Source organism: Hakea prostrata, chromosome 11 (assembly GCF_041222555.1).
Source record: "Hakea prostrata isolate BN-2017 chromosome 11, UWA_Hpros_2, whole genome shotgun sequence".
In the NCBI taxonomy this organism is placed as follows: Eukaryota; Viridiplantae; Streptophyta; class Magnoliopsida; order Proteales; family Proteaceae; genus Hakea; species Hakea prostrata.
In genome coordinates this window covers 10,990,789-11,054,012 of record NC_142610.1, presented here as the reverse complement: position 1 = coordinate 11,054,012, position 63,224 = coordinate 10,990,789, and the positions used below count along the sequence as shown (strand labels likewise).

The 63,224-nt window shown below is 34.0% G+C and overlaps 2 protein-coding genes and 4 pseudogenes across 3 annotated transcripts; 4 read left to right on the top strand and 2 right to left on the bottom strand.

Annotated features, from left to right (window-relative positions):
• Positions 1 to 8,041: 8,041 nt before the first annotated feature.
• On the top strand, positions 8,042 to 9,807 carry LOC149000078 (putative glucuronosyltransferase Os01g0926600 pseudogene; annotated as a pseudogene).
• Positions 9,808 to 16,588: 6,781 nt separating this feature from the next.
• LOC149000077 (putative 4-hydroxy-4-methyl-2-oxoglutarate aldolase 2) lies at positions 16,589 to 24,217 on the top strand. Its single transcript, XM_089140255.1, has 3 exons — positions 16,589 to 16,773; positions 16,877 to 17,013; positions 23,357 to 24,217. Exon 3 carries the CDS (start codon positions 23,370 to 23,372, stop codon positions 23,862 to 23,864), a length of 495 nt encoding a protein of 164 aa, XP_088996381.1. The 5' UTR covers positions 16,589 to 16,773; positions 16,877 to 17,013; positions 23,357 to 23,369; the 3' UTR covers positions 23,865 to 24,217.
• A 7,325-nt stretch (positions 24,218 to 31,542) lies between these two features.
• On the bottom strand, positions 31,543 to 33,087 carry LOC149000076 (glycerophosphodiester phosphodiesterase GDPD2-like; annotated as a pseudogene). Its single transcript, XR_016170793.1, has 2 exons — positions 32,625 to 33,087; positions 31,543 to 32,516 (listed from the first exon to the last, which is right to left on the bottom strand). The product of XR_016170793.1 is annotated as a glycerophosphodiester phosphodiesterase GDPD2-like (transcript).
• Positions 33,088 to 38,999: 5,912 nt separating this feature from the next.
• On the bottom strand, positions 39,000 to 40,702 carry LOC149000075 (glycerophosphodiester phosphodiesterase GDPD2-like). The gene is made up of 2 exons (XM_089140388.1): positions 40,092 to 40,702; positions 39,000 to 39,983 (listed from the first exon to the last, which is right to left on the bottom strand). The coding sequence occupies exons 1-2, from the start codon at positions 40,545 to 40,547 to the stop codon at positions 39,270 to 39,272; spliced, it is 1,170 nt and encodes a 389-aa protein (XP_088996514.1). The 5' UTR covers positions 40,548 to 40,702; the 3' UTR covers positions 39,000 to 39,269.
• Positions 40,703 to 45,815: 5,113 nt separating this feature from the next.
• Positions 45,816 to 46,310, top strand: LOC149000074 (putative 4-hydroxy-4-methyl-2-oxoglutarate aldolase 2 pseudogene; annotated as a pseudogene).
• Positions 46,311 to 59,428: 13,118 nt separating this feature from the next.
• Positions 59,429 to 60,704, top strand: LOC149000073 (putative 4-hydroxy-4-methyl-2-oxoglutarate aldolase 2; annotated as a pseudogene).
• The last annotated feature ends 2,520 nt before the right edge of the window (positions 60,705 to 63,224 follow it).

Sequence of the window (63,224 nt, the reverse complement as noted above, 5' to 3'; positions counted from 1 at the left end):
ATTTGTACACTACTATGGAAGAGAAAAAATAAATATGATAAAAGTAACATGTGAAAAACCACCTAATATGTATATTGAAATATATGGCATTTTGTAATTGAAAGATTTGGATAATAATTTAACTCATAAAATATATTAATTCATATTGTTATGAAACTAGAAACAAAAATTTACCTGAGATTTTCTTTTTATAAGTTAGCAGTAATTCAATTGCCTCCAGTATATCAAACTTATTCTTCAAAAAAATAAATATTATTAAAATATAACTAAATGCATAGAATAACCAGAGACAATAGCCACAAATATTTAGATTATACCTACGGATTTCGCATTGTTATTTATTATCTACATTCATGCATAATGTCTTTTTAATTGAAAAAGGGAAATTTTAAAAATTGGCAAAAAACACACACCCCAAAAATATATTAAATTGGCATAGACACTTTAAAATGTCTCCTAAGTTTTTATAACGGTACACTCCATTAGCAAATTCCATTAAATTAGAGTTAGATAATTTCATTATTCCTATATTATCCTTACTTTCTTGTAACTTTATAATGTTGCCCATAAAAAAAATTGAGTCATAATTTTCATCTTATTTCTTTTTCCATGAATTCTTTCTCTTTCCTCAATTCATAATTTTATATTATAAGATATGAAATAATATAGCTAAAGGGTATATTCGGCATTTCTTTTAACTAATTGACATTTCGAACCGAAAAGGCAGTGATTGCCAATTTGACATAGTTTTGGGGTATCTATGGTTTTTGCCAATTATATTGTGAATGTCCTTGAAATTCAATAGTAAATCATGCATAATGTATGAACAAATTAGTTCTAAATCACTAGGAAAGAATAAAAAAGAAACAAAATACTCTTAAAATGCCTCACATGATTAGCATTTTGAACAAACATCACAATTTAAACATTTCTTATGTTACTTTATTCACCTTCTTTCTTTTTCTTTTTTTCTTTTTTCGTAATATCACTTGTATTCACTACTTCACATTATAGTTCAAAACATAATTTATTTTTATAATACATCCAACAACTTTATAACTAATGGTCTCCTACAAGTATTGTTTGGTATGGGTTTATCTGTTTAAGAGCTTGTCCAATTTAATTTTGATAAGTTTTACCAAATGTTTGAACTTTATAGATAAAGCATTATGAGATCCATTAGTAATTTTGTACATCAATCTAAAAACTACTATAAAATGAAGAAGATATATTAAAAACAAGGACGAAAATTAGGATAAGATGAATTGAATTCTCATTATTAAATTATATGCATTACATATTTATAGTGAAAACAACATCTTCTCTGATATGAAAGTATTAGAATCTATAAGAAAATACAATATATGATTTTTGCATGCAATAAGATGTTCTTGATATAGAATGATATATTGCAGTGATTTTCAGTTAATATGGAATGTGTATCATCAAGATTGTACACTAAAGTGGCTGAGATTTTCATTTGGAAGTTATATCTTTTTGTATTATGTCTTTAGGGGGTGATAGGCATTCATGATCAATATTATTTATAACATTCTCCATTGGATATTCATCAATAGATAATATATCTTGTTAAACCTTACTAAGAAAAACTATATAGGAAAAAATCTTAGTGAAGAAAAAAAAAATGCATCTTTAAATAATACGTATTATTAGGTGCCTCATTAAAAACTTACTAAAAAATCCAATGGGACAAAACCTTGATGAAAAAAAAAATGTAATCTACTATTCTCAAAATTTGAAGTATTTATGTCTCAATAAATAAAATTTTTAAATTATTACTTGAACAAATCTGTTGAGTATTAATTTCACCATTTTGTTGAAAATTATGAGTGAAGAAGAATTTTGGCGAAATATGTTTTGTTCTATCTCCTTAATGTATTCTCCATTCAATCGAGTTATACATGCAACATTATCTTAATATAATATTATTGAAATCTTTTTTTTTTTTTTTTATAATGGAAGACTGCATGTTTCATAGATGAGTTGGGTCATTGATCTTAACAAAATACATTATCGATTTACTTCAAGAATCGCTATTATCTCTGCATAATTTGAAGATGTGACAACTATAGTTTATTTTGTTAAATGCCATAAAATATTTATACTTCCATTTGTGAATAAATAACATGTTTCAGATCTTGTTTTCTGTAGATTAGTTAAATATCATGCATCTGTATAACAAGTAAATTGATGTCCAAATTCATTTGAATAAAATAACTCGATGTCAATAGTTCTTCAAAGATATCGAAATATATGTTTAACATTATTTCAGCGTCTTTGTATTGGAGAAAAACTAAGTCTTGCAAATAGACTAACAAAAAATGTTATATTCGATTGTACACTATTAGCAAGATACATTAAAGCTCCAATTGACTGAGATATAACATTTTAGAACTAAGAAAATAATATTATTTCACACAAAATAATTCAATGTCAATAGTTTCTCGAAGATACCGAAATATGCTTAAAATAATTTTAGTGTATTTGTGATGGAAAATAACTAAATCTTGCTAATGGAGTTACAGAAAATATTATATTCGATTGTATACTATTAACAAGATACATTAATGCCCCAATTGTAATGAGATACAATATTTTAGGACTAGGAAATTATTCATTGTTGTTATAAGGTTGAAATGGATCTTTCTTTATAACGAACGATCTCACAACCATCAAAGTAATCAATTGATGAATTTTACCCATATAAAATTACTTTAAAAATTTCTCTATATAAGTTAATTGACAAACTAACATTTTATTCGTTAAATACTTAATTTGTAAGTCAAGACAAAACTTTATTTTTTTCAATATCTTTCATTTCAAATTCTTCATTCAAATAATCTACTGATTTTGGAACCTTTTCAAAAGTTTCGATGATATTTAAATCATCAATATATACACTTATTAGAACAAAGTTAGATCCATATCTTTTATTAAAAATACAATGGCAAATTCGGTCATTTTTGTACAATTCCTTAATAAATATCAACTAAGGCGATTATACCACATATGCCCTGATTGCTTTAATCCATATAATGATCTTTAAAACCTTATCAAACAAATTTTTGAGAATTTTTATGTGTTTCAGGCATATTAAATCCTTTAGGATATTCATATAAATTTTACACTCGAATGAACCACATAAGTAGGCTATAACAATATCCATTAGATACATGTTAAGTTTTTCATGTACTACTAAATTGATAAGATATCTAAAAGTGATTGCATCCAACACAAAATGAGCTTTTTTTTTATTTTATATAATCAACGTCTGGCCTTTGTGAAAACCCTTATGTCACAATCTCACAATTTTATTTTTCTTATTTCATATTGACACAAAATATAATTTGTACCTCCATTGGCTTTTCACCTTCAAGTATTTGTACTACAGGTTCAAAAACTTTATTTTTTCAAATAAATTCAATTCTGTTTGAATTGCGTCTTTTCTTCATTTACATTCATTAATATATTTATATTCGAAATATTATAAAACTCTTGCGAGCCATAGCAACAATAATGACCAAAGTGCAGACAAAAAAATGATCCAAAGGCATGACCATCGACTTCACCCTTCCTCCTACAGCTCTTAACACTCAGGCCCTTAGGATTGAAGATTAAACTACCACTAGCCCAAGTCCATCAAGATGTTGTCTGGGAAAAGTTCAATTAGCAACACACCTACTGTTTCCTCTCCACTGTAAGATGCGATGAAGAGTTCATACTAAAGACTTTTAGGGCATTAATCCAAGAGAGCTAAAAAAGCACATTCATTAAGAGACGAATGTTTTCAAGAATGGGAGTATTGATGTATCCAGGCCCCAGGTAGCCCCAAAAGAGCCTAGAAGTAGCTCAAGCCCATCAAAACAGAGCCCAAACAAAGGGAAGTGAAACTAACCAATGGGCAAAATGGTCATTTTCACCCCCTATAATCAAGTCTATTTAGTAGGGACACTTCAGAATTATTTCTAAATTTTTTGTTTTGGTTTTATTTTCTAAAGTAGAGTCTTAGTGATTAAATAATTATTGTTTTCTTTATTAAGAGTCTTTGAGTTGTAAATTAGGATAGAGTTATTTCCTATTAAGGAGTCCTAATTGTTGAGTCAATGTTGGTCTTTAATTGTTAGTTGGAGTTGTAAGTAGGTGAGGATAGGGTTCTCTAATTTGAGGAACCTTATCTTAAAAGGAGTTCTATTTAATTAAGTTATATTCAAGTAGGTAAATAGAACCTAACTTAGTAGGGATTCACTAGTTGAGTCTAGGAAGGTAGTGGAGGCTATAAATAGCCTAGTTATTTGGTGTAGTTTTTCAGTTTTGGATGAATTAATGAATTGACTTTTGAGAAAATAGACTTGAGAAGTCATGGGATCCCTAGAAGGGTGACTTGCAGCTGGATTTGTGCATTGTTCTTCAACCTCAAGACCTTCACTCTCCAAGACAATCATTCTACAGTTCTTTAACTTCAAGTAAGTAGATATTCCCACCAAAACCCTAACCCTCTCCCCCTTTGTCTGCCACCATAGGAGTCCCTTCCCTCTCTTGTTTGACCTAGTTCTACACACCCGTTGTAGCCTTCCCCATTCACTTTCTTCTTCCCTAGTCCTGAGTCCTAACTGTAATAGGATTCATCTATTTCCTCATCAAATCCCCATTCCACCCTCAATGGAGTCCCCCTAACCTACAGGATTGACTTCTAACTTCAATTTTTCCATTATAGCCTTACCTTTCAAGTTAAGGAAAACCTGCAATTTTTTTTTAAGATTTTCTAAATTACTTATATCTCAAATGTCAACCCTTAAACCTTTGGGATAACTTCTGAAATTAAAAGCCAGAGTTGCTTCCAGTTTAGTTTCCACCCACATTCAATCCTAAGCCTTTTCCCAGCCTTGACTGAAACCTATCCCTATTCCCACTGGTTCAGGATTGACTTTTCAAATCTAGATTTTGAGCTCTAATGAGAATTCAGATTTGGAACTTCAATTCCTATTTTTTCTCCCCTGTCTCCTCTCTCCTCTTTTCTTCCTGTTTATTCTCTTCCCTTTCCATAAGCGTGGTTATGAAAAATTTGGAAAAAAAAACTTCTCCACAACTAGGTACTCTTTCTCTTTTTCAATTTATTATCGTTTCTCTTTTTCTCAATTTTTTTTGTATTCTTTTTATTTGATTTTATATTCTCTACTTCTTTATTTCTCCTGCAATTTTTGTTATTTGATTTTATATTGTGAATAAAATGTCTATAGTTAGTAAGGTAATTAATTACCATTGGTTTGCATCTCTTACTTAAAAAAAAAAAAAAAAAAAAAAAAAAAAAAAAAACAAAAAAAAAAAAAAAAAAAGGTTTACATCTCCTACCAAAGAAAATTTTGGTTTGCACCTAATTTTTTAGGGTTGAAGTCATGTTTTGTTTTTATTATTATTATTATTATTATTATTATTATTATTATTATTATTATTATTATTATTATTATTATTATTATTATTATTATTATTATTATTATATTGATGCTTTAATTTACCTACATTATCGAAAAATATTATTATCAATAATTTACTTTTTTTTCAAATATATGTGGGCCTATAATAAAATAATTCATAGGTGGGACCCTCAATAGGTTTTAAAGGCCCATACAATATATGTGGCGAAAAAGCATTAGTGCTTTCCCAACAGGAAGGTTATTTGAACTTTTATTCTTCAGCCCCCCAATGTTGAATCATGGTTCCGCCTCTGGGGACTCATCTTTGTGCGTCGTAGTGGAGTAATTAGAACATAAACCGAACATCCAAAAATTCTAAAATGAGAAATATTTGGCTCTTGAGTATTAGTTAAATTACAATGAAAAAATTTATCATAACTTGTTGGCTCGATGCGTATAAGTAATGTTGCATATAAAATAACATATTCTCATACCGACACATGGAAGAAATTATATCAAATGGCTTTAATTTTCAAAAGGTGCATGAAACAAATTCCGGACATTGCAAGTATAATTTATGATTTCTTTAGCCATGTTATAATATTGAGAGTTTGAGACCCATACCGAGATAAGGTTTCATTTAGTATGATTCTTTAAAATACATTATTGGCTTAAAACATACTTCTAGGATAGATAATATACATGTTTTACCATAAAAAAGATTGCTTAATTGATAATGACCAATACCTCTTAGTGAAGAGGTCACAAGTCCAACTCTTCCTGATGATATATATAACAGTCCTCATCCCCTTAATATGAAGTTATCAATTTTATAAATAAATAAAAATACACTTCAATGTGTCAAATCTAGAGTTTACCATGATGCCACATGTAATTTGGTTCAGCAGTTCAAGTGAAATTTTCTACTCTTGAAGATAAAGGATAACCCTCCTAGGCCCTATCACCTTAATTACATTCAAGGAGATTCTACCTACTTATCACTGTTCTTTTAAGCATTTTTCGTCAAGCTCTTCAATGGAGAAATGGCCAAATCTTATATTTGGATAGGATTCCATAAAAATCAATTTTCCATTGGTTTGACCATAGCAACAAAGACGAGTGGTGAAAATGAGACCTAACAAGACCTCGATCAATGTTCAACTTACCATTGGGCCTCTTTTTGTAACTTTAAAAATATTTTGTCTTTCTGTGGTAATATCTCAATTTAGTATATGCTCTTTACATGCAATTGTTGGGTCATATTAGGTGTGTCATACACGAATCCAATATTTAAGGTAATCTAATATAATTCATAGGGATTTCAAAAAAAATAACCATGGTTTGATGGATTTAGTAAGAGATTGGACTAATGTGCTCATAACTCTAACTTTAGGGTGTTTTTGTTATAATATTATTATCTATTAACAAATTTCGTAGAATGTCCTCGATCTTGAGTGTAAAAACCAAATTGCTCAATACTTATTTATAATATACATATATTGAAGAATATTGAATTGGCAAAATTTTTTTATTTTCTTTTATTAAGTCAAAGGTAACAGCAGATTGCTGACAAATTCAATAGAAAAAAAAAATGTTTACAATGGCTTCAGTTGACACCTAACCTTTTATGATTTTCAAAAGATGTCATTTGATATTTTATAATTAAGTTTAACAATAATAAAAATAAAACATAACTTCTTATAGGAGCTTTTTATTGACAAAGTCCTTCATCTGCCCTATTAATCTTGTGATTTTTGATTTATGATTTGATAGGTGAAAGATCAGTTTCATTTTGAAAGTCTAACCTCTTGTATCATCAATATTATAAGTGTAGACAGAACTGTTGATTCCAATATAATTTTCGATTTCTACCGACTATCTAAATAATTTAATTTCTCAAATCCAAGATATTGATTTTATGTATAGAGATAGAGCCACATTAATCATGCGATTAGTTTTCTTTCCAACTAGAAGAGCAAGGTGAGAAGGCAAGACTCTTAAAAGAGAATGGAAGAGAGAAAATTGAAATTGTTTGGGTGCTGTGTAATTAATGCACAGCACCAAAGTCGAACCCGAGAAGAGAAGAAAAAGACATTCAATCTAATTTTTATTTTTAATTTTATTTTATTTTTTAGATGATGTTCTTAACGTATAGATGAAGGTTTTGGCTGGATACCATTTCTTTCTTTATTGAGAACATACCACAAATTTAATCACCTGAAACAACTTCTTTCTCCACACATCTCATAACAAATATTTGCAGCATGGAACCTTGTTTTTGACTATTTAGATGCTTCTAGTACTTATCAGTCTCCATGGATGTTCAAGATCTTAAACTTCTTGAATTTGTATGTTTTCTTTTACAATTGTCGATATTTTCAATCTAATGGTTAATGATCAATCTATATAATTATAAATTTTGAAACTTGAATTTTAAATTTTAATGGACATATTTGTTGAGGTGGCATTCCCATGGCCATAAAGCGTATAATATGCCCCAAAAAAACGAAAGAAAAACAAATTCATGAAGTAGAGGATCTGGCTCTCGATCAGCGACGTCTTAACTAACAATTAATTAATACAGACTATAAAGCCTTTCATGTCCCCATTGAAATGCATTCAAGTTCCAAGGTCCTTTCCATTTTGTATTGATCTCTTTCTTTTGAAAATCCATGATCTCTCAGTTTAGGTTCAATTCTGTCTACTGCAAATGAAGAACTCAAGGTGGATTTTTGTTTTTCTTCATGTTTTTTCATTTATTTCAGGGATTGGTGCTGTTGATGTATTGGGAGATGATCCAAATGGAAGATTGAAAATCTTTGTTTATGAGCTTCCAAGCAGGTATAATACAGAAATAGTTGGGAGAGATCAAAGATGCTATACACACATGTTTGCTGCTGAGATTTTCATGCATCAGTTCTTGTTAACAAGCCCAGTTCGAACTCTTAATCCTGAAGAAGCTGATTGGTTCTATACTCCAGTTTACACCACTTGTGATCTTACATCTAGTGGTCATCCAATCACTTACAGATCTCCGAGGTTAGTGAGAACTGTAATAAAGGAGATTTCTTCTCAGTTGCCTTACTGGAATAGAACAGAAGGAGCTGATCATTTCTTCCTTGTTCCTCATGACTTTGGTGCTTGTTTCCATTATGAAGAAGAGATAGCCATTGAAAGAGGAATTCATCCTTTGCTTCAAAGAGCTACACTGGTTCAGACTTTTGGACAGAAAAATCATGTTTGTTTGAAGGAGGGTTCAATCATAATTCCTCCATATGTTCCTCCACAAAGGCTTCATCCTCACTTGCTTCCACCAAACACTCCTCGTACCATTTTCGCCTATTTTCGAGGTTTATTTTATGACACCATCAATGATCCAGAAGGAGGTTATTATGCAAGAGGGATAAGAGCTTCTCTATGGGAAAATTTTAAGAGTAATCTCCTCTTTGATATCTCTGCTGAACACCCAATTTCTTATTATGAAGACCTGCAAAGAACCATTTTCTGTTTGTGTCCACTGGGTTGGGCTCCATGGAGTCCTAGATTGGAAGAAGCTTTGTTATTTGGGTGTATTCCTGTGATCATAGCAGATGATATTGTCTTGCCCTTTTCAGATGCAATTCCATGGGAGGAAATTGGAGTGTTCATAGCTGAGGAAGATGTCACAAAATTAGATACTATTCTTACATCTATACCACTGGAAGTCATTTTTAAGAAACAGGAATTGCTTGCCAATCCTTCAATGAAGAAAGCCATGCTTTTCTCAGAGACTCCTCAGCAAGGAGATGCTTTCCATCAGGTACTAAATGGGCTTGCTCGTAAGTTGCCTCATGATCAGGGTATCTACTTGAATTCTACCCAGAAAGTTTTGGATTGGAATGCTGGTCCTGGAGCAGATATGGAACCATGGTAGCAATATCATCATCTCTTGTAGGTTGAGATATTCATTATTTTTGCAGCATCTACCAGCTCTAACTGGATTCTCTTTCTTTCTCTCTTTTTCTTTTTTTTTTTTTCTAAAAGAAACACAGAGGCATGTAAAATGCTAACTTTATTCCATTCTGATGAACTGACCTTACATTTACATATAAGAAAAAAAATTATTTTATTTTATTTTATTTTATTTTATTGGAATGGTATTGCGTGAGATATCAATCTCTTAATTGTATATTTATAAAGGAAAATGAATTGTAGAAGATATGAATCCTTGTTTATTAATAAAGAATGCCTAGACAATCAACCTCATAGTTGTTGTGAGAATAGAAGATTAGTAGTCTTAATCTCCTATTATATACCATAATTATTATCAGTGATTAACAACTTGTAATTATTCAATCGATGTGCCGGACTCTTGAAAATATATAAATTAATGGCTCTTTTAATGTCTATTATATGATGTTTATATATACTCAATCTTGTCATTTTTCTTGATGGGATCTTCCAACGTATATATACAATTCACACATATTATATATGTAAAAAGTGCAATTGTGCATTTAATCTCATGGCTCTAGTTTTAGACCATTATGCCTCTATCAAAGTCAAAGCCAAAGCTTAAGCCTTACATATCTGACACCCCTTGATAGGCCTTTGGTAAGGAAGGGCATAAATCTAAGAAGGATGGATACATTTAGCCATTAAACAAATTAGATGTGAATAATGCTTTTATAAAAAATCTAGCATACTAAAAGCACGAAATCTCTATGGGCAAAACTATGAGCTTATATAACAAATGTTCTTACTGTTCAACTGCACGACATGTTTGAATGTTCTCTTTGGAGGGATTCTTTTAATAATTGTCTAATGAATTATAAGAGCAACGTATAATATTCTAATTCAAAGGCGAGGGTAAATTCACTGAGTAGATAATTGAAGTAAGCATTTATCCTTATGAGGGACTAACAGAGGTGCAAATTGAAATAAACATCTATCCTCCACATGAGTATTTTTATATGTTTCTTTATTTTCCAAGTATACGAATCCTTATTTTGTAGTCACAACCTTGATTATGAATATTCTCAACTTTGTTTGAATTTACTTTTGCATTTCTTATACTTTACCCTCCCTCTTTATAGCCATGTTATATCACTTTACCTAGAATATTATCTCCAACACTTCAATTGGGTTGAGAAAAGGAAAAGTAATTCTATCAGAAAAAAATAAAAAAAAAAAAAAATAACATGGACAAAGGAAGTTACATCACCATTACAAATACTAGGATTGAGTGGCAAATATATAATAGAAAATTTTGTAAAAATTTATGGGTTAGGATTCACAGAGAAAAGGATAAAAATAATATATAATACATTCAGAAATAAATTGGTGAAACTTTCCAATATCCCATAAGTTTGTTCTTTTAAGAATACAATTACTAGAGTAGAAAATATTACCAACAGAATTACTAAAATAGAAAGAAATACAAAAATTAGTCATGGTGGGTTAAAGAGCTTTTTTATCCTCAAACCTAGGGGTGTTGTGGCCCAAATGTATTTGGTCTAATCACATGAAAATAATAGATACCAAATCGATTTATCATGAGTCCAATGATGAAAAGGACTTAAAAGTACAAATTAATATATTTGAAAATAGGAAGCTTTAATTGGAATATGCACTTACCCTTTTGGTCAATAGAATACCCACATTAATTTGAAGATTCTTTAGTTTCCAAAAATTATGTGCCACAACATTTTGGAATCTAAGAATTTGTGTTTGAGCTGAAGAAGTCATATTTGACAAGCAGGTTGAAAATATATAGAGGTTTTCAGTGAGTACTTGGCTTTGAATAGTAATATTGAAAAATGTGTTCACATGCATTGATAGAATATGCTAGCTTAATTTTACAAGTAGGCAAGTAGCTCTTCTTTTATGATTTGTAATTCAATTTGAATATGCATTTTCTATCAGTCAAAGTAAAGGTATATGCTTCTCAGTCAATCTTGATTATGAATATTCTCAACTCTGTTTGAATTTATTTTTACATTTCTTATACTTCACTCTTCCTCTTTACAACCATGTTATATCATTTTATCTAGAATATTATCTCCCTCACTTCAATTGAGTTGAGAAAAGAGAAAGTAATTCTACCTAAAAAAATGAACAAAAAAAATAAGAAAAAGAAAAAGTAACATAGACAAAGGAGTCAAGTTACATCAGCATTACAAATACTAGGATTGAGTGCTTAATATATAATAGAAAATTTTGTAAAAAGTTAAAGATGACATCTATATTAATTAGGGTTAGGAATCTCTTAGAAAAAATAATAAAAATAATATAATATACATTCAGAAATAATTGATGAAACTTTCCAGTATCCATAAGCAAGTTCTTTTGAGAGTACAATTACTAGAGTAGAAAGCATTACCAACAAATATTACTAAAGTAAAAGGAAATATAAATAATTAGTAATGGTGGGTTAAAGAGCTTTTTTATCCCCAAACCTAGGGGTAATGTAGCCCAAATGTATTTTGGTCTAATCACATGAAAAAAAATAGATTCTAAATCGATTTATCATGAGTGGCGAGTCCGGATCTGCTACCCGTCGGGTCTGTGCTCCCCAACAACTTTAAAACCACAAAATACAGTGGGGCCCACAAGTGGAAAAAAATCTCATTTTTCCACCTATGGGCCCACTATATTTTGTGGTTGTAAAGCTATTGGGGAGCACTAGAGTGCTCCTCCGATAGGGAAATGATCTAGTTTCCTAGCTGATGATGAAAATGACTTAAAAGTACTAACTAATATACTTGAAAGGAGGAGCTTTAATTGGAATATGCACTTACCCTTATGGTCAATGGAATATCCACATTAATTAGAAGATTCTTTAGTTTCCAAAAATTATGTGCCACAACATTTTGAAATCGATGTTTACCTAAAAAATAGAACTTTTCGAAATAGAAGAATTTGTGTTTGAGGAGAAGAAGTCATATTTGACAAGCGGACTGAAAATATAGAGACGTTTTCAGTGAGTACTTGGCTTTGGAACACTAATACTTAAAAATGTGTTCGCATGCAATGATAGAATATGTTAGCCTAGTTTTAAAAGTACCATTTTTTTTTTTATATTCAATCTGAGTCTTCATTTTTTATCCTTCAAGGTAGAAGTATGCGCTTCTTATATTTTTTACCATGGATTAGGAGGGGCCTACTGTGGATTTTATTTTTAATTCATCTCGTCAAAATTCAGAGGTTAACTGCCTTTCTAAAATACAGTGAAAAGGTGTGAAGAAATCACAAATCTCTATCCTGATGGATAGCAGATCCTAAGTCATCCAGTTCCTCTCAAGTGTAAGGATTTACACAAATAATCCTATCTAATTGGATGCGTTTTATGGTTCTATTAGTTCTTGCAACCATAAAACATGGAAGAAAAAAGGTTTTAAGAGATTAGGAATTTGGTTAGGTAAAGCAACAAGAGAGTTGGTAAGAAGGAATGGATGCCAAAATGGTTTTGACTTTCGGTCAGTCGTTTATGTACTAAAATCTAATGAGACTAATCAAAACAGATCAAGCCATCGAATGAGACTAATCAAACAGACCAAGTCAAACCAATCAATTCTTTGCAATCAATTTTTTGGTCAAAAAAAAAAGACATTTTCTATGTGGCTTTCGGAAGGCAAAGTATATACGTTTAATGTATCTAGAGAATTTGAAATGAGATGAAAAAAAAAAAAAAGGTGAACAATAGTAAATTTTACTATAAGATTTTAAATCATGGTATGTTTGGTTCAATATGGTGAAAAAATGTACAGTAAATTCTTTTGATGTAGTATCACATTTTTTATACACCATCTCTTTTAAAAATCTGACATTTTTATTAGAATTTTATAAAATAAAATATAAAACAATAGAAATGACAAAAGTGGAACATATAATTTTAATGTTTTTCACAATTTATTTCTTTTGCTATCCTCTCATCCCATTACAAGTGAGTCTTACATATATATTTTTTGGATAATTACTGTTGCCCCCTGTATTATAGCTTAATTACTAAAAGGACCTTATTCTTTATGAAATTATTGTTGTTTCCATCAATTATGTTAAGATACCGTTACATTTGAATGTTTGATGTTTATTTTGTCTTTTTAAAATTAAGAAGTCAAAACACAATACTATACTCATTTAGAAGAAAAAAAATATCAAATACCAATTTTTTCGCTTGTATTCTTTTCATTTCGAATTCCATAAAAAAACTAACTAAATTATTGGTTTTTTTTTTAAGAAAAAAACTTTCTAAAAGTGATAACGTCAAATTAGATGGTAAATAAATGAAAACCTAATGGAGGTAGGAAATTTGTAAAATTAGTAGTATCAAATTGAAAAGTAAATAACAAAAACTAAAAAATAATACTAAATTAAAAAGTAAATATAAAAAGGCTATAAAATAAGTAACTATCAAATTAAGGTTATTTTTTTACCTAATTACTAAGATAATAATATAAATTAATATATAATATAAATAAATAGGATAAATGTCACTTACCTCTCTCTCTTAGCTGAACAAATAGCACTTAAATCTCTCTTAGTTGGATAATGTTACTTACCTCCCTTCTTACCTAGCAAATATATCAAACACCTCCCATTTGTTAATTTTCTCAATTAAATTTAACTTTTACCGTTAAAAGTTGTTCTAAATCCCAAACTACCCTTAGTTGAAAATAATTTTACCATAATCACCTTAGCAGTTAAAGTACTAAGTTACCCTCAATTAAAATTAGGTGTGCAAATTTGTAGTCTAAACCGTTAAAATTGAACAAAATCGGTTCATTATAGCCCGAACCAAACTTTAATGGGTTGTGTTTGAGCTGAGAGTGGCAGAGCCCGCACCAACCCGAACCCAAATCACAACCCGTTATAAATCGTTTCACAACCTACTTTATAGTTTTACATTAAATATTATTTGAGTCATCATATTACCACTAGATAGTTGATATAGACTATCAGAGAAAATGAGTATGAATTCAAAGATCAAATAGTCTTTTACTATTTGTAAAGGACAATTAGAATGATTAAGCATGAATGCCCAATTGAATGTACTAAGTTTGTTTAAATTAAGTAAATAATTATCTAATCCAAAAGTATTTTTTTTGTATATCAAGCTAAAACACCAATAAAAAAAATTTAGACAGATTTCATAGAAGGGGAAAAAATCAACATTCTCACAAAACAATAACCCAATTTTAAGACAATCAATCATAGTACAAGTTGGAATTTAAATGGATTTTTTGTTTTAGGAAGAGTATCAGGTGGAGCTTGAGGAATGAACTTGTAGTTTCTATGTTACTACTTACTATCTGAGTTTTTTATTTCTATAAAGTGGGTGTAATTTTTACAATGTGGAATGACTTTTCATTATTCAATGAGAATTGATTAATAACAATTTTGCTTTCCATAGAATTTTTGCTCTTGTTGTATGATACTCAACTATTTCTTTTTCATGCATACAATAAATTGTTAGCCCAAATCATTAGTCGGAATATAGACCATTAGCCTAAACCCAAACCGCACCTAATAGAAACTGGCCCCAAGCCGTTATTTTTCTAACGACCGAGTTTGGGCTGGGTGTAATTTGAGCCCAAAACCGTTAAGCCCAACTTGAAACCGCTCCAAACCGCATCGTTGACATCCCTGATTAATAAAATAATTTTAAAAACCAAAATACCATAATTAAAACCTAAATTATCTTTAATTATTAAAATCCCAACGTACCTTTTTTTTAAATTTTATCAAACAACTGAAGAAAAAAAATACTTAGATATCAAAATGCAATTCAAATTGAGACATTTGGCCCAAAAGACCCTCAATAAATGTTATATTTAAGACCTAAAATACCCTTAATTAACTTTAATTTTTTAATTTAAACGTTACAAAAAAAAAAAAAAAGAAAAAAAGAAAAAAGAAAAGAGAGAGAGAACGACGCTTCATCCTCTCAATTTAAATTGCATTGATATCTAGTAGTTTGTTATTTTTAGTTGTTTGATAAAATTTAATAAAAAAAAGTACGGGGTTTTAATAATTACAAATAATTTGAATTTTAACTATGGTATTTTGTTTTTTAATAATTATTTTAATTGAGGTTAATTTAATATTTTAATGCTAAGGTGATTATAGTAATTTAGGATTTAAACTAAAAAAATATTTCTAGCCAATGATAGCTTGAAGTTTTAAAAAAATATTTAACAATAACAATTAAATTTAATTAAAAAAATTAATAGAATGAAGTATTTAATATATTTACTAAGTAATAGAAGAGATAAGTAACATTATCCAACTAAAAGGGGTCTAAATAATACTTATTCAATTCAGAGGGGTGGTACATAATATTTATTCAAATAAATAAAATCTGCCAAGTCATCATTTAACCAATAGACTTCAAGGATAGGAAAACAACAATAATTGTAGGTAAAGTCTGAAGTTGAATTAGTAATTTAAAAATATAGGAGATAAATTAGTAATTAAACTATAAGAAGAGACAGTCAACACCTGTTGTAATTAATAATTTAAAAATATTAGAGATAAATTAGTAATTAAACTATAAAAGGAGACAAGAGCTGTTGTAATGGTGAAACCAATACCTCTCAGTGAAGAGGTCGCAGGTTTGACTCTTGCTAAGACACATTAATATCTCATTCGGCTTAATAAGCCCTTTTGTACCCAAAAAACAGAACTCTAGCTAGGTGGAGGATATTCGGCGTTTGCTCGTCCGTGAACCGTCGTGGTCGGTTCATTATGTCTCTAGGTGGGCTAATTGTATAGCCGATACCCTAGCTAGGAAGGCCCAGTCCGTGGCAAGTCGGACTGTATGGTCTAATTCCACTCCTTGGCTTCTTGAATTATGTAATCAAGATGTCTTGGCTTTTCTTGCCCTTCTTATAATTGAATATCTATTTACCAAAAAAAACAGAATCCTAAGGAGAGACAACATTAATTTTTTTTTTTTTTTTTCATCAATTTTTATCTTGTAAGCAAAAATAAAAAAAATCGGGTTTGCAAATAAACTATGCCTGATCTACTCGTTATTACAGTTGTTAGATCCACATGAATCCACGTGTCGTCTTTAATTCAGCTTTCACAACGGCAACTGCAACCTCGTTTAACGAATTAGGTATCGAATCTCGGAGCGGTTTGTTTCTTTTCCATTTTTATTTAGTTATTATTACATGGTAATGTGGTGGAGAAAAAGATAAGTAAAAAAATAAAAAAATCCTACTTTGAACAGAGTCGATTCTCATTTCTATGTTTACACATGATTTGTTAAGAAGGAATGATTGTTCTCGAAGCACATCTGATTAGAGTAGAGAACGAGAGCTAGCAGAGCCTGTGACTCAGAACTCTCTGAGCTCAGGTATGTTCGTGTCTTTCTTTTGTAACTCAAGCGAGATCTCTAACTTTCTCTCTCTTTTCCTCTGTGTTTCATCTGAGATCCTGAAGATTTTTTCTTTTTTTAGGGTTTTAAACATATTTATCTCCACCTTCTCCGTCTCTGGTTACTCTCCGGTGATCCATTCCACTCTCCAAACGATTGTTGCAGCGATTTAAGTCTTCACCATCTTCTCCATCCGGACTCTTGGATCAATTTACTGAGGTAACCAATGGAAGTTATTTTCTTAAGAGGCATTCTTCCCTGGTAATAGTACAATGGTTCAACTGTGTCTCCCTTTCCCCTTTTTCAGTAAATTTATAATCCATTCCCCAAGTATGCTTATTCTTAATCTGGGTTTGTTTTCTTTTTGTCTTTTATTGTGTTCTTCTTCTTTTTCGTTGGTCATGGTTTCTGTTGTTCTGTTTCTATTCTCGTCCTTTTCTTTTGGGATTGGGAATTGAGTTATGAAAAGAGCCTTATTTCAATCTGATGTTAGTTTTATTCTGCTGGTTTTCTAAAGAGAGGATTGTGCCATTTTATTGTGCACGTGAATTTGTTTTCATGAGTGTTTTTGTAGGAAAACATGCAAAGATGAGTTATATGTTCTCCATTGTGTTTTGTATCTTTGAAGACAGATGTGGGTTTGCAGTTACCTTCAGCATTTCTGCATAGTTGCTTTACTTCATATTTAGATCAATCTGCCCAATAAGAGAACCATTTCGAGGTGGTAAATGTCCCATTTTAAGATTATAGTGGTACTAGCCTTTGTAGTTCTGTTTTTCAGTGAACATAGGAAATTGGTTGCAGTATGAATTTTTTTACTTGCCTTTTTGTTTTATGAAAGTTTTTCTCCCGGTTTAGTGAATTTTGTGCCATTTGATCGTGTTGTATTTCATTTATTTATTTATTTGTCTTAATTTGTTATGCTCCGGCCTCCTCATTAGGGTGGGCCTTGGCACAATGTGTCGGTGGCAAGGTTTAAAGTATCCCACGATACCGTACGATACTAGCTGATACGTATCCATATTTGACCAAACCGATACAATACATATCGATACGTCTCTCCATTAAATTACACTAAAATACATTAGTCAGAGCGATACAATACTCGATACAGGACGATATGTCTCTTAAAATCACCTGACCGATACGATACTCAATACCGATACTTTAAACCTTGGTCGGGGGATCACAGTTGTAGCCTGAGAGCAAGTTCGTAATAAACTCTTAGCAAAAGTTGTTGGGGGTGAGGTTGCATGGAAAAATTGCCCCTGTGACTCTCCTTGTGTAGAAGCCTTCTAATGCAACACAACCAATTACTGTAACATGAATAATTAGTCTTTCTATTTGGTGAGTCCAAAGTCCAGCTTGCAAAGAGATAAAATAGGATATGCTACTTTGAGTCGGAGTTTTAAAGATAATGTAGGATTTTATTATTTATTTGTTGGGATAATCATGTAATCAGATTTTTAATTTGGTTAGAATATTTAGGATCAGCTTAGTTAGTTTTATATTCCTACAAGTCGTAGTAGGATCAATTTTAGTTAGTTTTAAATTGCCAAGAGTCATTCTGTAGTTGAATTCTTATTAAAGTATTTCTCTTTTATTGTTTGTAATCCACTAATTGAGGATGGAATAGATAACATGAATTATACCTTGAGCTTATATTTTGCAGCCTCCATCTTCTCTCTCTTTCTCTCCCTCCTCTTCTCTTCTTCTTATGAGTGTCCTCCCTCTGCCCCTGCTACAATTCTGAGCCTTCTCAGCTTTCTTTCTTGTTTTCTTCTTCTCAATTCTGTCCCCGTTACCTTTGGCACTGGTTCAGCAGAATTCATAATTTTTTCTATTTGCCAATGTATGAAGGGCATTATTTTCTCGTACCCACCCTATGTGGACAACTAGGCTGACTTTATCCCATTTTGTTTGTTGTTTCAGCCATAAGGTTGTTTAGATTATCCATCATTTGAAGATCAACAATACTTTGCAGAAAGAAATCAGTCTTATTTCTTTTCTCTTCTGTTTATGTGGTTGTGTCTATGTGGCCAGTATTATGAAAATTGGAATTAGAGATACATTCACCAGTGCCAATTCTGACAGTTTGAGTTGGAATCTCCCCCCCCCCTTTTTCCCAGGGGGGGGGGGGGAATGTGTGATGATATTCCTTCTAGTAACTCAAGCCTTGGATGGTTAAACTCCCCACTCTCTTAAGATTAAAGGCTACCAAGTGGCAACAAAATTTTATTTTTGGCACTTAGATGTTTACAGTTAATTAAAAATGATGTTGTACATAGTGAATTTAAATTGAAGATTTTTTTTCTTTTCTTTTTTTCTTTCTTTTGTGTGCAGCTGTTTAAGTATTGAAGAACTTTATGGAATTTTCTTAATTATACCTCTTGAATAATTTGTAAGTCACATTATTAGTTTTTAACTATTTTCTGTTTCAGTTTCATATCCAATCAGGGAAAAGAACAATTTATTGAGGGAAAATCAGTTGACAGAATTAAGGTAACCAAACAGTTATTCCAAAAGAATCACCTGACAGAATTATAGTAACCAAACAATTATTCAGGGAGAGACATGTGAAAGAATTATGGTAGCTTTAAGAAAGAATCACTTGACAGAATTAGAATAACCAATCAGTATTGGTGTGATTCTCCAGAACATCATTCTTAGAGTCATGTTCTTAAAATATCACATTCTACAGATTCATGCAAACCAAACATAATGTAAGGAAAACTTGGGAATACTGTGGCTTCTTTTTCTCATCTCTCTCTGTGTTTTGATTAGGCTCTTTGAGGACTGAAATCCTTGAAAGACAGAAACTTTAGGGCAAGGCTTGTACCAATACTTGGTGTTTCTTCCTTCTATGCATTTTAATGTCCTGTTGTGATAGATGGGCTAACAGTTGCCTGAAATTGCGTTGGCTGTTGTTCATTTGATATTGATTTGGTTTTGTCATGCTATTCTGTTTCTGTTTGACATGCTAAAATGGTTTTCTTACTATGGTGTTTAACTATGGGAGGGTTGGTATCTAACTTGCCACTGCATACCTTGCATTTCTGACACCTGAATCCCACTTAATATAGTGAACCTTTGATAGTGGAAGCTATGATAGTCTACAGGATCTTACTATTCCCTGAATACAATATCTCTTTCATTTGAACTAGGACAGACAAAACAACAGTTACCGACATTTAGGGTCAAATCAACTAAAAACAAAGGCGGAGATAGCTCCTCATCTAAAGCGTGGGACTTGAACTCATTTCTCAGTTATGTTATTTGCTTTCAGCAATGAGTACACTACTACACTAATGAACACTTAGGTTCTTTAAGAACTCTAAATATGAATAATTTTTATTCTTTCCTCTATTTTTCTTGTTGTTTCTCATATCCTTCAAATGATGTACGAGAAACAAATGAAACTCTTAGAGCTTTGGAAATTGACTTCAGAAACAAGATGACTCAAGGTTAGTAGAATAAAGACGTATATACGATATGTAATTTAATTACACAATGTGATGGGAGTATGACTTGAGGAAAAAAGTGATGCACAAAGTGATTATTTTAAATATTTAGGTTCAACTGTAAATAAAGGAGGAATGGAGGATGATGTTTCACATAGAACTAAAGTGGGACAGATGAAATGTGAGGTGTGTTCCAGGGTGCTATGTGATCAGCATATTCGTTTAAAGCTTGAAGGGTTCTAGAAGACTGCTGTATAGCCAGCGATGATGTATGGGCAGAATGTTGGCAGGCAACTAGTATCATATTGAAAATTTTTGTGTGGCAGAGATGAGGATGTTTAAGATAGATTTTTGATAAATCAAGAAAGAAGAAGTATAAATAAACATACTAGAGCAGACTAGAGAGTTGCTTTGATTAATGACAAGCCTACATAAGAGTCATATAATATGGTAGGGTCGTATTCACCAGAAGCCTACTGGCACACCAGTACGGCAGAGCAATAGGATACCCATTGAAGGTGTTAAAAGAGTTTGGGCCAGTCTTGTTATTGACCATACATGAAGTGGTGAAGGACATACATAGTCTAGGTCTTCTACCAAGTATGACCTCGGATAGAGCATTTTGGAGAGAAAGATTCAGGTTGCTTTTCCCATCTAGCTGGGTTTACCTTGACAGGTTAGGCTTTGCTCTTTCCTATTACTATCTTTCACCTTGTTTCTGTTTATTTCTCATCTTTCATTTTTTCAATCTTTTTCATTATTATTTTATCCTTTTATTCCTCTTCTCTTTACCTGTTCCTGTTTTCCCATCTCTCTCTATAAATTAATAGGCTTTATTAATTCTGCCACATTCATAAACAACTAAAATGAAAACTAACTTTTAGGCACCCTGAATGACAAAAAAATAGTAGCTAAATAGGATCTTCTTCTAAAAGTTCTTCACAAGATCTGGTCTTGGGCCCCAGAAGATCTTCTAGTATCTATCACTCAAAAGCAAAATAATGGCTCTAGCATTGTTCACTTACTGTTGATGTGACCAATGTTTTGGTCCTTCTAGAAGACCTGCTCATCTGGTTGGACTTGATCCAGTTGGTCCAAGTGAAGCTGGTTCAATATTGCATGATTTTACATCATAATTAGTCAGCCTAAGGGGTAACATAGGGAAAAAAGGGATCCCTTGGGTAACTGTTTGACTTAGGGTTTGAATTAGGACTGCAACAGGGCCAGGTTGGGTTAGGCTTTTTATAAGTGACTCTAAATACTCTAACCTGGCCCTGATCTTGACCTTGACCCTGTGACCCTATAGGGCTAGGCAGGGCCATGCCAGGTTCAACACATAACCTTGATTCTAACCCTAACCTTTATCCTGATGACAATACAATAAAAGAATGCATAATTAGCTGTCACCACTTTTACCAAAAAGTAACATATTAAGTGGTAGGGTGGGGTTAGGTTGGGTCAGGTCAGGTTGGGCTAGGTGGGGCCGGCTCTAGTGAAAAGACTCAACATTGACCTGGTGTTGACCCTAATCAGGGTCACATTGGCTTGGCCCAGCCCTTACCTGCCCCCAAGGGCCAAGTCTGAGCCCAAACCCTATTTGGGCCGAACTTGCCCCCCCCCCCCAACACACTAAAAAAAAATAAAAGTTTGAATGGTGTACTAGGTTAAAGTTAAAGAGAAGATGTGAAGTTTGAAACCGATCTAAAATAAGGGGAAGCCATTGTCTGTGGGATGGGTTAGGATCTTAGAAATTTGGGTACATATTCTAGAGATTGGGAATTAGGGTTTATAGTTGTTAGAATGGGGTGGAATTTGGAGTGTAGCTAGTGCTGAGGGAGATGACCCTAGTCTTCAGATGTTTTAATGGGTAGTTTGGTCTAGATCTATTTCTTTGTTTTTAGGGTTTTAGTGAATCTGAAAATTCCAAGAAAATGCTATTTTCTAGGGTTTTGACGGTGGGATTTGTATGAGTTTGGACTGGAAGTCACTGGGGTTGGAGGATTGGTGTGCATGGAGATTGGGAGATCTAGATGGGCAGCTCACAAGGCAAGATCAACATGGGGGTTTCTTGAAGAAGGAAACTACTTTTTTTTTTTTTTTTGGGGGGGGGTGGGGGAGGGGAGCAGCTTCAGAAAGAAAAGGGATGGGGATAAACAGTTGATGAACTAACCTTGTTGAATCTACTGGACTGTTGGTCTCTCTAGTTATTTCTGATTCTGCATGGTCCTTGAGTCCTTTCACACACAGTAGGATGTTTCATCATTTTTTTTCTAATCTATTTCAATAAATCATTACTTAGTTAAGAATGGGGGAAAATATTAGTAGAAAAATTGTTCCTTACTGATTTTTCCATACCCCCAAAAGTTTATTTTATAATGTGGATTCTAATCCACCTCTTTTTTTCGAACCCTATAGAACAGACAATTTGCTTGATACTATTTTTATGGGAACTCTGATATCATTCTTAACTCTGTCCATCTTTTGATTGTGAAGTATACATTTTCTTGTATACTTGAGGGTTTATATGGGCATGGATGAATTAATTGATTGAGTGCATTTTTGGGCTGGATATTTAGCTTTTGCCCAAACATAGAAACTAACTTTTGGGAAAAGGTGGGTTCAATTTCCTATATTCTTAGCCAGGAATCTGATGGTGACATGCTTCTATGTTCCTTGACATTAGAACATTGGTATTTATATCTTTTCTTTTGCTTTCTTTATATAGTTCAAATCTGACATTTTAATGAAGGATAAAAGAGTTGATGATCAAATTGTCATTTAACCATCCTTATCTGGAATTTTTCTGTGATTGTCGATCAAAGAAACTATCTTTCTACTGCTATTTCAAAACCCAGTGTTGGAAAGTTTGTCCCAAATGTACCATATAAGTATTTTCCTTGACACTAGAACATTGGTTTGTATTTCTCATCTTCTATTATGTAGCTTTTTCCAAGTTCTTTAATAGTTCAAATCTTATGTTTCGGTGAAGGATTAAAGAGTTGATCAAAGTGTCATTAAACAGCCATTTTATGCAATATTTTGTGATTGTCTACCATAGAACTATCTTTCTTCTGCTATCTGATAACATCTTGTGCTTTCAGAGGTACTTGTAAAATGGCTGCAACTGCTGAAGTTTGTGATGCAAACCAATCACTAATTGTAAGTGGTGAGCTCCGAGCACTCCATCCTGTTTTCCAAATTTATGGCAGGAGACAAGTATTTTCTGGTCCAATAGTTACTCTCAAGGTCTTCGAGGACAATGTTTTGGTCCGTGAGTTCCTCGAGGAGAAAGGCTATGGTAGAGTTCTTGTTGTAGATGGCGGTGGAAGCATGCGTTGTGCAATTTTGGGAGGAAACCCTGTTCAGCAAGCTCAAAATAATGGATGGGCTGGTATTGTAGTGAATGGATGCATAAGAGATGTTGACGAGATAAATGGGTGTGATATTGGAGTGAGAGCGTTAGGGTCACATCCTATGAAAGCCAATAAGAAGGGCATGGGCGAGAAAAATGTTCCAATTAATATTGGTGGGACTCGAATTTGTGATGGTGAGTGGCTCTATGCAGACACTGATGGCATCCTGGTTTCTCGAACAGAGTTGTCGGTCTGAGCTTCTGTTTAGGGACATTCTGATGATATAGTTGATCGAAAGTGTAGTTATGGTTATGTATCTTTGTAAACTTGTCTTTGGAGCAGAGGGCTTGAAACCGTGGGACCTCCCTGTGGTTCTCCTTAAGTTGTAAGAATGTATTATTGGCAGTTTTAACATATTTGAACTCTAATAGTAGGCACTTGTTATATGTTTCTCTTATTTCTCTTGTAAGCAAATGGTAGTTGATCCTAATAATAGTTTCTGTATTTCAGATTTTAGAAGAAACTATTAAATAAAGAATATCCATCTACTTTTGCTTGTGCAAGATGTCTGTTCTTGCACATTTTCTAGCATAATTGATGTGTTGCCTGATTATGGATTAGAAAACCTTGTGGTTAGAAGATTTTAGGTTTGATAAAATTCCATACATGGAACCCATATGCCTCCCATGGTAATCCAAGATTCTAGTGGGTAAGCTTAACTTATTTACAAAAGTAGCTCGAATTCAGATTAACCCAAATGTGCCTTATGAAGGGCTTGATGGCACTATATTATTGATGTGTAAAGCTTTTCATTTGTTACATAAGCATTTTTTGGTTTTCTCACCTGGTTATGATCAAAACCCCTCAGTTGTTTGTGTATGCTATTTTGGTATATTGGACAAAGAACTATATTTCAGTTGTTCTATAGAACCAAAAGCAAACTTATACTAACCCTCTTTCAAGGTATGGTATTATTTATACATACTTCTTTCAAGATCTCCTCAGGTATATTTTGTTCAAAGCAATGATTTAATAAATCCACATTCCACTGCTCAAGAAACCAACCATATCTAGTGTCATGCATCTCCACTATTTGCTATGTTGTGTGGAAATCTTGTACCAGCTCCAAAGATTGATGATCTTCTTTGATATAATGTTGTGGAAATTTAAATGCACTATTTTCTAAGACTTGTTATAGTAGGAGAGGGCTGGGCCCTAACTTGTTAGGTATTGCAGAAATGAAGCCCCCGCTATATGGTACAACCCTAATTGATGGATCGACCTATTGACCCATTTCTGAGTGCTAAAAGATTTAGTTCAAAAACAAGTATAAAAATATTGGACCATAGTGTAGCATAGACTAACACAGCTAAAAGTTCAAAGAAAGTAAATAAGTGCTCATTATAAGAATCTTTTCTATATATATATTTAGGCATTACTTTTTTTTTGTAGCCAGCAAGTTTATATTAGTTGGGCGATGGGTGCAAAACCAAGACCTCCCGATGAGAGTTTGGGCTTTTAACCGCTCAACTAACCTACCATTGATATCAAAGAAGATCATCAATCCCACTCAAATTATATATAGGCATTATTGATTATCAATTTGTGACAAAAACCCACTAGTTTCAAAGAAGAGTATGAATCATCTCTCCCAACGACTTCATAGAGACAAATTATGTGGGGTCCACAAGTAAAAAATAATAAAAAAAATTTTTAAAAAATCCCATCACCCTGATCCTTGGGCCCCCTATAATTCGTGGTCAACAGCCATCAGTAAAACACATAGTGCTCCCCCGTCGGGGGAGACGATCCAAAACATCTCCAGTAGTACAGAAAAAAAGAAAAAAAATTAAATTCAATATCTTCTTAATGAGACTAAAAATGGATCCTCTTTATCATTCAAATTCGTATAAAGATCTCCAATTTTTTTACCAAAAATTGAAAGAAAAAAATTTCCAATTAAAGAATGTAAATAAAACTATTGTTTTTTTGAATTATCAATCGTATTAATAAATTTGGCATGATATCTTATTTGGGTGGAATTATTGGTATGATATTTTTTTTGGGTTGAATTTTTTGCATGATATCACTACAATATACTTGTATAAAGTTGGTAATAAGTATATTTTAGGAAGCCAACCACGACCCTTATCAGATATATGAAACCTCATCCTTTTATCATAGTAAAAATGATTTTTGAGCTCTCTTTGTCAAGAAACTGAATTATTGTTGTACATTTTTCAATCAAAACGTTCTTATTTCGTGCACAGCAATGCAGCAGCAATGAGTGACACGTGGAAAATGCGAAATATGCGGTTGAGATTAAAAATCCCTAAATTATTGGATCTAAACCCATTTTATAAAAATTCAATCGGGTCTTTTTACCTAAAAAAGAAACCCGACTCTTTTCATGAATGTTGGGAAGAACTCTTCGGTGAATTCCCATGGCATGCGATCAAGGATGTCTCCGGTGGGGAGGTTTGCTCTCACATTCCCTAGTGGTGTGGGTGATGACTCTTTGATTTTGAAGAAGATGAAGCCGAAGCAATGGAAGACCAATTGCAAATCAAGTTGGGTAGAGGCGAGTCCCCTGTTTGCGAACCAAGTCGGTGTAGACATTCAGGTGCCGGCAGTCACTGAGCAGGCCAAGATTATATACCTTGCCAGCAGATCGTACACAAACACTCGCACACTTCCATCGCAGACAGGAACTTTCAAGAGAAACTTGGCTTCTGTTTCTACTGCCGCTGCAATTACCGTGTTTGTAAGAGACTCTATCTCTTCTTTCCCATGAGTAACAATGGGGATGATTCTTTGAGTGTTGGAATTGGAAGGGAAGAAGCAGAAGTAGAGAAGAAGGAACCCAATGAGAAAGAAGATGAGCAAGGAGAGAGAAGTTTGAGGAGATCGTTATTGCTGTTATCCTTGAATTTGAAGGAATAAGAGTTTCTACCTTCATACACCGCCTTCAAACTTGCAGATCGAAGCTTTCTCAACAACATTATTGTAATTAGCTGATGCTGCTTCTTTCTCAGTTCCTCTTGAAGGTCTTCGAAGCCAATGAGAAGAACAGGATTCCCTGTCGGTGCGAGAGAGAGAAGAGAAGCGAGTGATGAGCACTCGGTTTAGAGAGATTTTAATCGGGTTTTTATGGCGGGTAGAAGACTAGATCCATTTAACCCTAGGTTTAGAGAGGTTTTAGTCTTAGCCATTCAATTTGGATTTTCCACGTGTCACACATTACTGCCGCACTGCCGTGCATTGCAGAGAGATGTGCACAGCAGACGGTTTTTTTCCGTTTCTAGCATAATATTGCAAATATTTTTCTTTTTCTAAATCTATTTATTAGAAAGCTGAATTAATTTTTTCCCCTTTTCCAATTAAATTTCCTTATTTAAAATCTTTTTTAATCTCTCAAACAAAGAAACTGAATTTTCAACAAAAAGTTCATATTTAGATATTTCTTTTGATGGTAGAGAGAATTATAAGCCTCCATTACAAACCAATAACCTTAACTATGCATATATATACACAAAGATATGATAGTTCTTTACCAATACAAGAATTTGACAAACAACTTTGCTAGCAAAAGCTTTTGACAGAAATGGCTTCACTTAGGCCTCACTTTGCCTTTCTCTTTGTCCTCTCTTTTATCTTCTTTGCTGAATCTATTGGTGAGTTTCTTCCTCTCTTTTATCTTCTTTGCTGAATCTATTGGTGAGTTTCTTACACACAAATCCATACATTAGTGAAGAGAAGAAACAAGACTAATCCCTTTTAATTTTTTCTGTGCAGCTACTGAAGTGAAGGAAGTAAGTGAAATTGGTGAGAAACTGGGATCAAATTGCTTTGGAGTCAGTAGATCGGACTTAGAAGGATGTACTCTTGAATGTTTTGAGGAGGGACGTATTACAGGTCTTAAATGCCATATAGTGCGTGAAAATGGAAGTAGCAAGTGTTGTTGCACTTAATAAGAAGTATCAATCAAGGACCCAAATAAATGTTACCCTATATTACATGAAGAAAAAAAAAGATAAAACAATAAAGAACTCTTCTAATTGCTTGCTAATACCTCTCTTAAACATTTAGTTATGCCAGTCTATGCTTCATTATAGAGCATGTCTTTTGTACTTGTTTTCAAACTAAATCTTCCAGCACTCAAAACAGGTGAATGGTTTGATCCATGGGAAAATTACGTGATTAGTTGCTTTTAGGTTTCCCCTTATAAAAATAGCCACTCAATGTTTCACTTTATAAAATTAGCCAAAATTGAGTTTGCATTTACAAAACTAGCCAAAATATTGATTTTTCACCTTTTTGGACATTTTTTATCCCTAAAATTGATCACATCGAGGAGGAAAATCACTATTTTGTCCAAAAGGGTAAAGTCATTATTTTTTCATACCCTTTGGACATTTTCACCCCTATGCCAGTATGGTCAATTTTAGGGGTAAAAATGTCCAAAGAGGTGAAAAAGCACTATTTTGGCTAGTTTTGTAAATGCAAACTCAATTTTATCTAATTTTGTAACGTGAAACATTGAATGGCTATTTTTGTAAGGGGAAACCTAAAAGCAGCTAATCATGTAATTTTCTCTTGATCCGTCAAGTAGAGTTATGACATTTAATGGGGGCTTCATTCCAACACCCCCAACAAGCTAGCCCTAGGTTGCCCTCTAGGATTTTAATTTAATAGGCTATATTAATTCTGCCACATGCATAAACAACTAAAATGAATATTAACTTTTAGGCACTCTGAATCATAGAAAAAAGTTCGAGGGAAACTCAAGTTTCGATTAGGTGAAAATGGGAAACTTAGATGGGAAACTAGTTAATTTCGAGGAAACTTATGACTTTTTTGTGCAAATTTTGACAGGTTTTATGGAGTATTTTGGGAGGGGGGTTCTGCATTTAAACTAATTAGAGTATAAAGAACACATTGGCTGTATTTTGCTAAAAAAGTCAACGTATGTATGTCATTTAATGTACCTAACATCAATGTAGAGTTGTCTGAAAAGTACATTATAAACTTAACTACTTAAACACATAACATTTAATATATAATTTCTAACTTCAAAATATCAAATACAAAGTAACTGACAATAAAAGGAAAATACAACTCAGTGCCAAGAGGAGTGCCTCAGTGGATCCATCCTGTGAGTTGAATAGTACTATGCCTGTAACACCCTCTTCTCTAATCAACTAATATAGACATCCCATGACATTTTATGCCTATGATTGTCAAAGTAATCGATAACTGTAACTTTATAAGTCTGGTCATCAATATGCCTAAGATAACCAGTCTAAGCGAATACACAATTTGGATAGGGAAGTCCTAATGGAAGGGATATTTGATAAATATGAAAGAAACAAAAAAATTGAAAATATGGGAAAGCTATGAAACTTGCAAGAAAAAGTCTCGAGTTTCCACAAAATTTCTCAAGTTTCTATGAAATTTCTCAGGTTTCCACGAAATTTCTCAAGTTTCCATGAAATTTTCCATGTTTCCCACAAAATTTGGGATTTCCCCCCCCCCTTATTAACCAGTTAATCTAGCTAGGTTAAACAAGGTTTCGACAAGTTTCGATGGAATTTCAATGGTTTCGATCGAAACTTGGGATTTTTTCGGTCCCCTAGTTTTTCGTTTTGAATTCCCAAAATGAATGACTTCTTTCAATATCTCCTAAGGTATATTTTGTTGAAAGCAATGATTTAATAAATCCACATTCCACTGCCCAGGAAACCAACCATGTCTAGTGTGATGCACCTCCACTATTTGCTATGTTGTGTGGAAATCTTGTACCGGCTCCAAAGTTTGACCTTCTTTGGTATAATGTTTTGGCAATCTAAATGGACTGTTTTCTGAGACCTATTATAGTAGGAGAGGGCTTGGCCCTTGCTTATTAGGGATTGTGGAAATGAAGCCCCCACTATATGGTATGACCCTAACGACCTATGGACTATTTTTGAGTGCTAAAAGATTCAGTTAAAAAACAAGTCCAATATTATTGTACCATAGTGTGGCATAGACTAACACAGATAAAAGTTCAACAAAGGTAAATAAGCAAGCTTTATATATATATATATATATATGTAGGCATTATTGGTTAATGATTTGTGACAAAAATTCACTAGTTTCAAAAGAAGATATGGATCATCTCTCTAGATGGGGAGCACAGGCGTTGCAGCCACAAATTATGTGGGCCCACAAGTAAAAAAATGAAATATTAAATAAATAAATTCCATCACCCTAATCTTGTGGGCCCCCTGTATTTTGTGGTCAACAGCCGCCAGTCTGTGCTTCCCGTCAGAAGAGATGATCCAGACTCTCAAAAGAATGCATGAATATGAACACTTCCAGTAGTACACTAAAAAGGGGGGAAAATTCAATTTCTTCTTAATGAAACTTGAAAATGGATCTCTTTATCTTTTAATTTGTGAAAATGTCTACAATTTTTTACCAAAGAAAGAAAGAAAAAAAAAATCTCCAATTGAAGCATGTAAATAAAACTATTGTGATTTTGAATTATCAATCATATTAATAAATTTTGCATGAAATCTTATTTGGATGGAATTTTTGGCCTTATATCAATACAATATACTTGTATAAAGTTGGTAATAAGTATGTTTTAGGAAGCCAAACCACGACCCTTATTAGATATATGAACCTCATCCTTTTATCATAGTACAAGAGATTATCTTTTAGGACTCTTTATCAAGAAATTGAATTATTATCTTAACTTTTTCAATCAAAATGTTCTTATTTAGGTGTTTCTAGCATAGTATTTCAAATATTTTTCTTTTTTTAAATCTATTTTAAGAAAAGTGAATTAATTTTTTCCCTTTTTCAATTAAATGTTCTTATTTATGTGTTTCTACCAAAACAAAGAAACTGAATTTTCAACAAAAAGTTCATATTTAGATGTTTCTTTTGATGGTAGAGAGAATTATAAGCCTCCATTACAAACCAATAACCTTAACAATGCCTATATATACACAAAGATATGATAGTTCTTACCAATACAAGAATTTGACAAACAACTTTGCTAGCAAAAGCTTTTGACAGAAATGGCTTCAATTAGGCCTCACTTTGCCTTTCTCTTTGTCCTCTCTTTTATCTTCTTTGCTGAATCTATTGGTGAGTTTCTTCCTCTCTTTTATCTTCTTTGCTGAATTTATTGGTGAGTTTCTTACACACACACAAATTCATACATTAGTGAAGAGAAGAAACAAGACTAATCCCTTTTAATTTTTTTCTATGCAGCTACTGAAGTGAAGGAAGTAAGTGAAATTGGTGAGAAACTGGGACCAAATTGCTGGAGTTGTAGATCGGACTTAGAAGGATGTACTCTTGAATGTTTTGAGGAGGGACGTATTACAGGTCTTAAATGCCATATAGTGCGTGAAAATGGAAGTAGCAAGTGTTGTTGCACTTAATAAGAAGTATCAATCAAGGACCCAAATAAATGTTACCCTATATTACATGACGGAAAAAAAAAAGATAAAACAATAAAGAACTCTTCTAATTGCTTGCTTATACCTCTCTTAAACATTTAGTTGTGCCAGTCTATGCTTCATTATAGAGCAGGTCTTTTGTACTTGTTTTCAAACTAAATCTTCCAGCACTCAAAACAGGTGAATGGTTTGATCTTGGGGCTTCATTTCAACACCCCCAGCAAGCTAGCCCTAGGTTGCCCTTCAAGATTTTATTTTAGCAAGGGCTTCGCTCAGCCTCATTTGTTCACCTATTGTTTTTGGACATTTTTGATGTCTTGGGTATTTTTTTTTTCTTATATTCTTGGTATGAGTAATTTGGATCCTGAGGATTCAGCAAAATCATTTTTAATAAAAAAATTGACATTTTGTATTTGCGTTCCTTATGGTATCCAAAAAAAAACATGCTGTCATTTTTAGGGTTAAAATGCCGTTGTGCTTTATAATTTCTTTTTTTCAACTTACCCAAATCTGGAGTAGGTATGAGATACATATAATCAATTACTTTAATAAGCAGATCAATTGTCATGCATTTCTTGTATATATGCATTTTAACACATGTAAAACAGATAGCCCCATACAAGGCACCATACATTGGTCCTTGGAGTGAGAAAGATCAAATAATTATACAAAGATTCTCATTGGGAAGTGTTCTCCTCCTTGAAAAATCCCATTGAGGAGAGGATTTCATGGTCTTAAAGTCTGCTATCTAACCTCAGCAGCAATGAGAGTTCATCAGGCAAGAATTTCTGCATTTGTAGTGTTTTCTTCTGCACATCCCCTTTAGGAAGGTTATCTTCTTTGCTCTTCTTAAGCTGTTCCATGTAATCAGACAGTGAAGCTGAAATCTCAGGAACCATATCTACAATCACCCCATTCACACCTGCTACATGTTGCAAGTAAACTGCTTTTGGCACATTGTTCAACTCACCATAAGTTAGGAGTGAAAGATTTGCTTCTCTGATATTGTTTATAGCACTTTGATTCCTTAATATTGCTTTGACATCTGAAACAATCCCTTGCAACCCACAAGCCAAGCAGAGCTTTAAAGCCTCCTCCAATGAATGCATTCTCATATCAGTATAAATTTCAGATCCTCCATCAGTCAAGAAGAACACAGGGTAGATGCTCTGCAACTCTCTAATCAACCTTGCTGCATCAGGTTGGAATGTTGAGAAGATAACAGGTCTTTCTTTGACATATTCAAAAACTACTTTTAAGATTACTTGAATAGCATGGATGAGTTCTTCATCTTGATAAACAATCTCATCATCAAATTTCAACTCAATATTGAAACCCAGTGAAGGATTCACATTCTGGAATGCCTCTTGCAATGTACATAATGCATCATCTTGTTCAACCTTCCAGCTCAAAACCCTCTGATCTTCAGCCCTTCTTAATAATCTTCTTCCAACCTGAATTTTCAATAATGTCAGTAAGAATCAGATATCAATATCAGTTTCTTAGATGGTTCTTAAGAAAACCCAGAAAGCATAATCGAATTAAAAGGCAAGATGAATTACATTTGAAGACTCTGGTTGAGGTCCACAGCAGACGAATTCAGCTAAAGTTAGCTCCGTAAGTCTTCTCTCTGAAGTCTCACCATTTTCTTGTTATGTAATGATGAAGTTGTCATGGAAGATGACTGGGTAATTATCTTTGGTCACCTGAACATCGAATTCAATGAAATCAACTGCAAACTGCAAACTTTCCAGCATTGTTGAAAGATAGAATTGAATTCTCTTTGATTTGATTCAGCCTTGAATCTGATGACTCTAACACGTTCATTCCGCTCCCTCTGTGGCCAATGACAAGAAACTTTGGCCTTTTCAAGGATGCTTTGTTGACATTACAAAACATGCTAGAAGATTTACCTCCATCATTGATTTTACAAAACATGCGGTGATAAACTGCTACCATAGTGGCTTTTTCTCGCACTCGATTGAGATAGCATAGGTGGGAGACATCAAGTGCTCTGAGAGCCATTGCAAGAAGCAACAAAGTCAAGAAACATAGAGAGAGCAGAGACAGAGATGATATTAAATGAAGAATATTCGAATTTTTTTGGGATATTCTGATTAATTAATTACGTTTAATTTTCGGATTTTGTGCAACACTAAGCTGCCTACGGTCCAGATGAATCCCTGTGGTCGAATCTCAACTACCCATTTTGATTTTCTTTTTCTTTATTTACTTTTTGAACTATAGTACTAAAATCAAAACAAAACGAAACGGGTGGTTGAAATTTGATATGGACCACCACTTTAGATCAAGACCGTAGGCAGCTCAGTGCTGCGCACTAGTTTAGTTGGGCAACACTGAAGCAAAATCCTTTATTTTTCTCTTTGTAGTATCTAATAAATAAATATAATCAAAAACCCATTATTAATATTTCTTCAATTTATATACCAGTGATATAAAGACTAGAATAATATATATTTAGAAAATCAGCATGTAAAATGACCCTCAAATTACCTACAAGGCTACAACCATCAATTATCCGGAAAAATAGAATATATATATATATATATATATATAAGCATAACAATAATCATATGTCCACCTATCAAAAATACAAAAGCAAATTGCACTGACACCCCAAAATGGAGGCCTTAAAGTGCTAACACCTCATTTTATGTTTAAAAAGCATAGACACTTCAAATTGAATTTTCATTGGACACATTAATTCAATTTGTCACTCAAAATCGTTAAATCATTGTTTGTTTATTTATTTTGTTCTTCATACTTTGGTATGGATACTTTTGGAATTGAAAGTTAATAAACAACAATTTAACAATTTTTAGTGACAAATTGGACTAATGCGTCCAATGAAAATCCAATTTTGGGAAGTCTGTATTTTCCAGATATTAAGTGGAGTGTCAAGTGCTTTAAGGCCTCCATTTTGGGGTGTTGATGCAATTTGCTCAAAATACAATGTACAAAATCTTTACATGTAGAATATCTATATTTCACTCCATGCCTTCATTGTCTCAAAAGCCTTCAGCCATTGTCTCCCTACTCAAATATTCCTCGTTTGTATAGAGCCTCTTTGTCAATCCCAGCTGTATTCTTTGTTGAAATAGCTGAAGATGACAACCACCTCTTTTACTCTTTGCCCGGAAGAAAAAAAAATTTGCCTCCATTTGAACCGGCTCTAAACCATCCTTTAGATTCATCAAGGTTTAGTTATGGCTCTTGGGATCATTTTCCAGCATGTCTATTTGTGACTTGGTGGGAAGTTGGTGTTTGGTGCTCGTAACTCCATTTTTTCCACTTGAAATAGCTTGGTTTAAGAACAATTTTATCTTACTTCCTTGTGAATGCTCTTACTTAATTATTGTATGTAGAGTCCAAGTATCTTAATGTTAGTTCAGGTTTTTTATTTTGTTTTTCGCACGAAGTTTCTTTAACTAATCAAGGTAATTGTTGAATCTTAGTTTTATTGGCCTGGTAAGAAGTGAAGCACTATGTTGAAAAAGAAATGACAAGAGAGATGGGAAGTAGACATACAAGAACAGGGAAGTTGAATCCCATCATATTTGCCATTGATTGAGTTTTTGCCTGTTGGGTGCCTTCTCTTTAGAATCTCTTGTGTAATTCTTTTGTCCGTCCTTAATTAGTTTATTGATCTTCTATTAATTTTGCTATAGTTAGCACCCCTTTTACGTTGAGAATAAAAAATAATTCTACGTAGATACAACACCCTTACTCACACTTAACTAAATTGCTATGCGCCCTTGTGTAGCATTATAAACACAAGCAAACAAATGTCATCATCTCATCTATGGTGGGAAAGGAACCTTAGAAGATGTAGTTTGAACTCCTGATCTCTAGATTTGATTTAGAAAATCATCTGCCTTGACGTCTCTAGAAAATCATCCACCCCCTAGTTTTGAACATTCCAAGGAACAAGCTAATTGTTGTTACATGGGGTTTAGGATCTTCCCTATTGCAGTCAAGTCAGTTGTCATCCCCTCCCCCCCCCCCGGCGGCGGGAGGGAGTTTTTCTCGTACATTCCTAGCTTTCTTTCACTTTGGGATTTTCGTCCTAAACAAAATGCTTGGCCTTACTGACCAAAACCTGCCTCAGCCAGTCTCATAAAGACAAGATCAAAGTTAGAACCCAACTAGGGTATTTAAGGTCTAAGTCAAGGATTTAGGGCATGTTTGGTTATATGAATCCAGAGATTTCAAGTCTCTGAATTCACAAATGAGAGATTTATACCCTTTTGGTTGAGTAAATCATTCATGAAATCTAAAGGTTACCTTTTAACACTAAAAACGTGAATCTGTATGTTTATGAGTATTAGGTGAAATCCAAAGATTTCACTCTTACTATAAAAGCACTAAATATTTGAACCATGACTCTATAGACATTTGTTCAAAATGAATCTATAAATTTTATTCCAAAGATTCAGGCTAACCAAACAGTTAATTTTATTAACCATGACTCGATAAATTTGAAATCTCTAGATTTTTGAAATCTCCAGACTCAAGTAACCAAACAGGCCCTTAAGAAACCTAGACCAACAACCCCTTTTGCAACACTAGTTGAGTCTATCAAGACTGACCATATCACCATTTCATGCAGGCAAAATAATGTGCCAATCTAGATCTACTTTCTAGGCGCAACACTTCAGACTTCTAATAGCTTGTTGAGTTATTATTGGCAATTTTAACATATTTGAACTCTAATAGTAGGCAGTTGTTATATGTTTCTCTTATTTCTCTTGTAAGCAAATGGCAGTTGATCCTAATAATAGTTTATGCATTTCAGATTTAATAAGAAACTATTAAATAAAGAATATCCATCTACTTTTGCTGGTGCAAGATGTCTGTTCTTGCACATTTTCTAAGGGCCTGTTTGGTTACATGAGTCTGAAGACTTCAAATATCTAGAGATTTCAAATCTATAGACTTCAAATCTATGGAGTCATAATTTATAAAATTAAGTGTTTGGTTGTGGAATGAAATTTGTGGATTCATCCTAAAAAACTATTTGATTGACGTGATTTTTGCGAATGTGCAAATGTATAGCTTTTTTGAAATCTCTGGATTTCACCCCTTACCCATAAATCTACAGATTCACGTTTTTAGTGTAAAAATGTGAATCTATAGAATTCATGAATCTAGAGATTTTTACAACCAAACGGGTATAATTCTCAGATTCATGAATCCAGAGATTTGAAATCTCTGGATTCATGTAACCAAACAGGCTCTAACATAATTGATGCGTTGCCTGATTATGGATTAGAAAACCATGTGGTTAGAAGATTTTAGGTTCAATAAAATTCCATACATGGAATCCATATGCCTCCCATGGTAAGCCTAGATTCTAATGGGTAAGCTTAACTTATTTACATAAGTAGCTTGTTACTATGGGGTGGGAATTAAATTACTAATATACGCCGCCGAGAGGGTGCAAACCAAAGACCTCCCCGTGGGAGGGTGAGTCTTTAACCGCTTGACTAACCCATCATTGGCAGGCACTATATTATTGATGTATAAGGCTTTTCATTTGTTACCTAGCATTTTTTGGTTTTCTCACCTTGTTATGATCAAAACCCATCAGTTGTATGTGTATGCTGTTTTGGTGTATAAGCCAAAGAGCTAAATTTCAAGGTATGGTATTATGCATACTTCTTTCAATATCTCCTATGGTATATTTTGTTGAAAGCAATGATTTAATAAATCCACATTCTGCCCAGGAAACCAACCATGTCTAGTGTCCTGCACCTCCACTATTTGCTATGTTGTGTGGAAATCTTGTACCAGCTCCAAAGATTGACCTTCTTTGGTATAATGTTATGGCAATCTAAATGGACTGTTTTCAGAGACCTATTATGGTAGGAGAGGGCTTAGCCCTTGCTTATTAGGGATTGCGGAAATGATGCCCCCACTATATGGTACGACCCTAACCGACCTATTGACCATTTCTGAGTGCTAAAAGATTCAGTTCAAAAACAAGTCTAATATTATTGGACCATAGTGTGGCATAGACTAACACAGTTAAAAGTTCAACAAAGGTAAATAAGCAAGCATATATATATATATATATATATATATATATATATATATATATATATATATATATATATATTCCTTTATATTTATATAGGCATTATTGGTTAATGATTTGTGACAAAAATTCACTAGTTACAAAAGAAGAAAGATATGGATCATCTCTCTAGATGGGGGAGCACAGGCATTGCAGTCACAAATTATGTGGGGCCCACAAGTAAAAAATAAATCCCATCACCCTAATCTTGTGGCCCCCCTGTAATTTGTGGTCAATAGCCGCCACTCTGTGCTCCCCGTCAGAAGAGATGATCTAGACTCTCAAAAGAATGCATGAATATGAACACTTCCAGTAGTACACTAAACAGGGTGGGAAAATTCAATTTCTTCTTAATGAAACTTGAAAATGGATCTCTTTATCTTTCAATTCGTGAAAATGTCTACAACTTTTTACCAAAAAAAAGAAGAAAAAAATCTCCAATTGAAGCATGTAAATAAAACTATTGTGATTTTGAATTATCAATCATATTAATAAATTTGGCATGAAATCTTATTTGGATGGAATTTTTGGCCTAATATAACTACAATATACCGGTATAAAGTTGGTAATAAGTATGTTTTAGGAAGCCAAACCACGACCCTTATTAGATATATGAAACCTCATCATTTTATCATAGTACAAGAGATTATCTTTTAGGACTCTTTATCAAGAAATTGAATTATTATCTTACCTTTTTCAATCAAAATGTTCTTATTTAGGTGTTTCTAGCATAGTATTGCAAACATTTTTCTTTTTTTAAATCTATTTTTAGAAAAGTGAATTAATTTTTTCCCCTTTTTCAATTAAATGTTCTTATTTATGTGTTTCTACCATACTACTGCAAATCTTTTTAATCTCTCAAACAAAGAAACTGAATTTTCAACAAAAAGATCATATTTAGATATTTCTTTTGATGGTAGAGAGAATTATAAGCCTCCATTACAAACCAATAACCTTAACAATGCCTATATATACACAAAGATATGATAGTTCTTTACCAATACAAGAATTTGATAAACAACTTTGCTAGCAAAAGCTTTTGACAGAAATGGCTTCACTTAGGTGTCACTTGGCCTTTCTCTTTGTCCTCTCTTTTATCTTCTTTGCTGAATCTATTGGTGAGTTTCTTACACACACACAAATCCATATATTAGTGAAGAGAAGAAGCAAGACTAATCCCTTTTAATTTTTTCTGTGCAGCTACTGAAGTGAAGGAAGTAAGTTAAATTGGTGAGAAATTGGGACCAAATTGCTGGGGCTGTGCAGGGGACTTAGAAGGATGTACCCTTACATGTTTTGAGGAGGGCCGTAAAACAGGTCTTGAATGCCATATAGTGCGTGAAAATGGAAGTAGCAAGTGTTGTTGCACTTAATAAAAAGTATCCATCAAGGACCCAAATAAATGTTACCCTATATTACATGAAGAAAAAAAAAAGATAATACAATAAAGAACTCTTCTAATTGCTTGCTTATACCTCTCTTAAACATTTAGTTATGCCAGTCTATGCTTCATTATAGAGCAGGTCTTTTATACTTGTTTTCAAACTAAATCTTCCAGCACTCAAAACAGGTGAATGGTTTGATTTGGGGGCTTCATTCCAACACCCCCAGCAAGTTAGCCCTAGGTTGCCCTTCAGAATTTTATTTTAGCGACGGCTTAGTTCAGCCTCATTTGCTCACCTATTGTTTTTGGACATTCTTGATGTCTTGGGTATTTTTTTTTCTTATATTCTTGGTATGAGTAATCTGGATCCTGAGGTTTCAGCAAAATCATTTTTAATCAAAAAATTGATATTTTGTATTTGCCTTCCTTATAGTATCCAAAAAAACATACGCCGTGCTTTATAATTTCTTTTTTTTTTTCAACTTACCCGAATTTGGAGTAGGCATGAGATACACATAATCAATTACTTCAATAAGCAGATCAATTGTCATGCATTTCCTGTATATATGCATTTTAACACATACAAAACAGATAGCCCCATACAAGGCACTATACATTGGTCCTTGGAGTGAGAAAGATCAAATAATTATACAAAGATTCTCATTGGGAAGTGTTTTCCTCCTTGAAAAATCCTATTGAGGAGGAGAGGATTTCATGGTCTTAAAGTCAGCTATCTAACTTCAGCAGCAATGAGAGTTCATCAGGCAAGAATTTCTGCATTTGTAGTGTTTTCTTCTGCACATCCCCTTTAGGAATGTTATCTTCTTTGCTCTTCTTAAGCTGTTCCATGTAATCAGACAGTGAAGCTGAAATCTCAGGAACCATATCTACAATCACCCCATTCACACCTGCTACATGTTGCAAGTAAACTGCTTTTGGCACATTGTTCAACTCACCATAAGTTAGGAGTGAAAGATTTGCTTCTCTGATATTGTTTATTGCACTTTGATTCCTTAAGATTGCTTTGACATCTGAAACAATCCCTTGCAACCCACAAGCCAAGCAGAGCTTTAAAGCCTCCTCCAATGAATTCATTCTCATATCAGTATAAATTTCAGATCCTCCATCAGTCAAGAAGAACACAGGGTAGATGCTCTGCAACTCTCTAATCAACCTTGCTGCATCAGGTTGGAATGTTGAGAAGATAACAGATCTTTCTTTGACATATTCAAAAACTACTTTTAAGATTACTTGAATAGCATGGATGAGTTCTTCATCTTGATAAACAATCTCATCATCAAATTTCAACTCAATATTGAAACCCAGTGAAGGATTCACATTCTGAAATGCCTCTTGCAATGTACATAATGCATCATCTTGTCCAACCTTCCAGCTCAAAATCCTCTGATCTTCAGCCCTTCTTAATAATCTTCTTCCAACCTGAATTTTCAATAATGTCATTAAGAATCAGATATCAATATCAGTTTCTTAGATGGTTCTTAAGAAAACCCAGAAAGCATAATCGAATTAAAAGGCAAGATGAATTACATTTGACGACTCTGGTTGGGGTCCACAGCAGACGAATTCAGCTAAAGTTAGCTCTGTAAGTCTTCTCTCTGAAATCTCACCATTTTCTTGTTCTGTAATGATGAAGTTGTCATGGAAGATGACTGGGTAATCATCTTTGGTCACCTGAACATCGAATTCAATGAAATCAACTGCAAACTTTCCAGCATTGTTGAAAGATAGAATTGAATTCTCTTTGTTTTGATTCAGCCTTGAATCTGATGACTCTAACACGTTCATTCCGCTCCCTCTGTGGCCAATGACAAGAAACTTTGGCCATTTCAAGGATGCTTTGTTGACATTACAAAACATGCTAGAAGTTTTACCTCCATCATTGATTTTACAAAACATGCGGTGATAAACTGCTACCATAGTGGCTTTCTCTCGCACTCGATTGAGATAGCGTAGGTGGGAGTCATGAACTGCTTTGAGAGCCATTGCAGTTTGCAGGAAGCAACGAAGTCAACAAACAGAGAGAGAGAGACGATATTAAATGAAGAATATTCGGATTTTTTTTGGATATTCTGATTAATTACATTTATTTTTTCTCTTTCTAGTATCTAATAAAATAAATATAATCAAAAGCCCATTATTAATCATTTTTTCCAATTTATATACAAGTGATATAAACATGCTACAACCACGATTCAATGTGTCGGCGATATATCGCATGTTGCTTGGGGGGGGGGGGGGGCAACACGACTCTCCCCAACTAAACGACTTATTCCAGAAATCGACGATATATCGTGAAAAGTTGATTTTTCAGCGATACATCGCCAAATTCATCATATTTAACAGAATGTCATTCAGTTTTCACCGTGTCCGTCAGCAACAGATGTGAAACATGAGCCATATTCAACATAATTGTATAATGAATTGTAAATTTTAGTACTTTTCTTCCTAGTTGTGAATTTGTGTTCTCTTTGCATGTTTACATGAGTTTATAAGAGTTTTCCGAACTTTCAATTTTGTCCGCATATAGTTGGGCATGTGCCAATCAGAAACTGTAGATTAAGTGATGTTTAGGCCAAAATAATGCTTCCAGTGTGTTTATTGACCTCAAATTAGGCTACACACAAAATTCAAGTCAAAACAACCCTAAATACCCCTCAAAACCGGTGGTCAAATTTTCATCGACGCCCTGGCAAAAGTTGCCGACATGTTGGTGAAATGTCACCATGTCGGTGGTGTCGCTACCTATAAAAAATAAAAGAGCAAATTGCACCGACACCCCAAAATGGAGGCCTTAAAGCACTAACATTCCATTTTATATTTGAAAAACACACACATCCCAAAATCAGATTTCATTGAACACATTAATCCAATTTGTTACTGAAAACCATTAAATTACTGTTTTTTTTTCCATGTTTTGATAGGGATATTTTTTGAATTGAAAAAAAAAAACAATGATTTAACGGTTTTTAACGACAAATTGGATTAATGTGTTTAATAAAAATCCAATTTTGAGGTGTTGTGTTTTTCAAACATAAAGTAGCGTGTTAGTGCTTTAAGGCCTCCATTTTGGGGTGCCGATGCAATTTGCTCAAAATACAACATAATAGTACAAAATCTTTACATGTATAGTATCTATATTTTACTCCATGCTTTCACCCTTTGTCTCCCTACTCAAATATTCCTCATTCATATAGTATCTTTGTCAATCCCAATTATATTCTTTGTAATCAAATAGATGACTGTAACAGAACATTATCTAATATCTGTAAGTGCTATTAGTTTCTTCAAATGAATTTTCTTTTTATCAAAAACAAAAAACTGTTCTCTTTGTTGAAATAGCCTGAAGATGTAAACCACCTCTTTTTCTCTTTGCCCGGAAAAAAAATTTGCCTCCATTTGGACCGGCTCTAAACCATCCTTTAGATTCTTCAAGGTTTAGTTATGGCTCTTGGGATCATTTTCCAACATGTCTATTTGTCACTTGGTAGGAAGTTGGTGTTTGGTGCTAGTAACTCCATTTTTTCCACTTGAAATATCTTGGTTTAAGAACAATTTTATCTTACTTCCTTGTGAATGCTCTTACTTAATTATTGTATGTAGAGTCCAAGTACCTTAATGTTAGTTCAGGTTTTTTATTTTGTTTTTCGCATGAAGTTTCTTTAACTAATCAAGGTAATTGTTGAATCTTAGTTTTATTGGCCTGGTAAGAAGTGAAGCACTATGTTGAAAATAGAAATGACAAGAGAGATGGGAAGTAGACATACAAGAACAGGGAAGTTACCATTGATTGAGTTTTTGCCTGTTGGGTGCCTTCGCTTTAGAATCTCTTGTGTAATTCTTTTGTCCGTCCTTAATTAGTTTATTCATCTTCTATTAATTTTGCTATAGTTAGCACCCCTTTTACGTTGAGAATCAAAAATAATTCTCCGTAGATACAACATCCTTACTCACACTTTACTAAATTGCTATGCCCCCTTGTGTAGCATTATAAACACAAGCAAACAAATGTCATCATCTCATCTATGGTGGGAAAGGAACCTTAGAAGATGTAGTTTGAACTCTTGATCTCTAGATTTGATTTAGAAAATCATCTGTCTTGATGTCTTTGCTAAGTTCAAATGCTTCACCACCCCCTAGTTTTGAACATTCCAAGGAACAAGCTAATTGTTGTTACATGGGGTTTAGGCTCTTCCCTATTGCAATCAAGTCAGTTGTCATCCCCTCCCCCCCCCCCGGCGGGGGGAGGGAGTTTTTCTCGTACATTCCTAGCTTTCTTTCACTTTGGGATTTTCGTCCTAAACAAAATGCTTGGCCTTATTGACCAAAGCCTGCCTCAGCCAGTCTCATAAAGACAAGATCAAAGTTAGAACCCAACTAGGGTATTTAAGGTCTAAGTCAGGGTTTTAGGGCATGTTTGGTTATATGAATCCAGAGATTTCAAGTGTCTGAATCCACAAATGAGAGATTTATACCCTTTTGGTTGAGTAAATCATTCATGAAATCTAGAGATTACCTTTTAACACTAAAAACTTGAATCTGTAGATTTATGAGTATTAGGTGAAATCCAAAGATTTCACTCTTACTATAAAAGCACTAAATATTTGAACCATGACTCTATAGACATTTATTCAAAATGAATCTAAACATTTTATTCCAAAGATTCAGGCTAACCAAACAGTTAATTTTATTAACCATGACTCGATAAATTTGAAATCTCTAGATTTTTGAAATCTCCAGACTCAAGTAACTAAACAGGCCCTTAAAAAACCCAGACCAACAACCCCTTTTGCAGCCCTAGTTGAATATATCAAGACTGACCATATCACCATTTCATGCGGGCAAAATAATGTGCCAATCTAGATCTACTTTCTAGGCGCAGCACTTCAGACTTCTAATAGCTTGTTGAGTTAAGACAATCCACAAAGAACCATTTCTCACACCAATTCCAAGCTACTAAACTTCCAACAGTTTGGACACATGAGAACCCATTTTCAGATCAGAACAACTTTTCGAGCAAGAATAAAATATACAGGAAATATGGCAAGTTATCCAATCCAACACTTAGAACCAAAATTTTCATCTCTTACCATCTCTACAACTTTGTAAGGCATCCCAAATTTCAAACCAATGTTTTGGTCCTTCTAGAAGACCTGCTCATCTGGTTGGACTTGGTCCAGTTGGTCCAAGTGAAGCTGGTTCAATATTGCATGATTTTACATCATAATTAGTCAGCCTAAGGGGTAACATAGGGAAAAAAGGAATCCCTTGAGTAACTGTTTGACTTAGGGTTTGAATAGGGCTGCAACAAGGTCAGGTTGGGTTAGGCTTTTTAAAAGTGACTCTAAATACTCTAACCTGGCCCTGACCTTGACCTTGACCCTGACCCTAACCCTAACCCTATAGGGCTAGGCAGGGCCATGCCAGGTTCAACACATAAACTTGATTCTAACCCTAACCTTTATCCTGACGACAATACAATAAAAGAATGCATAATTAGCTGTTACTACTTTTACCAAAAAGTAACATGCTAAGTGGTAGGGTGGGTCTACCAAAAAAAAAAAAGTGGTAGGGTGGGGTTAGGTTGGGTCAGGTCAAGTTGGGCTAAGTGGGGCCAGTTCTAGTAAAAAGACTCAACATTGACCTGGTATTGACCCTAATCAAGGTCACATTGGCTTGGCCCTGCCCTTACCTACCCCCCAGGGCCAAGTCTGAGCCCAAACCCTATTTGGGCCTAGGGTGGGCCAAACTTGCGCCCCCCCCAACACACTAAAAAAAAAAAAAAGTTTGAATGGTGTACTAGGTTAAAGTTAAAGAGAAGATGTCTGAAGTTTGAAACCAATCTAAAATAAGGGGAAGTCATTGTCTGTGGGATGGATTAGGATCTTAGAAATTTGGGTAAATATTCTAGAGATTGGGAATTAGGGTTTATAGTTGTTAGCATGGGGTGGAATTTGGAGTGTAGGTAGTGCCGAGGGAGATAACCCTAGTCTTTAGATGTTATAATGGGTAGTTGGTCTAGATCTATGTTCTTGTTCTTAGCGTTTGAATCCGAAAATTCCAAGAAAAGGCTATTTTCTAGGGTTTTGACAGTGGGATTTGTAAGAGTTTGGACTGGAAGTCACTGGGGTTGGAGGATTGGTGTGCATGGAGTTTGGGAGGTCTAGATGGGCAGCACGCAAGGCAAGATCAACATGGGGGTTTCTTGAAAAAGGAAACTACATTTTTATTTTTTTTGGAGGGAGAAGGGGGGAGGGGAACGACTTCAGAAAGAAAAGGGATGGGGATAAACAGTTGATGAACTAACCTTGTTGAATCTACTGGACTGTTGGTCTCTAGTTTTTTCTGATTCTGCATGGTCCTTGAGTCCTTTCACACACAATAGGATGTTTCATCATTTTATTTTTATCTATTTCAATAAATCATTACTTAGTTAAGAATGGGAAAAAAAATATTAGTAGAAAAAATTGTTCCTTACTGATTTTTCCATACCCCCAAAAGTTTATTTTATAATGTGGATTCTAATCCACCTCTTTTTTTGAACCCTACAGAACAGACAATTTGCTTGATACTATTTTTATGGGAACTCTGATATCATTCTTAACTCTGTCCATCTTTTGATTGTGAAATACACATTTTCTTGTATACTTGAGGATTTATATGGGCATGGATTTATTAGTTGACTGAGTGCATTTTTGGGCTGGATTATTAGCTTTTGCCCAAACATAGAAACTAGCTTTTGGGAAAAGGTGGGTTCGAAGACCTATATCCTTAATTAGCCAGGAATTTGATGGTGGCATGCTTATATGTTCCTTGACATTAGAACATTGGTATTTATATCTTTTCTTTTGCTTTCTTTATATAGTTCAAATCTGATATTTTAATGAAGGATAAAAGAGTTGATGATCAAATTGTCATTTAACCATCCTTATGTGGAATTTTTCTGTGATTGTCGATCAAAGAAACTATCTTTCTACTGCTATTTCAAAACCCAGTGTTGGAATGTTTGTCCCAAATGTACCAGATAAGTATTTTCCTTGACACTAGAACATTGGTTTGTATTTCTCATCTTCTATTATGTAGCTTTTTCCAAGTTCTTTAATAGTTCAAATCTTATGTTTCGGTGAAGGATTAAAGAGTTGATCAAAGTGTCATTAAACAGCCATTTTATGCAATATTTTGTGATTGTCTACCATAGAACTATCTTTCTTCTGCTATCTGATAACATCTTGTGCTTTCAGAGGTACTTGTAAAATGGCTGCAACTGCTGAATTTTGTGATGCAAACCAATCACTAATTGTAAGTGGTGAGCTCCGAGCACTCCATCCTGTTTTCCAAATTTATGGCAGGAGACAAGTATTTTCTGGTCCAATAGTTACTCTCAAGGTCTTCGAGGACAATGTTTTGGTCCGTGAGTTCCTCGAGGAGAAAGGCTATGGTAGAGTTCTTGTTGTAGATGGCGGTGGAAGCATGCGTTGTGCAATTTTGGGAGGAAACCCTGTTCAGCAAGCTCAAAATAATGGATGGGCTGGTATTGTAGTGAATGGATGCATAAGAGATGTTGACAAGATAAATGGGTGTGATATTGGAGTGAGAGCTTTAGGGTCACATCCTATGAAAGCCAATAAGAAGGGCATGGGCGAGAAAAATGTTCCAATTAATATTGTCGGGACTCGAATTTGTGATGGTGAGTGGCTCTATGCGGACACTGATGGCATCCTGGTTTCTCGAACAGAGTTGTCAGTCTGAGCTTCTGTTTAGGGGCATTCTGATGATATAGTTGATCGAAAGTGTAGTTATGGTTATGTATCTTTGTAAACTTGTCTTTGGAGCAGAGGGCTTGAAACCTTGGGACCTCCCTATGGTTTTCCTTAAGTTGTAAGAATGTATTATTGGCAGTTTTAACATATTTAAACTTTAATAGTAGGCAGTTGTTATATGTATCTCTTATTTCCCAAGTAAGCAAATGGCAGTTGATCCTAATAATAGTTTCTGTATTTCAAATTTAATAAGAAACTATTAAATTAAGAATATCCATCTACTTTTGCTTGTGCAAGATGTCTGTTGTTGCACATTTTCTAGCATAATTGATGTGTTGCTTGATTATGGATTAGAAAACCTTGTGGTAGAATATTTTAGGTTTGATAAAATTCCATACATGGAACCCATATGCCTCCCATGGTAATCCAAGATTCTTGTGGGTAAGCTTAACTTATTTACAAAAGTAGCTCGAAAGCAGGTTAACCCAAATGTGCCTTATGAAGGGCTTGATGGCATTATATTATTGATGTGTAAAGTTTTTCATTTGTAACATAAGCATTTTGTGGTTTTCTCACCTGGTTATGATCAAAACCCCTCAGTTGTCTGTGTATGCTGTTTTGGTGTATTGGCCAAAGAGCTATATTTCAGTTGTTCTATAGAACCAAAAGCAAACTTATACCTACCTCTTTCAAGGTATGGTATTATTTATACATACTTCTTTCAAAATCTCCTAAGGTATATTTTGTTGAAAGCAATGATTTAATAAATCCACATTCCATTGCTCAGGAAACCAACCATGTTTAGTGTCCTGCACCTCCACTATTTGCTATGTTGTGTGGAAATCTTGTACCAGCTCCAAAGATTGATGACCTTCTTTGATATAATGTTGTGGCAATCTAAATGCACTGTTTTTCTAAGACTTGTTATAGTAAGAGAGGGCTAGGCCCTAACTTGTTAGGGATTGCAGAAATGAAACCCCCGCTATATGGTACGACCCTAATCGATGGATTGATCTATTGACCCATTTTTGAGTGCTAAAAGATTTGGTTCGAAAACAAGTATAAAAATATTGGACCATAGTGTAGCATAGACTAACATAGCTAAAAGTTCATAAAAGGTAAATATCCAAGCCATTATAAGAGTCTTTTCTATATATATATAGGCATTACTTTTTTCTTTTTCTTTTTTTTGTTGCCAGCAAGTTTATATTAATTGGGGGATGGGTGCAAACCCAAAACCTGTAAATAAAACTATTGTGATTTTGAATTATCAATCGTATTAATAAATCTTGCATGATATCTTATTTTGGTGGAATTATTGGTATGATATATTTTTTTTTGGTTGAATTTTTTGCATGATATCACTACAATATACCTGTATAAAGTTGGTAATAAGAATATTTTAGGAAGCCAACCACGACCTTTATCAGATATATGAAACCTCATCCTTTTATCTTAGTAGAAATGATTTTTGAGCTCTCTTTGCCTAGAAACTGAATTATTATTGTACATTTTTCAATCAAAATGTTCTTATTCAGGTGTTTCTAGCATATTATTGCAAATATTTTTCTTTTTCTAAATATATTTATTAGAAAACTGAATTAATTTTTTCTCCTTTTCCAATTAAATTTTGTTATTTAAAATCTTTTTTAGATCTCTCAAACGAGAAACTGAATTTTCAACAAAAAGTTCATATTTAGATATTTCTTTTGATGGTAGAGAGAATTATAAGCCTCCATTACAAACCAATAACCTTAATAATGCCTATATATACACAAAGATATGATAGTTCTTTACCAATACAAGAATTTGACAAACAACTTTGCTCGCAAAAGCTTTTGACAGAAATGGCTTCACTTAAGCCTCACTTGGCCTTTCTCTTTGTCCTCTATTTTATCTTCTTTGCTGAATCTATTGGTGAGTTTCTTACACACACACAAATCCATACATTAGTGAAGAGAAGAAGCAAGACTAATCCCTTTTAATTTTTTTTGTGCAGCTACTGAAGTGAAGGAACCAGCTTATGAAATTCATAAGAAACTGGGACCAAATTGCTGGAGATGTGGATCGGACTTAGAAAAATGTACGATTGAATGTTTTGAGGAGGGAAGTATTACACGTCGTAAATGGCATATAGTGCATGAAAATGGAAGTAGCAAGTGTTGTTTCAGTTCATAAGAAGTATCAATCAAGGACCCAAATAAATGTGGTTACCCTATATTATATGAAGAAAACGAAAAAAGAAAACAATAAACAATAAAGAACTCTTCTAATTGCTTGCTTATATCTCTCTAAAACATTTAGTTATGTCAGTCTATGCTTCATTACAGACTAGTTCTTTTGTACTTGTTTTCAAGCCAAGTCTTCCAACACTCAAAAATAGGTGAATGATTTGATCCATGGGAAAATTACGTGATTAGTTGCTTTTAAGTTTCCCCTTACAAAAATAGCCACTCAATGTTTCACTTTATAAAATTAGCCAAAACTGAGTTTGTATTTACAAAACTAGCCAAAATATTGATTTTTCACCTTTTTGGACATTTTTTATCCCTAAAACTGATCACATCGAGGAGGAAAATCACTATTTTGTCCAAAAGGATAAAGTCACTATTTTTTCATACCCTTTGGACATTTTCACCCCTATGCCGGTATGGTCAATTTTAAGGGTAAAAATGTCCAAAGAGGTGAAAAAGCACTATTTTGGCTAGTTTTGTAAATGCAAACACAATTTTATCTAATTTTGTAACATGAAACATTGAGTGGCTATTTTTGTAAGGGGAAACCTAAAAGAAGCTAATCACATAATTTTCTGTTGATCCGTCAAGTGGAGTTATGACATTTAATGGGGGCTTCATTCCAACACCCCCAACAAGCTAGCCCTAGGTTGCCCTCTAGGATTTTATTTTAATAGGCTTTATTAATTCTGCCACATGCATAAACAACTAAAATGAAAATTAACTTTTAGGCACTCTGAATCATAGAAAAAAGTTCAAGGGAAACTCAAGTTTCGATTAGGTGAAAATGGGAAACTTAGATGGGAAACTAGGAAATTTCGACGAAACTTATGACTTTTTTGTGCAAATTTTGATAGGTTTTATGGAGTATTTTGGGTGGGGGGGGGGGTTCTGCATTTAAACTAATTAGAGTAGAAAGAACACATTAGCTGTATTTTGCTAAAAAATCAATTTAGATATGTCATTTAATGTACATAACATCAATGTAGAGTTGTCTGAAAAGTACACTATAAACTTAACTACTTAAGCACCTAACATTTAATATATAATTTTTAACTTTAAAATATCAAATACAAAGAAACTGACAATAAAAGGAAAGTAAAACTCAGTGCCAAGAGGAGTGCCTCAGTGGATCCATCCTGTGAGTTGAGTTGTACTATGCTTGTAACACCCTCTCCTCCAATCAATGAACATAGACATCCCATGACATTTTATGCCTATGATTGTCAAGGTAATCGAAAATTGTAACTTTATAAGTCTGGTCATCAATATGCCTAAGATAACTAGTCTAAGGGAATACACAATTTGGATAGGGAAGTCCTAATGAAGGGGATATTAGATAGACATGAAAGAAACAAAAAAATTGAAAATTTGGAAAAACAAGGAAACTTGAAAGAAAAAGTCCCGAGTTTCCACAAAATTTCTCAAGTTTCAGTGAGAAATTTCACAGGTTTCCACGAAATTTCTCAAGTTTACACGAAATTTTCCATGTTTCCCACGAAATTTGGGAATTTTTTTTTTTTCTTTATGAACCAGCTAGTCTAGCTGGGTTAAACCAGGTTTCGATAAGTTTCGATGAAATTTCAACGGTTTCGATCGAAATTTGGGAAAATAGTAGCTAAATAGGATCTTCTTCTAAAAGTTCTTCATAAGATCTAGTCTTGGGCCCCAGAAGATCTTGTAGTATCTATCACTCAAGCAAAATAATGGCTCTAGCATTGTTCACGTTACTGTTGAAGTGACCAATGTTTTGGCCCTTCTAGAACACATGCTCGTCCAGTTGGACTTGGTACAGTTGATACAAGTGAAGTTTGTTCAATATTGCATGATTTTACATCATAATTAGTCAGCTTAGGGGGTAACATAGGGAAAAGGGGGTTCATTGGGTAACTGTTTGACTTTGGGTTTGAATTAGGGCTGCAACAGAACCAAGTTGGGCTACGCTTTTTAAAAGTGAGTCTATACTCTAGCCTGGCCCTGGCCCTGACCTTGACCTTGACCTTGACCCTGACCCTATAGGGCTAGGCAAGGCCATGTCAGGTTCAACACAACCTTGATTCTAACCGTAACCTTGATCCTGACCACAATACAATTAAAGAATGCATAATTAGTTGTTACTACTTTGACCAAAAAGTTACATACTAAGTGGTAGGCTGGGGTTAGGTTGGGTTAGGTCAAGTTGGGCTAGGTGGGGCCGGCTCTAGTGAAAAGACTCAACATTGACCTAGTGTTGAACCTAATCAGGATCACATTGGCTTGGCCCAACCCTTACCTGCCCCCCAGGGCCAGAAGTCTGAGCCCAAACCCTATTCGGGCCTAGGATGGGCCAAACATGCACCCCCCCCCCAAAAAAAAAAAGAAGTTTGAATGGTGTACTAGGTTAAAGTTAAAGATAGGATGTCTGATGTTTGAAACCAATCTAAAATAAGGGGAAATCATTGTCCATGAGATGGGTTAGGATCTTAGAAATTTGGGTAAGTATTCTAGAGATTGGGAATTGGGGAATTTGGGTAAATATTCTAGAGATTGGGAATTAGGGTTTATAGTTGTTAGAATGTGGTGGAATTTGGAGTGTAGCTAGTGCTGAGGGAGATGACTCTAGTCTTCAGATGTTTAATTTAATGGGTAGTTTGGTCTAGATCTATGTTCTTGTTTTTAGGGTTTTAGTGAATCCAAAAATTCCAAGAAAATGCTATCTTCTAGGGTTTTGACGATGGGATTCGTAAAAGTTTGGATTGGAAGTCACTGGGGTTGGAGGATTGATGTGCATGTAGTTTGGACAATTTCAAATGACTAGTTTGGGAGATCTAGATGGGCAGCTCGCAAGGTAGGATCAACATGGGGGTTTCTTGATTTCAAGAAAAAGGAAACTACATTGTTAGTTTTTTTTTGAATTATCAATCGTATTAATAAATTTGGCATGATATCTTATTTGAGTGGAATTATAGGTATGATATTTTTTTTTGGTTGAATTTTTTGCATGATACCACTACAATATACATGTATAAAGTTGGTAATAAGTATATTTTAGGAAGCCAACCACGACCCTTATCAGATATATGAAACCTCATCCTTTTATCTTAGTAGAAATGATTTTTGAGCTCTCTTTGCCAAGAAACTGAATTATTATTGTACCTTTTTCAATCAAAATGTTCTTATTCAGGTGTTTCTAGCATATTATTGCAAATATTTTTCTTTTTCTAAATCTATTTATTAGAAAACTGAATTAATGGGCAAAGCCTTGGAAACCGAGGTTGGCAACAAAAAAAAAACTGAATTAATTTTTTCCCCTTTACCAATTAAATTTTCTTATTTAAAATCTTTTTTAGATCTCTCAAACAAGAAACTGAATTTTCAACAAAAAGTTCATATTTAGATATTTCTTTTGATGGTAGAGAGAATTATAAGCCTCCATTACAAACCAATAACCTTAACAATGCCTTTATATACACAAAGATATGATAGTTCTTTACCAATACAAGAATTTGACAAACAACTTTGCTAGCAAAAGCTTTTGACAGAAATGGCTTCACTTAGCCCTCACTTTGCCTTTCTCTTTGTCCTCTCTTTTATCTTCTTTGCTGAATCTATTGGTGAGTTTCTTACTCTCTTTTATCTTCTTTGCTGAATCTATTGGTGAGTTTCTTACACACACATAAATCCATACAATAGTGAAGAGAAGAAACAAGACTAATCCCTTTTAATTTTTTTTGTGCAGCTACTGAAGTGAAGGAAGTAAGTGAAATTGGTGAGAAACTGGGACCAAATTGCTGGAGCTGTAGATCGGACTTAGAAGGATGTACGCTTGAATGTTTTGAGGAGGGACGTATTACACGTCTTAAATGCCATATAGTGCATGAAAATGGAAGTAGCAAGTGTTGTTGCAGTTCATAAGAAGTATCAATCAAGGACCCAAATAAATGTTACCCTATATTATATGAAGAAAAAGAAAAAAAAATATAACAATAAAGAACTTTTCTAATTGCTTGTTTATACCTCTCTAAAACATTTAGTTATGTCAGTCTATGCTTCATTACAGACTAGTTCTTTTGTACTTGTTTTCAAGCCAAGTCCTCCCAGTGGCGGAGCTATGAAGGGGCGAGGGGGGCCATGGCGCCCCCCGGATTTTTACAAAATTTATGCATATTCCCTTAATTCCTTTAATTTTTCCAGTTTTTTTTCTTTCCACATGTGAAATGTCACTATTTCCCCCCCCCCCCCCCACAATATTGAGAACAATTTTTAAAGGTAAAATGATGGTTATAAATGTCATTCCCAATAAAAAAAACTAATTCATCAATCCCTATTTATTCTCCCCTCTCTTCTCTCTCTTCTCTCATCTTTTCTTCCTATTTATTCTCTTCTGTTCCTATAAACGTGGGTTAAAGGAATTTGTTTTAAAAAAATCGTATTAGTATTCAAATATCAAAATGTTATTTTAGAAACTAACTCTTCAATCCCTATTTATTCTCCTATCTCCTCTCTCCTCTATTCTCTTTTTCTTCCTATTTATTATCTTCTCTTTCTATAAGCGTGGGTTAAGAAAATTTGAAAAAAAAAAATCTACTCCACAATTAGGTCTCTTTCTTTTTCTCAATTTATTTATCGTTTTTCTTTTCTTTTTTTTTTTTTTTTTTTTTGTTATTCTTTTTATTTGATTTTATATTCTATGTATTGTTATTTGATTTTGTAATGTAAATAAAATGTCTCTAGTTAGTAGGTAACTAACTACTATTGATTTGCATCTCTTACCTAAAATAAAATTTGGTTTACATTTCCTACCAAATAAAATTTTTGTTTGCATCTAACTTTTTAGGTTTGAAGTCATGTGTATATTTTTCTTTATATTGTTGCTTTAATTTTACCTAAATTTTGTGGAAAAAAAAAATCATTATCAATAATTTATCTTTTTTCTCAAATATGTGTGGACCCCGCAAAATATATGTGGGTCTATTCTTTAATTTAATAAAATAGTTTAGAGGTGAGATCCCAAATGGGTCTTATAAGGACCCACACAATATGTATGGCAAAAAAAGATTAGCCTTCTGACTTTCATTCTTCGCCCCCCCCCCACCCCACTATTGCATCCTGGGTCCGCCCCTGAGTCCTCCAGCACTCAAAAACAAGTGAATGGTTTGATCCATGGGAAAATTACATGATTAGTTGCTTTTAGGTTTCCCCTTACAAAAATAGCCACTCAATGTTTCACTTTATAAAATTAGCCAAAACTGAGTTTGTATTTACAAAACTAGTCAAAATATTGATTTTTCACCTTTTTGGACATTTTTTATCCCTAAAATTGATCACATCGAAGGAGGAAAATCACTATTTTGTCCAAAAGGGTAAAGTCATTATTTTTTCATACCCTTTGGACATTTTCACCCCTATGCCGGTATGGTACATTTTAAAGGTAAAAATATCCAAAGAGGTGAAAAAGCACTATTTTGGCTAGTTTTGTAAATGCAAACACAATTTTATCTAATTTTGTAACATGAAACAATGAGTGGCTATTTTTGTAAGGGGAAACCTAAAAGCAGCTAATCACATAATTTTCTCTTGATCCGTCAAATAGAGTTATGACATTTAATGGGGGCTTCATTCCAACACCCCCAACAAGCTAGCCCTAGGTTGCCCTCTAGGATTTTATTTTAATAGGCTATATTAATTCTGCCACATGCATAAACAACTAAAATGAAAATTAACTTTTAGGCACTCTGAATCATAGAAAAAAGTTCGAGGGAAACTCAAGTTTCGATTAGATGAAAATGGGAAACTTAGATGGGAAACTAAGAAATTTCGAGGAAACTTATGACTTTTTTGTGCAAATTTTGACAGGTTTTATGGAGTATTTTGGGAGGGGGGTTCTGCATTTAAACTAATTAGAGTATAAAGAACACATTAGCTGTATTTTGCTAAAAAAAGTCAACGTAGGTATGTCATTTAATGTACATAACATCAATGTAGAGTTGTCTGAAAAGTACACTATAAACTTAACTACTTAAACACATAACATTTAATATATAATTTTTAACTTCAAAATAACATATACAAAGTAACTGACAATAAAAGGAAAGTACAACTCAGTGCCAAGAGGAGTGCCTCAGTGGATCCATCCTGTGAGTTGAGTTGTACTATGCTTGTAACACCCTCTTCTCCAATAAACTAGCATAGACATCCCATGACATTTTATGCCTATGATTGTCAAAGTAATCGACAACTGTAACTTTATAAGTCTGGTCATCAATATGTCTAAGATAACCAGTCTGAGGGAATACACAACTTGGATAGGGAAGTCCTAATGGAAGGGATATTTGATAAATATGAAAGAAACAAAAAAATTGAAACTATGGGAAAGCTATGAAACTTGCAAGAAAAAGTCTCGAGTTTCCACAAAATTTCCCAAGTTTCTGTAAAATTTCTTAGGTTTCCATGAAATTTCTCAAGTTTCCATGAAATTTTCCATGTTTCCCACAAAATTTGGGATTTCCCCCCCCTATGAACCAACTAGTCTAGCTAGGTTAAACCAGGTTTCGACAAGTTTCGATGAAATTTGAACGGTTTCGATCGAAACTTGGGATTTTTTCGGTCCCCTAGTTTTTCGTTTCGAATTCCCAAAATGAATGACTTCTCTCAATATCTCCTAAGGTATATTTTGTTGAAAGCAATGATTTAATAAATCCACATTCCACTGCCAAGGAATTAAACCAACCATGTCTAGTGTGATGCACCTCCACTATTTGCTATGTTGTGTGGAAATCTTGTACTAGCTCCAAAGTTTGACCTTCTTTGGTATAATGTTGTGGCAATCTAAATGGACTGTTTTCTGAGACCTATTATAGTAGGAGAGGGCTTGGCCCTTGCTTATTAGGGATTGGGGAAATGAAGCCCCCACTATATGGTACGACCCTAACGATCTATTGACCATTTTTTAGTGCTAAAAGATTCAGTTCAAAAACAAGTCCAATATTATTGGACCATAGTGTGGCATAGACTAACACAACTAAAAGTTCAACAAAGGTAAATAAGCAAGCTTTTATATATAGGCATTATTAGTTAATGATTTGTGACAGAAATTCACTAGTTTCAAAAGAAGATATGGATCATCTCTCAAGACGGGGAGCACAGGCGTTGCAAGCACAAATTATGTGGCCCCACAAGTAAAAAAATAAAATATTAAATAAATAAATTCCATCACCCTAATCTTGTGGGCCCCCTATAATTTGTGGTCAATAGCCGCCACTCTGTGCTCCCCGTCAAAAGAGATGATCCAGACTCTCAAAAGAATGCATGAATATGAACACTTCCAATAGTACACTAAAAAGGGGGGAAAATTCAATTTCTTCTTAATGAAACTTAAAAATGGAGCTCTTTATCTTTCAATTTGTGAAAATGTCTACAATTTTTACCAAAAAAAGAAAAAAATCACCAATTGAAGCATGTAAATACAACTATTGTGATTTTGAATTATCAATCATATTAATAAATTTGGCATGAAATCTTATTTGGATGGAATTTTTGGCCTGATATCACTACAATATACCTGTATAAAGTTGGTAATAAGTATGTTTTAGAAAGCCAAACCACGACCCTTATTAGATATATGAAACCTCATCCTTTTATCATAGTACAAGAGATTATCTTTTAGGTGAAACTCAAACTTCGATTAGGTGAAAATGGGAAACTTAGATGGGAAACTAGGAAATTTCGACGAAACTTATGACTTTTTTGTGCAAATTTTGACAGGTTTTATGGAGTATTTTCGGTGGGGGGGTTCTGCATTTAAACTAATTAGAGTATAAAGAACACATTTGCTGTATTTTGCTAAAAAATCAATGTAGGTATGTCATTTAATGTACATAACATCAATGTAGAGTTGTCTGAAAAGTACACTATAAACTTAACTACTTAAGCACATAACATTTAATATATAATTTTTAACTTCAAAATATCAAATACAAAGAAACTGACAATAAAAGGAAAGTACAACTCAGTGCTAAGAGGAGTGCCTCAGTGAATCCATCATGTGAGTTGAGTAGTACTATGCCTGTTACACCCTCTCCTCCAATCAACGAACATAGACATCCCATGACATTTTATGCCTATGATTGTCAAGGTAATCGACAACTGTAACTTTATAAGTCCGATCATCAATATGCCTTAGATAACCAGTCTGAGGGAATACACAATTTGGATAGGGAAGTCCTAATGAAGGGGATATTTAATAAACATGAAAGAAACAAAAAAATTGAAAATATGGAAAAGTTAGGAAACTTGCAAGAAAAAGTCCCGAGTTTTCACAAAATTTCCCAAGTTTCTATGAAATTTCTCAGGTTATCACGAAATTTTCCATGTTTCCCACGAAATTTGGGGTTTTTTTTTTCTTTTTCTTCTTATGAACCAGCTAGTCTAGCTGGGTTTAACCAGGTTTCGATATGTTTTGATGAAATTTCAATAGTTTCGATCGAAATTTGGGATTTTTTTCGATCCCCTAGTTTTTCGTTTCGAGTTCCCAAAATTAAAAATTTCGGTGAAAATTTCGCAAGTTTCGATGGAATTTTGTTCCATGCTCTGAATGACTTAATAATAGTAGCTAAATAGGATCTTCTTCTAAAAGTTCTTCATAAGATCTAGTCTTGGGCCCCAGAAGATCTTGTAGTATCTATCACTCAAAAGCTAAATAATGGCTCTAGCATTGTTCACGTTACTGTTGATGTGACCAATGTTTTGGCCCTTCTAGAAGACATGCTCGTCTAGTTGGACTTGGTACAGTTGATACAAGTGAAGTTTGTTCTTGACCAAAAAAAAAAAAAGTGAAGTTTGTTCAATATTGCATGATTTTACATCATAATTAGTCAGCTTAGGGGGTAACATAGGGAAAAGGGGGTTCATTGGGTAACTGTTTGACTTAGGGTTTGAATTAGGGCTGCAACAGAATCAGGTTGGGCTACGCTTTTTAAAAGTGACTCTATACTCTAGCCTGGCCCTGGCCCTGACCTTGACCTTGACCCTGACCCTATAGGGCTAGGCAAGGCCATGCCAAGTTCAACACAACCCTGATTCTAACCGTAACCTTGATCCTGACCACAATACAATTAAAGAATGCATAATTAGTTGTTACTACTTTGACCAAAAAGTAACATACTAAGTGGTAGGCTGGGGTTAGGTTGGGTCAGGTCAAGTTGGGCTAGGTGGGGCCGGCTCTAGTGAAAAGACTCAACATTGACCTAGTGTTGACCCTAATCAAGATCACATTGGCTTGGCCCAGCCCTTACCTGCCCCCCAGGGCCAGAAGTCTGAGCCCAAACCCTATTCGGGCCTAGGATGGGCCAAACATGCACCCCCCCCCCCCCAAAAAAAAAAAGTTTGAATGGTGTACTAGGTTAAAGTTAAAGATAGGATGTCTGATGTTTGAAACCAATTTAAAATAAGGGGAAATCATTGTCCATGAGATGGGTTAGGATCTTAGAAATTTGGGTAAGTATTCTAGAGATTGGGAATTGGGGAATTTGGGTAAATATTCTAGAGATTGGGAATTAGGGTTTATAGTTGTTAGAATGTGGTGGAATTTGGAGTGTAGCTAGTGCTGAGGGAGATGACTCTAGGCTTCAGATGTTTAATTTAATGGGTAGTTTGGTCTAGATCTATGTTCTTGTTTTTAGGGTTTTAGTGAATCCAAAAATTACAAGAAAATGCTATTTTCTAGGGTTTTGACGGTGGGATTTGTAAAAGTTTGGATTGGAAGTCACTGGGGTTGGAGGATTGATGTGCATGTAGTTTGGACAATTTCAAATGACTAGTTTGGGAGATCTAGATGGGCAGCTCGCAAGGTAGGATCAACATGGGGGTTTCTTGATTTCAAGAAAAAGGAAACTACATTTTTATTTTTATTTTGGGATTTGGGGGTGGGGGTGGGTATAAACAGTTGATGAACTAATCTTGTTGAATCTAATGGACTGTTGGTCTCTAGTTATTTCTGATTCTGGATGGTCCTGTAGCCCTTTCACACACAGTAGGATGTTTCATCATTTTTTCTAATCTATTTCAATAAATCATTACTTAGTTAAGAATGGGGAAAAAATATTAGTAGAGAAAATTTGTTCCTTACTGATTTTTCCATACCCCCAAAAGTTTATTTTATAATGTGGATTCTAATCCACCTCTTTCTTCGAACCCTACAGAACAGACAATTTGCTAGATACTATTTTTATGGGAATTCTGATATCATTCTTAATTCTGTCCATCTTTTGATTGTGAAATACACATTTTCTTGTATACTTGAGGATTTATATGGGCATGGATTTATTAGTTGACTGAGTGCATTTTTGGGCTGGATTATTAGCTTTTGCTCAAACATAGAAACTAGCTTTTGGAAAAAGGTGGGTACGAAGACCTATATCCTTAGCCAGGAATTTGATGGTGGCATGCTTATATGTTCCTTGACATTAGAACATTGGTATTTATATCTTTTCTCTTGCTTTCTATAAATAGTTCAAATCCTATATTTTAATGAAGGATAAAAGAGTTGATGATCAAAGTGTCATTTAACCATCCTTACGTGGAATTTTTCTTTGATTGTCAATCAAAGAAACTATCTCTCTACTGCTATTTCAAAACCCATCGTTGGAAAGTTTGTCCAAAATGTACCATATAGTATTTTCCTTGACACTAGAACATTGGTTTGTATTTCTCACATTCTATTATATAGCATTATCCAAGTTCTTTAATGGTTCAAATATTATGTTTCGGTGAAGGATTAAAGAGTTGATCAAAGTGTCGTTAAACGGTCATTTTATGCAAAATTTTATGGTTGTCTATCGAACTATCATTCTTCTGCTGTCGGATAACATATTGTGCTTTCAGAGGTACTTGTAAAATGGCTGCAACGGCTGAAGTTTGCGATGCAAACCAATCACTAATTGTAAGTGGTGAGCTTCGAGCACTCCATCCTGTTTTCCAAATTAATGGCAGGAGACAAGTATTTTCTGGTCCAATAGTTACTCTCAAGGTCTTCGAGGACAATGTTTTGGTCCGTGAGTTCCTCGAGGAGAAAGGCTATGGTAGAGTTCTTGTTGTAGATGGCGGTGGAAGCATGCGTTGTGCAATTTTGGGAGGAAACCCTGTTCAGCAAGCTCAAAATAATGGATGAGCTGGTATTGCAGTGAATGGATGCATAAGAGATGTTGACGAGATAAATGGGTGTGATATTGGAGTGAGAGCGTTAGGGTCACATCCTATGAAAGCCAATAAGAAGGGCATGGGCGATAAAAATGTGTTGTTTTATTTTTAATATAACAAAATAATAAACGTTTCATTTAAATTGGATTTATAAGTGCGGAAATTTTCCTTTGTTTATTTTAGGAAAGTGTGTGTTATATAGTCCCACATTGGAAACCGAGATGTCGGAATCCAAGTTAATTAATAGGTACTGCCTATTAACTTTGATTTATTATCACAAGACATGCCAATGCGTGTGCAGTGTACGAGCGAGGACGGTTTACCGTCCAAGCGCACGTGCGGCGTGGGCTGTTTAGGCGCTTTTGGCGCACGCACTTCGCACGAGATCAAATCTGAACCGTGTATTTTGATCAACGGCAGATCTAGCGCGTTGGAAGTAGATCCATAAATGTCATCGTGATGGTTCAATCTGAACCGTTAGATCGTGCGGCCGAACGATCCAACGACTCAGATCTGAACGTTGGCATTTGTATCCCTACAAAGAGGTGCACCCATACGAACAGAGTCATGAACTGTTCAGTAGAGGCACCTCAATGCCTATAAATCCCCTCTAGTTTCTCAACAGCAGAAGTGTAGAAAATCCGAAGTTTTCTATGTTCTTGAGTTTTGTCAGTGCTTTGCAAAACTCGGGAAAACAACCTTGAGTTTGGGCTTCTTTGTATCCTGGGAGATGGTTCGCTGGTACCTCATAGCACCTTCCGTGAGGGGAGAATTAAGTCTTAAGGACAACGACATAGTAACATGCCTAGAAGCTTCAGCTATAATACTGTTATCTCGTGCTCCTGATTACACCAAATTTTTCCAACAAAATGTTCCAATTAATATTGGCGTGACTCGAATTTTTGATGGTGATGACTGGCACTATGCAAGACACTGATGGCATCCTGGTTTCTCGAACAGAGTTGTCAGTCTGAGCTTCTGTTTAGGGACATTCTGATGATATAGTAGATCGAAAGTGTAGTTATGGTTATGTAACTTTGTAAACTTGTCTTTGGAGCAGAGGGCTTGAAACCTTGGGACCTCCCTGTGGTTCTCCTTAAGTTGTAAGAATGTATTATTGGCAGTTTTAACATATTTGAACTCTAATAGTAGGCAATTGTTACATGTTTCTCTTATTTCTCTTGTAAGCAAATGGCAGTTGATCCTAATAATAGTTTCTGTATTTCAGGTTTAATAAGAAACTATTAAATAAAGAATATCCATCTACTTTTGCTTGTGCAAGATGTCTGTTCTTGCACATTTTCTAGCATAATTGATGTGTTGCCTGATTATGGATTAGAAAACCTTGTGGTTAGAAGATTTTAGGTTTGATAAAATTCCATACATGGAACCCATATGCCTCCCATGGTAATCCAAGATTCTAGTGGGTAAGCTTAACTTATTTACAAAAGTAGCTCGAAAGCAGGTTAACCCAAATGTGCCTTATGAAGGGCTTGATGGCACTATATTATTAATGTGTAAAGTTTTTCATTTGTAACAAGGCATTTTTTGGTTTTCTCACCTGATTATGATCAAAACCCTCAGTTGTCTGTGTATGCTGTTTTGGTGTATTGGCCAAAGAGCTATATTTCAGTTGTTCTATAGAACCAAAAGCAAACTTATACCTACCTCTTTCAAGGTATGGTATTATTTATACATACTTCTTTCAAAATCTCCTTAGGTATATTTTGTTGAAAGCAATGATTTAATAAATCCACATTCCATTGCTCAGGAAACCAACCATGCCTAGTGTCCTGCACCTCCACTATTTGCTATGTTGTGTGGAAATCTTGTACCAGCTCCAAAGATTGATGACCTTCTTTGATATAATGTTGTGGCAATCTAAATGCACTATTTTCTAAGACTTGTTATAGTAGGAGAGGGCTGGGCCCTAACTTGTTAGGGATTGCAGAAATGAAACCCCCGCTATATGGTACGACCCTAATCGATGGATCGATCTATTGACCCATTTCTGAGTGCTAAAAGATTTGGTTCGAAAACAAGTATAAAAATATTGGACCATAGTGTAGCATAGACTAACACAGCTAAATGTTCATAAAAGGTAAATATGCAAGCCATTATAAGAGTCTTTTCTATATATATATAGGCATTACTTTTTTCTTTTCTTTTTTGTAGCCGGCAAGTTTATATTAGTTGGGGGATGGGTGCAAACCCAAGACCTCCTAATGAGAGTTTGGGCTTTTAACCACTCAACTAACCTACCATTGGCATATATATAGGCATTATTGATTATCAATTTGTGACAGAAACCCACTAGTTTCAAAAGAAGAGTATGAATCATCTCTCCCAACGGCTTCACAGACACAAATTATGTGGGGCCCACAAGTAAAAAAAATTTAAATCCCATCACCCTAATCCTATGGGCCCCCTATAATTTGTGGTCAACAGCATGGGTAAAACACATAGTGCTCCCCATCGGGGGAGACGATCCAAAACATCTCCAGTAGTACAGAAAGAAAGAAAAAAAATTCAATTCAATTTCTTCTTAATGAGACTAAAAAATAGATACTCTTTATCATTCCAATTCGTATAAAGATCTCCAATTGAAGAATGTAAATAAAACTATTGTGATTTTGAATTATCAATCGTATTAATAAATCTTGCATGATATCTTATTTGGATGGAATTATTGGTATGATATTTTTTTTTGGGTTGAATTTTTTGCATGATATCACTACAATATACCTGTATAAAGTTGGTAATAAGTATATTTTAGGAAGCCAACCACAACCCTTATCAGATATATGAAACCTCATCCTTTTATCATAGTAAAAATGATTTTTGAGCTCTCTTTGTCAAGAAACTGAATTCTTATTGTACATTTTTCAATCAAAATGTTCTTATTCAGGTGTTTCTAGCATATTATTGCAAATATTTTTCTTTTTCTAAATCTATTTATTAGAAAGCTGAATTAATTTTTTCCCCTTTTCCAATTAAATTTTCTTATTTAAAATCTTTTTTAATCTCTCAAACAAAGAAACTGAATTTTCAACAAAAAGTTCATATTTAGATACTTCTTTTGATGGTAGAGAGAATTATAAGCCTCCATTACAAACCAATAACCTTAACAATGCTTATATATACACAAAGATATGATACTTCTTTACCAATACAAGAATTTGACAAACAACTTTGCTAGCAAAAGCTTTTGACAGAAATGGCTTTACTTAGGCCTCACTTTGCCTTTCTCTTTGTCCTCTCTTTTATCTTCTTTGCTGAATCTATTGGTGAGTTTCTTCCTCTCTTTTATCTTCTTTGCTGAATCTATTGGTGAGTTTCTTACACACACACAAATCCATACATTAGTGAAGAGAAGAAACAAGACTAATCCCTTTTAATTTTTTCTGTGCAGCTACTTTGAAGTGAAGGAAGTAAGTGAAATTGGTGAGAAACTGGGACCAAATTGCTGGAGCTGTCGATCGGACTTAGAAGGA

Coding starts and splice junctions, on each gene's coding strand:
- LOC149000077 (XM_089140255.1), top strand. CDS start 23,370: ATGGCTGCAACTGCTGAAGTTTGTGATGCAAACCAATCACTAATTGTA.
- LOC149000075 (XM_089140388.1), bottom strand. CDS start 40,547: ATGGCTCTCAAAGCAGTTCATGACTCCCACCTACGCTATCTCAATCGA. Junction 39,984..40,091: donor CCCAACCAGAGTCGTCAAAT/GTAATTCATCTT, acceptor TTGAAAATTCAG/GTTGGAAGAAGATTATTAAG.